At 45.6% G+C, this 55988-nt stretch overlaps 2 protein-coding genes across 2 annotated transcripts; both read left to right on the plus strand.

Annotated features, from left to right (window-relative positions):
• Window positions 1–2929: 2929 nt before the first annotated feature.
• Window positions 2930–11295, plus strand: Cd207 (CD207 molecule). Its single transcript, XM_013114127.3, has 6 exons — window positions 2930–2999; window positions 3089–3205; window positions 4890–5264; window positions 6226–6377; window positions 7881–7999; window positions 8770–11295. The coding sequence occupies exons 1-6, from the start codon at window positions 2930–2932 to the stop codon at window positions 8918–8920; spliced, it is 984 nt and encodes a 327-aa protein (XP_012969581.1). The 3' UTR covers window positions 8921–11295.
• A 13908-nt stretch (window positions 11296–25203) lies between these two features.
• Window positions 25204–33174, plus strand: Clec4f (C-type lectin domain family 4 member F). Its single transcript, XM_013114123.3, has 7 exons — window positions 25204–25308; window positions 26213–26314; window positions 26613–26702; window positions 28985–29926; window positions 31106–31257; window positions 32052–32170; window positions 32796–33174. Exons 1-7 carry the CDS (start codon window positions 25233–25235, stop codon window positions 32944–32946), a joined length of 1632 nt encoding a protein of 543 aa, XP_012969577.1. The 5' UTR covers window positions 25204–25232; the 3' UTR covers window positions 32947–33174.
• The last annotated feature ends 22814 nt before the right edge of the window (window positions 33175–55988 follow it).

The raw sequence follows: 55988 nt of genomic DNA on the forward strand, positions 1-55988 counted from the left end.
CTTGTGATTCCTTCTAAGATTACCTTTAAAGATAAGTAATAAAGTAATTGGTCCTTTCTCTGTAACTGCCAAATGCAGCCTGACAGCAGAAGATCCAAATCAGAAGATTATCTTGCTTGTCCACATGGTTACTCTATAACAAGTTGATTGGGAATGAATGTATGTGGGTTTTTGGGATAATTTGTTTTTCATTTGTACTATGTAAAATGTTTTATCATTCAAAGAGTATGGAAAACATGCTGTTTTTACTGTTTGCTTCATATTCACTGTAATCATTCACTTGAAAAACAGAATGTAGCTACACTGTAATTCCTATATTTCCTGAAAAATTTTGTTGGAGTAGATAAGTTGTAGAAAAAATATACAGTAGAAAGAACATGGAAAGAGCAGAGGAGGATAGAAAATAAAGAAGGAAACCACAATAGAGAGTCTTTTCCCCTACCCCCCTCAGATAGAAAAGTCTAGTATGTGCTGATGCTGTGGATTTCCCTTTGAGTCCTGTGCTGCTGGAGGCTGTGATAGGAGAAGCTCCTACCAAAGGCTAGAACAGACCAGATGCTGGGCAGTTGCAGACAGAGGGAAGGCAGGAGGATCTGAGACAGGACTGGCAGAACTCCATCTTTGCTTCCTAGCTTCCTTTCTACAATTGGAAGGTGAATGGTGGAATCCTATCTGAGTTTCCCACCCAGAGACTCAGCTCTCAGATTAGCTCAGTCAGCCAGCAAAGGTAGCAAGGACTATGGGTGCCAAAGGATGCTAGAAGGGGTTATGCTGAGCAGGGATGCAGGATGCTTCCAGTCAGGGAATCCTCTGCAATGACAGACAGCTATTTTTTTTTTGACTCTGCTGATTATCCTACCACCTTGGGTCTTGACTTAACCTGTTATTGAGCCTCAGTCCTCAGGGAGGGCAGGACAGCTTTCCACCCTGTGGCCAGAGATTTTTATTAGTTTCTAAGTAAGGTATTAGCCACACCTCTTTATGCCTTTCCCATGTGAATGAGAATTGTATTCAGTGGTGAGAAGTAGAAACTTTGAGAAAGCAAATTCCTGACTATAGACCGTGGGAAGTCATGGCCAGTCATCAAATCACCCACTCATTTATCATCCCATTCATTCATCCACTTATTTTTCTCTCCACCTGTTCTCCATTGCTCCACTATGCATATCCATTCATCCCCTGATTGTCTAACACCTATTCACCCACTGTTCTACAGTTCATCCATCTTTTCACCCATTGTCCATCCATCCATTGATCAGCTGTTCAATCATTACTCTATTTACACATTTCCATTCATTATCTCATCTGCTTCTCTTATAATTATGCATCCAGCTGCTTGTCTTTCATCCATCCATCCACCCATCTACATCCATCCATCCATCCATCCATCCATCCATCCAATTATCTGTGTCAACTCTTAATTTTCTTCCTGTTCTTTTCTTCTTTCTTCTTCACCCTTCTCTACTTCCTACCTTCTGAGAAACAGTTGTTTAGAGTCTACTATGTACCATGACCTTTAGAATTTGAAAGATTCTTTAAAGCTTGAGGCACTTCTCAAAAGAAAAGCTACTCTTTCACTGAACCCCAGACCAGCTCCTCTATATCCTAAGCTTCTCCTCCATAGGGAACTCTGTTCATGATTCCAGGGGAGGAGAGAGAGAGAGTAAAAAACACTCTGAGTTAACTGCTGCTGAGTTATCCTACTTTATCTGAGATACCCAAGCTATGGGACACATTGAGGAGAATCCAAGCCTCATGCTCAACAATGTGAAAGTCTGTGTTGCATTTTATAAAATTGCATAATTGTATGTGAGAACATTTCATTGCAGTGGTCTCCTAATTGGTCTCCCTATCTCCTGACTCCTGCACCCACATCTATGCTTCTAACCATGGTCAGGGGATCTTTTTTTTGTGTGTCTGTGTGTGTGTTTACATATATATGTACACATATGTGTGCATGCCTTTAGAAGCCAGAGGTCAATGTCCAGTGACTTCATCAATCACTTTCCACATTAGTTTTGAAAAAGGGTCTTTCATTGAACCTAGAGCTCTCTCTTTGTCAGATTTGTTAGCCAAGGATCTACATGGATTCTCTTGTCTCTGCTTAGCCTGGGGACATAGGTGCCTACTGATGTACCTGGCATTTACATGGGTGCTGGAGGCATGAACTCATGCTTATGTGGCAATCACTTGTCTCCCCAGTCCCTCATAGTGCTCTTTCTAGTCCCTTTCCTGCCTGAAATCCCCTTCCTGAACCTACTGGAAGGAGGTAAAACCCCTTAAGATGATCCAAAAGGACCCTCATCACCTGACTTTAGACCCACGCCCACCTCCTGCCACACATGTCACCATGTACATATGAACAAAGATCTCCACATTTCCCCCAGCATCCTGGTAGTCTTATTTCCCAAACATTGAGTGTGCCCATCCCTCATCCAGTACTCCCGCCACTCTGTTTCCTGTACATCCTTTGACAGTGGATTTTCATCCATTGCCATGTTCTTCATCTTGTATTGTAATTTACTTGCTCAAGCTATTTTTTCTATCGGGTTCCAAACTGTCTGAGTTAGAAACTTGAGTAATTCATCTCTGGGATCCTGGGTTGGGCTCTTAATGTGTTTGTAGGGTGGGTGGATAGATGTTGGCTGGATGAATAATGAGAGGCTCTTTACAAAAGAAATAGGAGGACTTTTGGATTAGATTATTAAAATGTCTGTGTCCCAGGGAAGAAGCCAAGTGTCCCCCCCTGAAGTCTAGGTCTTTGGAGAGGTGATGAATCTGTGGTCTCAGCTTGGTAAAATGTCTAAGCCAAGAACAGGGAACTTGGGCATGACACAGTGACTTGCTCTGTGACTCATTTCCTATTTCTTTCTGGATAAAAGGCCTTTGGAGAGACAGGCAGCCAGAAGCTCCTGTGCCAGAGGTGGAGATGAAGGAGAGGGAGGCCCCTGATGCCCACTTCACAGTGGACAAGCAGAACATCTCTCTCTGGCCTCAAGGCAAGTGCCAGCTACTGTTCCATGTCTGCGTAGTGCTTTTGCCCATCACTCTTCACTGGTCCTTAACAAGCCTCTGTGTCTCCTTCCAGAACCTGCTCCCAAGCCAGATCTGTTTCCAGTCCTGAGGAAACCTCTCGGCCTCCGTGTGGCCTTCATCTGCCTGTCATTGGTGCTGGTCACCTCTATTGTGCTTCAAGCTGTTTTCTGTAAGTCACCAGGTCCCAGGAGATCCAATCCCTTATTGCTGCTGTTCTTGGTATCTTCAGTCTATGATGCTTTAGGAAGATTCCTGATGTTTCTGGAAGTCAACCTCCTGTTTCTTCCAACTCTGGGTTCTTGGAGGATTTTCTGACTGGCATTAGGAAAGTCTATTCTCAAGGGTACTCTTCAGTCTTGAGAAAAGAATCACCAAGTTTGTCAAGTCTGCCTTTGCCTCCCTTAGCATCTTGTCACTCACAGCTCTGAGACCCTTGGATTCAAAACCTTGTGGATAGCTCCCAACAGTGAGGGGACCCTACTCCTGACACTACAAGGGACAGCATTCTCCACTGAACAGATAGAGAAACTGGCTAAGTCAGCAAATCTCCCAGACAGTCTCCTCACTCTCTTGAGTCTTCTTATTCTTCTTCTAGAAGCTTCTTGGGCTCTTCTGTGGTCACACCTTTTTCCCTTCTGCCAAGTCTCTAGAAAGTATAGGGAGGGAATGTTTCTCCTTTCATGACTGGATATACATGGTTGCAGATTCTCAGTCACATCCTTCCAGGCCCCCAATGCTGACCTTGACCTTATCCTCATCTCATTGTCTTGTCTCCTCTCCTACCCTCCACCTCCACCTCTCTCTCTCTCTCTCTCTCTCTCTCTCTCTCTCTCTCTCTCTCTCTCTCTCTCTCTCTCTCTCCTTGCTTGTTTGTGTGAGAAAGGGTCTTACTATGTATCCCTGGCTGGCTTGGAACTCAGTAGATCAGGCCTGCCTGAAACTCATTGAGATCTGCCTGCCTCTGCTAGGATTAAGGTGTGTGATACCATGCCTGCTGTTCTTAGCTTCTGGCACTGCCTTTTTCATAGGATTCTTTCTGGAAATCTCATGTTTTACTTTATTATGTATGCAAGTGTTTTGCTTGCATATATGTGCAGCAATGCCTTAGAATGGTTTGCTTGTGTGTTTGTATACCACAAGTCCTATCTCCCAAAGATATAAGAGGGCATCACATCTCCCTATAACTGAGATTATGGACAATTATGAGCTGCTTTATTGTATGGGGAATTAACCCAGGTTTTCCGCAAGAGTAAGTGTTCTTGCTGCTGAGCCATTTTCAGCCACACAGATCTCTTTTGATAGTTATTGGTTCTCCTATGGTCTTAGTAGAGTATGAAAGATAGGGACAGGGAAGGGCAGAAATAGCTTAACATGCCTTCTGTGTGTTCTGGAACGGATATGGCTCTGCCCATGGCCATAGAACAGCCTGTGGGAAGACAAGGGAGGGGTGTGCTGCCCTAGCTGGTGGCTGCATCTTTGACAGGAGAGGGCTGGTGACTATCTCATAGGCTCAGAGGGGACTCAGTGATAGAATGATGGGGGGTGACTAAGGGTGCCCCTTTACCCAGTTCATCCTGACCATTCTAAGGCTTTTCAGGGCTAGGTTCTCCCTTTGCCTGTTCATGAGACCTCTTGGTCTCCTCCAGGCCTGTGCTACCCAACGTTCCTGACACATGACGGCACATGATGCACCCATATGCATATAAGTGAATGAGTGGAGAGAAAGTGGCAGCTCCTTGGACTGTTTTGGTCCTTTGGGAAACTTGATCCTGCATCTTTCCCTTTCTTCAGACAAACCCCACCTCTGTGGCTAAGTAACCCCTCAACTGACTGCCTGACTTTCTCAAACCCAGATCCCAGGTTGATGGACAAAATATTGGATGTGAAGAGTGATGCTCAGATGTTGGGAGGTCGTGTGGACAATATCAGCACCCTGGGTTCTGTTCTTGAGAAGGACAGAGGCCGTGTGGAGGAGGCTGAAGTTCAGATGAGGATTCTGAACACCAGCCTCTCCCGGGTGCGTTCTCAGATCCTGTCTTTGCGGATCAGCATGGAGCAAGCCAGTGCTCAGATCAGTGTGTTAACACGAAACTGGGAAGAGGTTGATAGCCTTAGTTCCAAAATCCCCGAGCTGCAAAGAGATCTGGATAAATCCAGCACCTTGAATGCAAAGGTTCGAGGATTGCAGAACAGCTTGGAGAATGTCAACAAGTTACTCCAAAGACAGAGTAAGTGTACAAAAAGATGATCCTGCAGGCTGACCAGTGGCCACAAAACCATACCTGTCTCAGACAGGAGGCAGGCTGCCTTGTGGGTGGGCAGGAGACAGGCTTGTGGGTGGGCAGGCATTACCAATGGTCTAATAGAACTTGGGGGCCGTGAGGAGAGAAAACACCAGGCCTAGCTTGGGTCTCTACACTAAGGTGCAGCTTGTAGAAGCATTGGGGGGGGTCTGTCCTGGAGTTCCGTGTGGTTAGGAGAAGAGGCATATTTTGGGTTCTGAGAGATATGCACAGGTGATAGACTGATATAGCAAAACATCAAACTGGGCACTCAAAACACCCAGCAGAAATCAGCTGGGGAAGCCACAATGAGGCCCTCAGCTGGAGTTTCTGTTAGAGAGTCCCTGAGGAGCAGAGGATCCCCTGGGGTAGGAACAGATGATGACTGGAAGGTGACATCATCAAATCTGGAGCATCAAACATCCAGCAGAAACTCATTGATGAAGCTGAAGCAGACAGCTGGTGTTCCAAGCTGACCCTTCTCTCCTTAGAGGGCACTTTGAGACAAACATGCTTGGATTTGAAATTGGGAGGGGTGGGCATCCCCAGTTCAGAGTCAGCTTCTCACTGAGCTCACAAGTGGCATTTTACTAATATAATATGTTACACAAAGCCTGTGTCTTGTCTTTTCCCATGAAGTTCATTACTATGAGCCAAGGCCCAGGGTAATGTTCCCTTGTGTTCCTCTCACAGTCTCCCCTACCAGACACTGTTCCTTTTCTAGCCTCAGAGGCTCTGTCCACAAGTCTCAGACATTTAAGGTTCCAATAGAGTGTCCTCAGTCCCTGACACTAGGAAACTAAGGGCCCTTGGATCCTGGATCCATTCACTGCTGTCCCTAGAATCCATGTCCAGTCAGGATGCAGCAAACCAGGAGCATCCCAGTTACCTCAGCCCTGTTTTCCAGGTGACATTCTGGAGATGATGTCCCAAGGCTGGAAGTACTTCGGGGGGAACTTCTATCACTTTTCTCATACCCCAAAGACCTGGTACAGCGCGGAGCAGACCTGCATTTCTAGGGATGCTCATCTGACCTCAGTGACCTCAGAATCAGAGCAAGTGAGTGCAATCATCACAGGTTTTGTGAAGGGCATGTCAGAGAGGCTGGGCAGGAGTTTGCTGCATTAACAAAACTTCCTTAACAGTCCATGACTTAAGAATGAAGGCTCATTTATTCTCTCTGTCTGTCTCTGTCTCTCTGTCTGTCTGTCTGTCTCACTCGTGTGTGTGTGTGTGTGTGTGTGTGTGTGTGTGTGTGTGTGTATTTGGACATGTGAATATGTGTGTGCAGAAGCATGTACCCATGCATGTGTGAAGGTCACAGGAGGACATCAAATGTCCTGTTTTATCACTGTCTCATTCCTTGAGCCCTGACTGCTAGCTAGCAAGTAAGTCATAGAGATCCTCTGCCTCTGTCTTCCACAGGGCTGGGCTTACATGGGTGCCGGGGATGCGATCTCAGAGCCTCATGCTTGTGTAGCAAGTACTTCTACCCACTGGGACATCCCTCCAGTGCCCCCAGGTTTATTTCTCATGTATATTACACATCTTGCATGGGACTGCAAGGATTTGTTTGTTGTGGGTATCCAGGACCTAAGCCGTAGGATTCTTTATTTCAACACACATCCGCAGCTGCTGAAGCAGCAAAGAGCACTGCAAGCTTCACTGTCTGTTAAATCCCCTGCCCTCTAACTTATCATTTCTGTCACATGTCTGTAGCCCGAGCCAGTCACTCAAAACTGATAGCTTCAAGGAGGGCAGCCAGGGGTGGCTCTCTCCGCATGCCAGAAAATAGAAGCATTGTGAACAACATTAATGATCCCCCAGGACCCAGGAGGCCTCCTTCCTGGTGACAGTGTAGACTGGTCTGGTTGATCTGGGAGGTGGAGAAATGAAGCAGAAGACGCCCAGGTCTACACTAGCCGAGTGTCAGCAAGTGTGTCCTGAAGCCTTGGGGAGATGACTTACTTTCCCAGGCCTCACCTTAAGTGAATTGATGAAGCAGTGCCTGCCCTGAGGGTAAAGGAGGGAGGGAGGCATAGGTGGTTTTCTAGCATCTGGCATAGTTAAGGTCTCATGTAATTTAGGTATCACCATTCAGATCATTCCCTTGATGTCTCTTGTCTGCAGTTTAGCTGAATTTAAAGGATGTTTGCTTGCTTTTTACTTTTTTTTTCCTTTTGAGATGGGGTCTTGGTATGTAACTCAGGACGCCTTGATTTCTTAGTCTTCTGGCCTCAGGCTCCAAAGTGCAGGGATTGCAGGCATCTGCTGCTACACGTGGCGGGCTGTGTCTCCCTCGGTCTCTGACACCTCACTAGGAAGCACAAGTTCCAAGTCTGTTAGCTGCTAAGCAATGAGCAGCGAGGTCTTGGGAGTGCGCTCTGGGCTGCAGGCAGGGGCACTGAGAGAAGACACTGTACCCGTGAGACTGTGGATCCTGTGGGGACACCGTGAAGTTCAGGGGCTGCTGCTGTGCATAAGTGAAGTGTACCCAACAGGTAGGTACTCAAGGTGTGGTGGTGGCTGGGTGTCCCCTCACTTGCTCTGTGCTCCCCGCAGGAGTTTCTCTACAAGTCAGCAGATGGGTTTCCATTCTGGATTGGTCTCACCAAGGCAGGGACTGAAGGGGACTGGTACTGGGTGGATGGGACATCATTCAACAAGAAGCAAAGTGAGAGGTGAGTGTGTCTGCTGTGTCCTCCTTTACAGCCTGGCTTGCTCGGTGGTGAGTTGCCATGAACACAGGGCTGCATCTGTCCTTATCCTAGCACTGGGGTGAACATCCAGCTAACCATTGCTGCTCATTGGGTGGTTCCCGAGGCCAGTTAGGAACCTGCACGTCCTATGAGGCTTGGCAGAAAGATCTTCTGCCCAGGTATCGTGAGGGTCTGACTCAAGTCCAGGCCTATGCAATATGGGATTGTGAGAGCCTTGAGAGAAGGGGGTGGGGGCACAGCAAGGGCTTAGAGTTGAAGGTCTGCTCATCTTCTTATGTTTGGGAACAAAACCGTTGGTGTTGTCACCAAGGATGAAAACTGGAAATGAAGTAACCCATCAACATTATTTATTTATGTAATTTTAGTTTGTGCCTACATGATGTATACGTGGGAGCATGTGGCACGTGTGTGTAGAGGTCAGAGAGCAACTGGTCCAAGTTGGTTCTTTCCTACTATGTGGATCCTGGAGGTTAGAGTCAGGCCATCAGTTTTGCTGGCCAGTAACCCACTGAGTCATCTTTGTGGCCTCTAACATAACTTATTTTAAGACAGCATCTCATGTATCCCAGGCTGGCTTGGAACTTAAATGTAGCCTAGGTTGACCTTGAACTTCTGATCCTCCTGCCTCTACCTCCTGAGTGCTGGGATAAAGGCATTTGGGGTTGTGGATCTGATGCAGGGCTTCCGTTCTGCCAGGTACACAAAGTGTCCTTGTTTTTCTCACTTGGTAGGTTCTGGATTCCAGGTGAACCCAACAATATTGGGAACAATGAGCACTGTGGCAATGTCAGGGTGTCCTCCCTCCAGTCCTGGAATGATTTGTCCTGTGACAATAAGTTTCCTTTCATCTGTAAGCGGCCCTACATCCAGACAGTCCCATGACCCGCCTGGCCCTGAGCTCAGCATCTGTGTTGCAACAGTGGTCCAGCTTGAAGACATGCCTCTCTCCCTGACACTCAGATTGCTCTGCATCTTAACTTTTTCTTGCTGAAAAATTCTTTGAAACACACTGGAGTCCATCTGTCTTAGCTTGGAATGATCTGTTCCTGGAGGTCCTCGAAGGGGGTTGAGTAAACGGGCAAGGACAAGGAGAAAATGCAGAATTTGCCACTGCCCATGTGAAGCAGGTCCATACCTGGCATCTGCAGATCATTTTGTTTGGGTTTCCCTCATCCTTCTAAGAAGCCTTGGATGACCACATAAAAGCTACATTCAAACAAGATCAGTTTTGACAAGACAGACATGCTTAGCTCAATTTAAATACATGTATTAGAACACCACATGGTACTCTTAAAATGTGGAACTATTCCATGTTTTAATGTATCCATTGCAAATAATTTAAAGACTAACTTTTTTTTACATGTGTGTGTGGGGTTTCTCACAGAGTTCAGAAGAGAGTGTCCAATCCCCTGTAGCTGGAGTGACAGATGTTTACGAACAACCTGATACAGGTGCTGACATCCAAACTGCCCTTCTGAAAGAGTAGTAAGTGCTCTTAACTGATGAGCCATCTCTTCCGTCTTGTAAGTTTAACTTATAAAATGAAAGATGGAAATATAGAAAAACACATCAGAAGGCTGTCGGTGTGACCTGGCAGGTAAAGTGCTCATCTGGCACTAGTGACCCCAGTCTGACCTGCGGGACCACACAAACAGGCTTGCAGTGCATACCTGTGACCCCTGCAGAGAGGAGGTGGGGGAGGAGGATCGGAAGGCCATCCTCAGCTCACAGTGAGTATGAGGCCAGCCCGGTACACGAGACCCTGTTTGGGAGAGGGGGCAGTTTGCTTCGGGATAACTGAGTAATTCTTCCCATGTTGCTACGAAGCTTCTCTGCTCGAGACCACAATTCCCACGTCTGCTTAGGAGCACTGGCCGTTTTCCATGGGGATAGCTGTTCTTGGTCACGCTGTCCACACCATGGTCCATCGCCTCTTTACCCACTTTCTCTGAAGTCGGAATCCCAGTGTCTCCTAAGTGAGCTAACTCAGTGCGCGCGGGGCTGGCCGGTCCTCGTCTCCTTTTCAGCTCCCCTACTCATGCCACCAGGTCGCCACATGTCAGGTCCCCTTCCGCCACAGCAGTTTGGGTCTCCTACCTCTCCTCTACCAGGTGTTCCCTTCCTTGCTATGCCCAGTGCAGACAGTGTCCTCTTTACTTTAAACACCCCTAGGCTCCATGGAATGCATGTTTTCATTCCCGGGGCCACTGTGTACCTGAAAAACATGTAATCTTGAGGTACATTCAATAGAGGGTAAAAAAGAAAGAACGAGGGTGTCTGGCCCTGGAAATGCCAAGAGCAATGGGTATGGCTTTTCTTTGTTTTTTTTTTTTATGTGAATTAAGTATGGTAAAGTTTGAAAAAAGTCTTTTCTTGAAGCTTCTGGGTAGTCATCTTTCTGTTCTCTAGCTCTGTTCCCAGGGGAACCTTGTCAAGGTCCTCATTCTTCACAGAAGCTGAGTTTCCAGATTAAAAAAACTGGAATCCTGAGATGAAGGCCTGAAAACAGGGGCCACCAGCAGGGGGCAGCAGAGAGAATGCAGGAGGTGTGAGCTGGCCTCCAGTGAGAGACATTTCCTTAGAGTGAAGTCATCAGAGGGTACAGGCTTTTTTTTTTTCTCGACATAGTCTATGTGGTTCTGGTTGGCTTGGAACTCACAGAGATCAACCTGTCTTTGCTCCTGCCTCTTGAGTGCTGGAAGTAAATGTGTATGGTATTACACTGGCTATAGGTTTGTGTTTAGGGTCAGGACACCTTTGAACCTCTCAGGACCCTAAAGACCTCAGCCTGAGACCCCTTGTCTTACCAGTATTCCCCACCTGCTGAAAGGCTCCCCATCTGGCTAGCACCCCACCATGGGACCAGCTGCCTTCCATTCAGTTTTCAATGTGACGGCTAAAGAAACTCAATTTTGTGCTAGTCTTCCATCTTGGTACCTAACGGCCATTTTGTCCCTGACTCAAACTTCTGGAAGTTGTTCCCCGCAACTTTGAATCCTTGACTTCCACCCAAAAATGTACAGCCACAATGTGACCATCTGGTTGTTATGCTATGACTAACTGCTAAAATTTGGCTTCTGTAACCTGCTTAGGCAGATAGTCAAGAACTGTTTTAAGTTCACTTTGACCATGTAATCTTGTCCAAGCAGACAGGCTCTTGTGGTTTTTGCCTTTAAAAGCCCTTCCTTCAGATAACTTTGGGTGGCTCATCTCTGATTTGGGTTAGAGACTGCAAGCATGCTAGCAGTTTTAATAAACTTGGCTAATTATAATCTGAATTGACTCTGTTGGTCTTTCCCTAGTAGTCTCAAGCTCCATATCACTTGGAGGCCCCAGCAAGATCCTGGGCAAGATTCAGAACATTGCCTCAAGGACAGTTCTTACTTAGTTGGGCAGGTCTAGGGCAGATTTGGAGGCCCCAGGGAAGCCTGAGACTATGGCTGCCACAAATTAAAGAGTCACTCATTGGGGTTAGGTTCTAGGTGGGAGCAAGTACCACAAATCAGAGGCCCCAGGGGCGAACACCCTAGTTGGAGGCAAGAACTTTTGTGGACTTGGGGTCTGGGGAAGCCCCAGCCTGTGACCAGTGCAAATTTGCAAGATGGAAACAAAACAAAAGAATTGTTAGATTAAGCATGCTTAAAACAGGATGAATCATGAGTTGTTCTAGATGTTGGGACATGTAGGGAGACATAGGGGAGATTATAAGTGATCATAGACCCAGTCTCCAGGCTCAGAGTAGGAGACATGTTTCTGGTGGGCTTATAAGTTTTCTTGAAGATAGGGAAACTAGACTGATACAGTGAAGTGGCCCTTGGCCTGCATGCTGCAACACTTCTGGGAGTTCTACAAGGCAGACTACAGAGCTAAGGTATCACCTAGGCAGCTTCTCACTGTCTGTGAATTCAAATGACCATGGGACAGGACCTTTGACCAAACCAGCACACAAGACTCAGCTTGGGGACTTGATGTGGGATGGCCAGAACCTCAAAGTGCCAAGAGAGTCTAGCAAGTAGTCACAGGCAACTCTGGCCACCCTACAGTTTTCTTACATTGACTGCTGGATCTTCCTCCTCTTGAATCCCTTCCTTGTCAGAAATGCTGTGCCGGTAAACAAGGCTCCTCCACTTTATTCACCGAGTCAACGAATCAGAGGCTGAGTAAAAACCTAAGCAAAATGACTGGATTGTTTGTTCTGGTCCTGGATGGAGGAGGAGGAGAAGGAGGAGGAGGAGGAGGAGGAGAAGCAGGAGGTGGCAGCAATGGCAGCAGATGTTCCCTCACCTTACAGTCCACACATGCAGCCAGTTCAGGACCCCACTGTCTGACGGGGTTATGTGCCTGCAGTCCCAAGAGTCTATCTTGACATGTCCTTATTTTCACAGTCCAGGAGAGGGCTGGCTTAAGCTCCACCCCAGCCGAGCCAGACCTTCTTTCCTAGTTTATCTTCCTTCTTTGAACAATGATTTGTATTGAACAATGTATAACTGGAAGATCTAGAACCTTCCCTTCTCTGAGAAGCCTCATGGTCTCATCAGCCTGTTGGAAACTGTTTTCTTTACCCATCAACTCATCTGGGCTGGTTTAAGAACTTTCGAAGTACCCTTTTTGCTACAGAGCAGAGGTGTTGGACTATAACTGAAGCCAGGAAGTCGCAAAGGGCCCTGGTGTGACCGGGGTGCGTGTTGCAAGCAGAGCCAAGGAAATATTGCCCTCAACTCTACCAAGCTTGGATCCCAACACTGATCAAAGTAAGGAGACAGCAGACACCTACCACTGGGGCCTCATGAGAAGAATGAGAGCAGTAGCCAAAAACCAACTAGTTCTCAAAGGTATTTGAGCTGACTCAAGGAAATTAGGAATCTCCTTCTGGATTCCCAGATCATCTCCAAGAGGCTTACTGGAGGTCTACCCCCATTCATCTGGGTGCTCCAGAAAACCAGAGGGCTGGTTTATATTGTTTTGTTATCCAGTTGATCACAGATATTTGTAGGAAGTTACAAAAATTAGGTTTAAGAGACTGGATAAGTCACAATTGTTAAAAATAGTTCAGAAGATTTTAAACAATAGAGATCCAGGTGAGAAGAAAAGTAAGAGGATGGCTAGAGTAATACTGCCCATTGTCTTAGTTAGGTTTTCTTTTTTTAAAAAATAATTTAACTTTATTTTATGCACATTGGCGTTGTGAACTGCCATGTGGGTTCTGGGAATTGAACCTGGGTCCTCTGGAAGAACAGCCAGTGCTCTTAACCACTGTGAAATGGCCTTCTGAGTTGGGAAAACAATGAAAAGGAGGCATTCCAAAAGCTCAAGGAGGCTTTGATATCAGCCCCAGCACTCAGGGTTATCTGACATTGCTAAACTTTCCACTTGTCTGTGGGTAAATGAAATGGGATGACCAACTGTGTACTGACTCAAACTTTGGGAGCCTGGAAAAGGCCTGTGGCCTATTTACTAAATGCCTAGACCCTGCTGCAGCAGGATGGCCGCTTGCATCGGGACCATTGCCACCACAGCACTATTGCTAAAGGAAACTGATAACCTGACCATGGGACAGGAGCTGGTCGTCACCACTCCCCACTCCATTACAGTGCTCCTTCCGGGAGCTTCTGAGCACTGATTGCGGAACACATGCCTCACTGTTTCAGGCTCTCCTTTTAGATGCACCCAGGATCAGTTTCTCACTGTCAGCAGTGTTGAACCCAGCTTCCTTCCTTCCAGACCCTGAAGAACAGCCAGCCCACAGCTGTGCCCAGGTCATTGACCACCTGCAATATGGATGACCAGACCTCTGAGGCCAGCTTCTGGGGAAGGCAGATATGATCCTATTCACCGGTGGAAGCAACTATGTCCAAGATGGGGTTACGTATGCAGGGGCAGGGGTAGTGACTCTCATGGAGGTAATCTGGGCCCAGTGTCTTCCCCAAGAGACCTCAGATCAAAAGGCAGAGCTGACAGCCATGACCCAGGCACTAACGTGGGGAAACAGCCACACGGTCAACATCTACACTGATAACCAGTATGGCTTTGCCATGGCACATTCCATGGTGCTTCATGCCAGGAGTGGGGCATGTTGACCTCCACAGGAAAGGAGATAAAAACAAAGAGATCTCTACTCTTCTAACAGCGATTTGGCCTCAGGAGAAGCTTGCTGTTATCTCTTGTTCAGGATCCGGAAAAAGAGACTATGGTGCTTTGAGTAAGAGTGGTCCTATAAGCTCACATATTTGAATGCTTAAGGAATGGCATTAGGAGGCGTGGCCTTGTTGGAGTAGATGTGGCCTTACTGGGGCAGGTGTGGCCTTGTTGGAGGAAGTGTGTCACAGGGGGTGGGCTTTGACATTTCCAGTGTTCAAGCCAGGCTCAGTGTTTCTCTCTTCTTGCTGTCTGTGACTACAGATGTAGAATTCTCAGCTCCTTCTCCAGCACCATATCTGCCTGCAAGGCACCATGCTCCTAACCATAAGGACAACAGACTAAACCTCTGAAATGTAAGTAAGCCACAATTAAATGCTTCCTCTTATATGAATTGTCTTGGTCAAGATGCCTCTTCACAGCAATAGAACACTGACTAAGACATGGTCTCAGTTGAAGCCTGAGGAAATAGACTTGCAATAGACATGGCAAGAAGAGCAGCCCCAGAGCCAGTGGGACCCCTGATACCTTTAGGCTCTCCCTCAATCCTCACCCTCCTGCCTGAGCCAGACCTACCAGAGCATCGCTACATATCCCACCCAGCAAGGAAGAAAATTGGGCCAGCAGCAGGGGTCCACTAAGAGGACTGGTGGGTCCTTCCAGAGGGCTGCCCCATCACACCAGAAGCCCTGGGGCCGTCTCTTCTCTCACAGCTTCATCAGAGTGCACACCTGGGGTCAACCACGTGGAAAGAATTAGTGAGAGACAGGCACTTTCCATACCAGCTAGATGAGAGGGGTGAACAAGTTACTGACTACTGTGCAGTCTGTACCCAGGTGAACTCAAGAGGAGGAAAACCAGCATCTGTGGGTGTTCAAGGAAGAGGACACAGTCCTGGTGAACACTGGGAATTTGAACTGTTACTCTGACAAGGTTTGGCTATTGGTATTTGATAGTATCTATAGATACCTTTTCAGGATGGGTAGAAGCCTTTCCCACCAGGTCAGAATCAGCTAATTTCTCACTAAGAAGTTACTAATGGGGATCATTCCCTCTTCTTTCGGGCCCCATCTTCACAGCTAAAGTGTCTTAACAAGTGGCTAAAATTCTAGGAATACATTGGAAATTACATTGTATCCAGAGGCCCCAGACTGAGGACAGGTAGAAAGAGGTAACAGGATCATCAAAGAAACAATTAAATTCTGGGCAGAGACTGGCAAGGGATGGACAGAGCTGCTCCCTAGTTCTTTTCAGGATAAGGGGCTACCCTTAGTAGGATAAGATAACACTGTTTGAAGTTTTTGGCTGTCTGCCTCCATTTATTCTTACGAAGGGAAGACTTCAGACTGTTGAAATACCTAAATAAGTCCTCACAGGCATTGCAGTAGGCCACCCGAGACACCCAGAGTCATCTGTCATCCCCACTGTCTGCATGACCTTTGACCAAACCAGCACACAAGACCCAGTTGGGGACTTGGTGTGGATCTGCCACCCACCCATCAGATCACTGGGACCTTCCCGGAAGGGACTGTACCCTGTGATCACGACAACACTATCAAGGCAGTAGGAACCATAGCTTGGATCCACCATTCCCATCTAAAGGCAGACAGGATGGATGATCAGAAAAAAGGTAAAAAATGGAGGGTAATGTGAAGTCCTTAGCACCTCCTAAAGGGCTCAGCTCATCGGTACCTCAGACTCAGACTGACACAATGTTGGGAATCTTGACAGGTATCTCTTATTCTCGGCCAGTTGAAAATGTTAAAGTTTGGCATTGGGAGTCATCCCAGTAACCATGCACCCTTTATCCAGAGTCTACAGGAAGAAAAATAATAGGTATTCTCTGGTCTGTCTCCTCCCAGGCTATGTTTAAAGTTGATCTATGTGACTTCTTTGAGAATTAGACAGATATAGCTGACCCACAGGTTGGGACAGATCACTTCTAAGATGTAATATAAAGGAGATGGGGCAATTTCTAGAATGTGATGATAATGTTCTAAATGAAACCCTTTCCATGTCTGTCCAGCTGATGGGCCAGCTCACTGTCATCAGCAAAATGGAGATTATCATGACTCCGCCCCAGACTATGAGACTGAGTGTCTGTAACAGCATATTGGGCATCTGGACCCACACATCCTTCTTGAGTGGAAACACCCTCCCAGGGGTGTGGCTATAGGCAATGCAAACCCTTCTCCTAACAGTCATAACCTGGAATGAGTTGAGCACAGAGCCTAGGCTTTAAGGCCTGATCTGGGGTTTCTGGCTTGCTATAAAGAGACAGATTTGAGTGTGCTTTGTAATCTTCTATACAAAATATGCCACCCTGCTAAAGCTAACCTTTCAGGCCCAGGTAAAGGTTGGCTGCCTCAGCCAGAGACTAGTATGTGTCCCTTCCCTGTCCTAGTACTAGTACCCACAGTACTAAACCAATCCCTAGTCTCAACCAAGCTATGATAACAGGCTCAACTTCAGCCCTAATCTGGAAAGGACATAGACTAATTTCATCTCCCAATGCTTTTCCTGGACTTGGGACCTTAAAGTTACTAATTGGATAAACCATGCTTTTCCTGGTCTTGGGAAATATTGCTGGGAGGCATCATGGAGATCCAAATGAAACCTCACAGCACTCACAGACCCGAGCCTTCACATCCCTGAAGTTCTGAGTTCTCATAGTCTTGAAACCCTTACAACACCAGAGGGAAGAGCTTCTCTTTTCCAATAGTTCTAGCAAAAACTCAGGGCTGGGTCACATGCTGTCTTTGAAGCCATGAGGAAGTCAGGGTAAGGGGTGCTATGGGTCAATCCAGTTTTCACTCCTCGTGCTGGGTCTTGGTAGAGCCTTGGTCATGTGGGCTAGGCTCATGGTGAGGAAAGGATGTTGCCAAGGCAAACTTTAAGCATGCAAACTTGAAGCTGGGAGTCATGTCAGCATGCACAGGCACCTGTGGACACCTTTCTTGTGTCTTTCCCCCTTACCAACCATTGGCCAAACCACTAGTAGACCAACTCACCCATTCTGAGATGATACATGTTGACATTGTCAGTGTTCGAAGCTGCACCCCTGTAGTTGCCGAACTCACTCATCTCTAAGACCGGATGTGTGTCTCAGTGGCAGAATACTTGCTTACTATGCTCAGGTCCTGAATTCAATCCCTAGCATTGCTAAGAAACAGATAGACAGGCAGGTAAGCAAACAAATGAATAAACGGAATAAACACTTGAGGACCTTTAAGAGTAAGCCCCTGGGAATGTGCAGTGGTAGCAGAAAGATTGAATGTGTGAACAATGCTCCCCATACCAATGCACAAAAGTCCCCTTCACTTTTCTTTATCCAAGAGTAGAGAAACCTCTAAGCAAGGACAGAACAGCATCCTGGAGTCCTTGCCTGAAGATGAGGTTCCTGGGGGAAACGCAAGAGCTGGGCCCTGGAGTGAGGGAAGAGAGCAGGGAAGGGGAGCAAGCCAGGCACCTGATGGTCACAGCCTGTGGAATGATGTCCCTCTCCTGCCCAGACTCTGCCCTTCTGCTGAGCAAGGGATCCCCAAAATTCTGCTTTCCAGTTCCTCTCAGTCTCTCAGGAAGTCAGGGGAAATAGTTCCTGAGTTGGTCCAGCTTGACTCTTCTTGTGTTTGGAGAAATAGAAACTAAGACCAGCCCTTTGCTCTCTCTGTGATACCTGGGAAGGCATTGTCCATGGTTCCCTACCCCACAGAGAGAGGGGCTTGGCAGACCCTGCTGGGGTTCAGGTAGGCCTTCTGACTGACTTAGAAGGGGTGCCTTTCCCCATACTCCAGGCCAACACACAATAGACAAGAGACAGAATGTCAACAGTCAGTGACTTTGAGCTTTGGATCCCATGTGGATTTTCACTCCCACCACCACACACTGGTCAAGAGTTGGATGAAGCCTACCTATTTCCTCTCTACCCAGCAGATCCACCTCCTCTGTTTCCCACTGAGAGGACAGCAGCACAGTGCCATGACACAGATTCCTCCTTGCTGAACAGGGCCACTGCAGGTCCTTGTCAGAGTGACTTCTTTGATACTGGACTTGCAGAGTTCTCAGTCATTGCCCATGGGCCTCTAGGAGGGTGGTTCCAAGATTTGGGGGGAAAGATATGGGAATGAGATATAGGAAATAAGTATGAAAACAAGAAACACCCCATGGTATGCATGGGACAAGGTGTCTGCAAGTTTGTAATTGACAACTCCTGTGAGTGTCTGTGATACTGGCCAGTCACTTTCAACAGGATTGTAACCTCTATGAGGCAGGGACAAGGGTTAGAACCTTCTAGGCTCCCTTGACTTTGGAGGGGTGTCTTGGCTAGCAAGTGGCAATATTGGCTCTACTTCTGATTCCCCCTCAGTGAGGTGGGGATACCATCCTGCAGAATGCTATGCACTGTCTCCTGGAGGCTCCCATTCTCATCCTATGCCCAACGCAGCAGGGAGCCCCAAAGCCGTATTTGGTTTCATTTCTTTGTTTTGGGTTTTTGAGACAGGATCTCACTCTGTAGTCCAGGTTAGCCTAAAATTGACTGTGTAGTCCAGGTTGGTCTCAAGCTTGGTGATCGTCCTGCTTCAGTCTCTCAAACGTGTTATCATGTGTCTTAGTTACTTTTCTATTGCTGTAATAAGACACCATGGGCAAAGCAACTTATAAAAGAAAACACTTGTTTGGGGCTCATGGTTGCAGAGGGTTAGAGTCCATAATCTTCATGTTGGGGAGCACAGCCACAGACAGGCGGGCCTGCTGCTGGAGCAGTACTGGAGAGTTTGCATCTTGATCCAAAGCAAAAGGTTGGGAGAGAGAGAGAGAGAGAGAGAGAGAGAGAGAGAGAGAGAGAGAGAGAGAGAGAGAGAGAGAGAGAGAGAGAGAGAGAGAGAGAGCTATTTAGGGACAGCATGGGTTTTGGAACCTCAAAGCCCACTGCCAATAACACACCTATTCCAAAAAGGCCACACCTCCTTCCTTCCCAAACAGTTTTACCAACTGGAACCCTAACATTCAATATATGAGCCTCTGGGTTTTTTTTTTTATTCAAACCATTGTACCATTACAGATCCAAAGCAGTGTTTGTTCTCCTGGAAGAAGTTTACAGATTTTATTTGGAAGCAGAACTTTGGGTCCAGGCTTCTCTGTTTCTTTTAAATTAGTTCTGAGAACCTGGAGATATCACCAGCATGGATCTGATTGCTAATGGTGAAGGTTTTGTCAGTGGTTCTCACCCTGTGGATCAGGACCCCTTTGACAAACCTCTGTATCTGAAAATATTTAGGACTCATAGCAGTAGCAAAATTACACTTATGAAGTAGTAACACAAATAATTTCGTGATTGGGGGCACCACGGAATGAGGAACTATATTAAAGGGTCACAGCATTAGGAAGGTTGAGAACCACCAGCTTGGATGAAGGTGCACCCTGCTTCATATTCTCTGACAGTTCCTTTCCAACATCAGCTGTGCTCCCATCATCTGATTGCTCTCATGTTAACTTGAAGCTGTTCTTTTATTGTTTTATTAATGGAAATGGTCACGAGTCAGATGTTAGTGCATAGATAGATCCACAGAGAGTCAGAGACAACAATCAGTGACCTCCTCTCCATGCCTTCCTGCCCGAAAGGGCAGGTTCATTTCCTTGAGTCCCTCCTTATTCCCCTTGTGTGTCTATCTCCTTTGAGTCAGCCAGAAAACTCTATGGCTCACTCCAGCCAGTGAAATGTAAACCCCTTCCTCCACATAAGGGCCTGGGCCTGACTCCATTGGTGGTCTTGGAACAACAACACAAACAAACCCCCTACAACACTAACTCCTCAACATAGTAGAGACCTCACATTCTGAGAGCTCTATCCTACAAGGCTGTCCCCACTTCAGAAACCTGTGACTGTTTGGTTGTCAAGGGACCCACTCTTCTGCCTGTCTTATAGCCATTGTCATGACATTCTCTCCATTTTGGTGGTTCCCTAGGTAGACATTAGAGTCTGTTGGAAGGGATAGCCTGAGACAAGGGGAAGTCATGGGACAAGGTTTATTAGGTCCTGAGCACCAAACTTCTGTGTCTGAGAAGTCAGGGTGGGACCGATCCCTCCTGGAAGCCACAGGAGTCTGTTAAAGGGTCTCAAGAACTTCTTTAGGTACAGGAGAGGGACAAACACTCACTGATACAGAACCAATTATATGCATCCACTGGCCCAGCTGCCCGGGGATGAAGAGCATCAACAGCAAGTTGCCTCTCTGCCTCCTGGTCCACCCTGACCATCCAAGAGACTCGGAGAGCAAGAGAGAGTGTGACCCTCTGCCTCAGCTCTTAAGCTGGCATGTAGACAGACAAGATCATGCCCTAGGACTTGCTGCTGGAAAATCATTGGCTCAATGAATTGAAATTCCACAACACTTCCCTTTTGTTTCTAAATAAAAAAAATCCTAACATAGAACTACTTACAATAAGAACAACTATCAATTATTGTGTAGAAGAAACATAAAGAAACAAAAAAGAAACTACAACCAACAATAACAACACCAACCAAGGACACATAGTAAATGTCTAGACCATAGGTAATTGACAAATTACAGAGATTATTCCAATAGCTGTCCTGTCCTGGAAAGTCTAAGTCTTGTAGCTAATATGCCTTAGCTAAGAGAGGAGAGATTATAATTGTAATTACCTAATCTTCAACCCCATCAATGACCTGGGAAAGAAAGTAATATTACCCGAGTAAGCAGGAAGTGCGAGCAAATGACTTATGGAAGATGCAAGAAATGACAGGAACAGCTGGCTGCCTGGACAGTTATCCAATGTTTCTCTGTATTGTTGGGGCATCCAACTTTGGCTATAGGGCTAGAACATTTGACAGTCCATTTTCAGAAGCAGGACAATTTGAAAGACTGTCCTACTCTGTCTTGGAAAGGCTCAGCAGTTGCTTTTTCTTGTATCCTTCTTGTTCAAATTGGACAACTGCTTACTATCAGCAGTTGAGGCAAGAGCAGTTCTCAGCCCAGTAGGCCAGTTTTGCTAAGAAGAAAATAAGCTCCATATGGAGCGTCTTTGGTGCCCATCATTCTCTCGGGAGTAGATTGGTGCTGCCAGGAGCAGTCATGTCTCATGTTGACAAAATTCTAAGTTATTAATACATTTAAATGCCATATTCTGTAGACCTTTGAAGTGTTTGAAGATTACCTATCTATATGGAATACATCTTTATGCATCTAGAAAGCCTAACTAACATATCTATAAATATGACAAACATGAGTGACTATTACCATATAATTCTTAATAACATATTAAGCTTAAAGCCTAAAGCTTCACATTATAAAAATAAACAATCTATAAATGAATGTGCAGTAAGGACAATAACCTTGAAACTATGACAATATACAAAAATATCTTCATCAGAGGTAGAAATGTATAATGCAATATGAGTGCAATATGACAAAATATTCTTAACTTGCATCAATATACAAAATATCTTAAGCAGAAGTAGAAGCATATACACAATATAGCCTTACCAAAATACTTTAAACAGAAGTAAAACATATATACCATATGACAAATATAATTTTGTATATGTGTAACAATATATAAATTATCTTAAACAGGGATAGGAAAATACTTTTATATTTGTATCAATATACAAGAATCCATACCATTGTAAATTATCTAGAACCAATAGCTGCTATTTTAATTTACAAGAAGATACATCAATCTACCTTATTGTCTTTTCCTGTCTATCTCTCTTTTTTCTATTTTAAATGATATTACTGAGTGTAGTCTTTATTGCTCTGCCCCACTCTATAACAACTCACAACCAACCCTTACAGATGACAATTATCCATAACACTGAGAAAACCCCAAAACCATCCATCCCACCTATTGGGAGAGGGGGCATGGTAGTCTTAGAATTATTTCCTGCTATTTAGGGGGAAACAGTATCTCTATGGAATCCTGTAGAAAATTAAAGCAATGTTTAAATTTCATGAAGACTAGCTGTAATATTTGTAGCCAGTCTCCAAGTAATGGTAAAGACTTATCTGAAGTTCTGGCTAGAGTGGTATTAAAAGGTTTACTGTAGTGATACATTATTTATGATTTATTAAAGCTTGCCTGAAGTTCATAAAAGCAAAGTAGCAGGCCACTAGCTCTTACCACTGCTTAGGCTGAATGGGCTGATCCTGTTGCCTCTCCTCAGCATGGCTGGAGAATGAATGCTCTTATATTCAGTATGGCTGGAGAATGGATGCCTTATACTGACTTTGTTCTTTTCTTATGTACCTCCCTAATTCTGAGATTAAAGGTGTGAATTCTGTTACTCTTTTAGAATGATTCAATCTCATATAACACTGGGTGGCCTTGAACTCAGAGATCTGTCTACCTCTTAATCCTGAGTCCTAGAATTAAAGGTGTATACCACCACCTCCTTGCTTCTGGCTGCTGGGATTAAAGGTGTGTGCCTGGCTTCCATAGCTTCTGGCTGACTTTGTTTTCTGAATCCTCAGGTAAGCTTTAATAAATCTTAAATAATATATCATTACAGTGAAGCATCTCAGCTAGCCACCGTGGAATTGTCCTGAGCAGTCCAAAGCAGATCTTTGAGTGGTGGTTATTGACTCAATGGCATTGTAAGGACCAGGTAGAGTAATAGTTGTGGACCCCATCATATTTTTGGAGACTTCGGAGATCACTGTTAGGAAAATTTATTGTTCACTATGGAAAACTTAACATTATTAATAGCAAAACAGAAAGTTTAAATTTTAAGATCTCTCTCTCTCTCTCTCTCTCTCTATACATATATATATATATATTCAAAGAAAGGTTCTAAAGAGTCAAAACTAAGTATGAAGGGAAAGAGATTTGTGAAAACAATAGTCCTTAGGTTTTGGTTTGCTTCTGTCCCACACCAGGTTGCTCTTCTGATAAGAGACAGAGACTCTGGATTTTCCTTTAACAACATGCTTGGATTTAGAGAAGGAGAGAGCCACACTCCAACTCCAAAGCCAGCTTTTGTAATTGAGTTGGGGCTTCATTCTTTTTTAAAAATAAGGAGACATTATTTTTTAGGTAGTGAGATTTTTACCTTGTAGAGAATATTGGTACCACTAGGTCAGATTTCTCTTTGACTGGTAATTTTTAGATGCCTAAATTTCCAAGGCCTTTTGACTTCTTTAAGATGGGCATTTTTATTTTCCTATAAAGACAAACAAGCAAGCAACTCCCCCCCCAAAACCCCAAAAAACCACCACCACCACCACCAACAAAAAATACCAGAGCCCTGCACCGGCTCTTATAGGGTGAGTTTTCTTTTCGATATGTTGAATTGCCATATCAGTTGATGAACTATCACTTCTTCTTAGTAAGAGATCTCTCCTGTTCAAATAGAACTTATTCATTTTGATGGTATCCATAGTTTTTCTTCTTCTGTGGAAACAAAAGTGAAACCCTATCTCCAACATATCACACATTCTGGTTTCCATTCTGAGGTCAGCACATCCTTAAAGTACACAGGCTGCTTTAGTTCAGTAGTTTTTTTCCTACCATCCAGCGTCTCACCACAGCTGTTAGGTTAAGCTACAAGAGTCTGTTAAAGGGTCCCAAGAATTTGTTTAGGTATAAGATAGGAACAAACACTCACTGATACAGAACCAATTAGATACTGCCACTGATTCAGCTGCCTTCATCCAGTCGCTCTGCCCAGGGGTGAGGAGCACCAGCCTCAAGCTGCCTGCGCTGCTGCTACCACCCAGGAGAGCATGAGAGCAAGAGAGAGCATGGCTCTCTCCCTCAGCTCTTAAACTGTCATGCAGGCAGACAAGACCATGCCCTGGGGGCTTGATGCCCCCAAAGTCATTGGCTAAACCAGATTGAAATCGTACAATACTTTCTTGTTCAAGTTTTCTGTTTGTTTGAGACAGGCTCTCATGTGTCTCAGGCTGGCCTCAAACTCACTATGTGGCTGAGGATGATCTTGAACTGGTCCACAGCCTGAGCCCTATCTTGTATTAGGCGTTAGAATGCTTGTGACTCCCTTTGAAGTGCCTCTCACAGGGATGTCTGAGAGTAGGGGAGGGAGGATGCAGGCTTCCAATCACATATGGTCTTTCTGAGACCAGTGGCCATCTAGAGAGAGCCTGAACTATCTCACCAGCACGAACTCAGGTGCGCTCAAAGGAAGCTCATTATGTATAACCAGGGGTGTTCCTGCCAGTCAGGAGTCAGGGTTGCCGGACCAGGACCCAGCAAAGACCAAATATAACGCACCTCAGGTCTTTTTCTGTTCTGAATGGCTGTCACCCTTTGCTCTCCCTGCAAATCCTTCCCACCTCATGCACTGAGTTTGCTTTTGAGACAAAGTCTAACTATGTGGCCCTGGCTACTCTAGAACTCACTTATGTAGACCAGGCTGGCCTCGAACTCATAGAGATCCTCCTGCCTCTGCCTCTCAAGTGCTACCTCGAGCCTAATGGAAATCCAAGGTCAATATTGTGTGTCTTCCCATTCTCTTTCCACCTTTATTGAAAAAGTATTTCTCGCTGAACCCAGCACTCACTGATTCAACTAGGCAGGCTGACTAGAAAGTTCTAAGGATCTTCCTGCTTCTACCTCCCCAACGCTGTGACTACAGGCACATGCTGCCACGCCCAGTTTTTAATGTGGGTGCTGGGGATCCAAACCCCTGTCTTCATGCTTGTGTGGCAAGCACTTTACTGACTGAACCACCTCCTTGGTCTTCTATAAGGTTGGTGCTCCCCTTCCTAGGTGCCTGTCTCAGACTCCATTGACAAGGATTGGGGAGTATGTGACTCTGAGGTAGAGGGTGGTGTGTAGGGTGCTGAGGGGGGCAGGGGCAGAGAGGAAGAAGGCTGTTGGGCTCTTGGCCTCTGGTACTCTAAGAGGAGGGGCCAGTGGTGTGGTGACACTGGGTTTCTGCAGAGTCAGAAGGGAGGAGGCAGGGCTGGGGAGTTGTCATGACCTCCTCAGGAGAACATAAATCAGTTGTCTCAGCTCGCACTGCTGCTGACTCACAGGGCAGACCTTTGGGAACCAGTGGCAGGAGCAGCACAAGAGGATGAAGGAGGCAGCGTTCACCAGAGATGTGGCTATGTTCTGCAAAGACAACCAGTGTGTCTCCCTACAGTCCCGAGGTGAGGACACTTAGGGTTCCTGCCTGTACCCTGCCCTCTGAGCCCACCCTTGACAGTCAGAGACTCAACTCATCCTCACCTTGGTCCCTTAGCAAACAGGTCAGGGCAGAATAAATGGGTCAACAGACACCCAGGACTCGAGAGCCCCAACCTCTACATGGAACCTTCAAGAGCCCCTCCACTGGGTATAGTAACCCTATGGGAGAAGGGTGCATTTTGAGTTCAGATGGGCCCAGGTTTAAACCCCAGTTTTGTAGAATGCCTACCCCCTGTGTCCTCTGGGGCTGGTGGTTTCTGAGGTCATTTTTGGGTGCACCCTTGCCCCTTAACCACAGTCCCTAGAAGGCAAGGACACCCGTGATGACAGTTCAAGCGCTGTGAAGGCTCTGGGCTAGATTGCTTCACTTGGCCAGGTTTGTTAGCAAGACTGGGACCTGGAGGTCTGCTATGTGTCTCCTTCACATCTCCCTCCCTCCTTTGCTGTCTTCTTCCTTTCTGATCACACGTCTGTAGCCAGGCCTTCTAGGCAGGTTTGTGTCTAGGATACCACTACAACCTTTGTGGGGTGTGAGCCCCTGGTCTTTGTCTGTTGCCTTGTCCACTACAACTTTTGTGGGGTGTGAGCCCTCGTCTTTGTTGCTTTGTCTACTACAACCTTTGTGGGGTGTGAGCCCCCGATCCTTGTGTGTTGCCTTGTCTACTACAACCTTTGTGGGGTGTGAGCCCCCCGATCCTTGTCTGTTGCCTTGTCCACTGAGAATGTTTCCTTTTCCTGCAACTCCCCTGGGAGAAGGATGGTGGGTGTTCTCATCTCTAAAGGACAAGCCAGAGGGGCTGTGTCAGACAGTGACAGTCCAAGCCCTCCCAGCGCTCACCTCCACAGGCCTTTGCTTCTTCCCTGTAGGCCTGAACTCTATACCATCTGCTCCCAGGATGCTGAGACATGCCCAGGCCATCTTGACACTCATGGCTGTGTTCTTTTCCCTCCTGGCTCTTTTTCTGGTGGGTAAGTTCTCAGGTGACTTGAGCCACCTCCAACTCTCCTTTCTGTGAAGAGGTCCCAAGGGACCCAAAGGGTTGTCCTCTAGACATATATGCTCTCTGAAGCAACAATTTACCACAAATCCAGGCCCAGATCTGGAGCCCATTGTGCTGTGAAATGGCTCAAGAGAATGGAGGCTATCCAGGGAAACTGTGCGGGGGTGGCCTTTGGTGCCCCTTCCTCTTTCTGGACCCTAGCTATTGTGGGTCTGCCTGTCATGTCAGAGCCACGGATTGAGCTGACCAAGGAATGGTTATCTCAGCTTTACAGCCTTGGAGACACGAGCAGAATGAAGATCATTCCTCCCAACTCTTGCCTCTGAGAAACCACTCTGCTGAACAGGAGCCCTACAGTGAGTATTCAGTGAGGACAGGGCTGGGGAGCCGGGCACTGGGGAGCAGGAGCTCTACAGTGAGTATTCACAGCGAGGACAGGCCTGGGGAGCAGGAGCTCTACAGTGAGTTTTCACAGCGAGGACAGGGCTGGGGCTGGGGAGCCGGGCACTGGGAAGCAGGAGCTCTACAGTGAGTATTCACAGTGAGGACAGGGCTGGGGAGCCGGGCACTGGGGAGCAGGAGCTCTACAGTGAGTTTTCACAGTGAGGACAGGCCTGGGGAGCAGGAGCTCTACAGTGAGTATTCACAGTGAGGACAGGCCTGGGGAGCAGGAGCTCTACAGTGAGTTTTCACAGCGAGGACAGGGCTGGGGCTGGGGAGCCGGGCACTGGGGAGCAGGAGCTCTACAGTGAGTATTCACAGTGAGGACAGGGCTGGGGAGTCGGGCTCTGGGGAGCAGAGCTCTACAGTGAGTATTCACAGTGAGGACAGGGCTGGGGAGCAGGAGCTCTACAGTGAGTATTCACAGTGAGGACAGGCCTGGGGAGCAGGAGCTCTACAGTGAGTATTCACAGTGAGGACAGGGCTGGGGAGCAGGAGCTCTACAGTGAGTTTTCACAGCGAGGACAGGGCTGGGGCTGGGGAGCCGGGCACTGGGGAGCAGGAGCTCTACAGTGAGTATTCACAGTGAGGACAGAGCTGGGGAGTCGGGCTCTGGGGAGCAGAGCTCTACAGTGAGTATTCACAGTGAGGACAGGGCTGGGGAGTCGGGCTCTGGGGAGCAGAGCTCTACAGTGAGTATTCACAGTGAGGACAGGGCTGGGGAGCAGAGCTCTACAGTGAGTATTCAGTGAGGACAGGCCTGGGGAGCCAGGCATTGGGCTCAGCTTCTATTGCCACATCCCTGTTCCACCTCCCGCCCTCCTGAAAGAAAATCATTTGAACTTATTTTTGATACAGGGTCTCATGTAGTCCAGGTTGACTTCAAATTAAAAAGAAAAGCTAAGGATGAGCCTAGACTTCTGATCCTCCTGCCCCACCTCTCTGGTCCTGGGATTACAGGTGTGTGACACTATGCCCAGATTATGTGGTCCTGGGGACTGAACCCATAGTCTTTTTGCTTTGTTTTTTGTTTTTTGAGGCAGAGTTTATCTGTATTACTTTGGAGTCTGTCCTGGTACTCGCTCTGTAGACCAGGCTGGCCTCGAACCCACAGAGATCTGCCTGCCTCCGCCTCCTGAGTGCTGGAATTAAAGGCATGTGCCACCAACGCTCAACTTGAACCCATAATCTTGTGCAAACTAAGCAAGTATTCTACCAATGAGCTATATCCCCAAGCCCCAAATTATTGTGTTTTAAGCACAGCTTTATTGAGCTATAGGAGGTGTGAATGTTGGACACACACTTAAAACCTACAATCTGATAAGCCCTGGTGATGGAGTGTCCCTGAAACCATCTCTGCGGGTCAAGGGGAGGAGCCAACCATCACCAGCCGCCACCCTGGGTTTGCTTGCAGTCCTGATGATCCCTTCCATTCCCTCCCTCCATTCAAGCTCAGGTCATGACTAAAGAGCAATTTATTTATAGAGGTTCATACAGAAAGGGATTAAAAAAAATCATGTTCTGTTTCAGTTACATGATCTGAGAAAAATGTTCTGAGCATTGCTGGGAACTGAACCTAGGCCAGAGCTTCATTTTTTCCTACTCTTCATGTGTATGCAGCAGCCAGCAGGCTCTTCATCCACTTTGTTTTTAGGTCTGCATCCTTGGGCAGTCCATCCCCAGAGTCTAGGAAGCAACAGGTCCTAGGGCTGCTCTAGGACCACTCAGAGCTGCGTGTGGAGGTTTCTCTAATGTGTCACACCACTGCAACAAGCTCATTACAAAAGCAGCTTAAGGAAGTGTTTGCTGTGGCTCAGTTTGAAGGCACAGTTTACCATGGCCAGAAGGTGGAAGGCATGAAGCAGGAGTTTGAGGTGGTTGATCACATTTGCATCAACAGTCAGGAAGCAGAGACCCTGACACCGGTGCTCAGATCTTGCTCTTTTCATTCAGTCTAGGACCCCCAGCCCATGGGACGGCACAGCCCACATTCAGGGTGGGTCATCCCATCTCAGTCAAAACTCTCTGAACATTATCTTATAGTCACACCCAGAGTTTTGTCTTCTGGGTGATTATAGATACTTCCAAGTTGACAGTGTTAACTATCATAACCCAAAATAGTAAGGAACGTTCTGATTTACCATCTGAACTTCCTTACATAATGGGTTTCTATAGGCACCCCGTTTCCTCTTTTCAGATCATCCCCACCCTAGCAGCACGGCAGAAAAGCAAGAGGCTACATGGAGGTTTAGGGGCTATGTGGAGAATTCTAGCACTTTGCACAAGGATGTAGAGATGCTGAAGTACAGACTGGACAATGTTAGTTCTCAGGTCCGGTTGCTCGGAGACCATCTGGAGGATGCCAGTGCTGACATCCAGCAGGCAAAAGATGTGCTAAGGGACTCTGGTTCCTTGGCTGTGGAGACCCAGGCACTGAGAAACTCCTTGGAGTTGGCCAGTGCTGATATCCATAGTCTGAGAGGAGATTTGGAAAAGGCAAATGCCATGACTACCCACACCCAAGGCCTCTTAAAAAGCAGTGCAGAAAACACCAGTGCTGAACTCCACATGCTGGGCAAAGGCCTGGAGGAAGCCCAGACTGAGATCCAGGCATTGAGAGGAAGTCTTCAGAGTTCAAATGACCTCAGCTCCCAGACCCAGAGCTTTCTCCAGCGCAGTGTGGACAGCACTACTGCTGAGATCAAGGCCATGAGAGACCATCTGGACAGGGCTGGTGATGAAATGAGCTCATTAAAGAGAGATCTGAAAACAGTCACTGCTCAGACTCAAAAGGCCAACGGCCACCTGGAACAGACAGATGCCCAGATCCAGGTGTTAAAAGCTGAGCTGAAAAGCACCAGTTCCTTAACTTCCCATATGGAGGCGGTCAGTGGTCAACTGAAAGATGCCAGCAGAGAGTTACAGACCCTGAGAGGAGACTTGGGGGATATCGCAGCTCTGAAATCCAAGATCCAGATGCTACAGAGCAATCTGCAGAAGGCTGAGGCAGAGGTGCAGAATTTGAAAACAGATTTGGAGGCTACCAGAACTCTCACTGCCAAGATTCAGGAGGAACAGAGTCGCCTGGGGGCCCTGCAGCAAGCTTTGACTTCACAGGGGCAGGTGCAGAGGACACAAAGTAAGTGAGGGACGTGTGTGCGTACGTGTGTGTGTGTGAATCTAGGGAGGGGCAGCCTCTGGGGAAGATGATGGCCTCTGACCCTTTAGCCTCTGAAGATTAGGACTGTAGGAAAAGCTAATAGGTGATTCTGGTAGCAGTTAGGCTCACAGCCATGCCTTGAACTTTCCTCCTCCTCCTCTCCCTCCTCTTCTGTGTGTGTAATATATGTACAAATTATGTATGAGTGCACATGAGTATAGAGGCCATATTGTCTACCTCAATCTCTCCCACTCAACCTGTTTTATCATCTAGCTATTATCTATCTGTCTCTGTCTGTCTGTCTATCTATCTGTCTATCTATCTGTCTGTCTATCTGTCTGTCTGTCTGTCTGTCTATCTGTCTATCTATCTATCTATCTATCTATCTGTCTGTCTGTCTGTCTATCTATCTATCTATCCATCCATCTTTGAGACAGTCTCTTATTCCTAAGGATGTCTTTAAACTTGCTATCTAACCATGGATGTCCTTGAACTTCTTTTTCTCCATGAGTTCTGGCCCAGAAGTGCCCCACTATGTCTGGTTTATGCAGTATTGTGGCCAGAATGCAGCCCTTTCTGTATAATAGGCTAGCACTCTACCCACCGAGCTACATCCGCAGCCCTTCCCACCTTACCCTTGGAGACAATGTTTCTCACCAATTCCATTAAGCTGACTGGCTAAAGAGTTTATGAGACCTGCTTGACTTTACCTCCCAACACTGAGATTATAGGCTCACCATGCAGCACACTGGACTTTTATGTGGGTGCTGGGAGTTGAACTAAGTCCTCATGCTGGAGCATCAGGCACATAATTGATTGAGCCATATCCCAAGCCCTTGAACTTTTTCTTTATATGTAGGGTCTCTGTTAGACCAGCTTCCAGATGCCATATCGAGGAAGCACTGTATACCCCAAAGCAGGCATCTGTAAAGAGTGCTGATGGGTGCCAAATCTGAGGCTTCCCAGGAGTGACAGAGATACCTAGGTGTTTTGTAAGGCAGTTTCTAGGCTGGGGAAATGGGACTAGGATGTAGTGTCCCAGCCCTGAGCACTGAGCATTGTGAATGGCCAAGGCTTGTGATCATCCGAGGTCAGACCTGGTACAGAAGGGGCTAGCTTTGGGACATCACTGACACTTCCTCCTGACCTGTGTTCTAGATGAACTTCTCCGGCTGATCCTGCAGGGCTGGAAGGTCTTCCATGGAAACTTGTATTACTTTTCTCATGAGGAGAAGTCATGGCATGAGGCTGAGGAGTTCTGTGTGTCCCAGGGAGCACACCTGGCGTCGGTGACGTCTCAGGAAGAACAGGTCAGAGCTGCGGGCCTGGGCAGGCCGAGGGGTGATGTATGGTTAGGGACATACAAACAGCCTTTTGTCCTCCTAATGGGTGGTGGAGTTCCTCATGTCCCCATGAGGCAGGAACAAATATTTCCTGAGTTCCCAAGAGAACTCTGTACTGAGGTCAAGCGTCGCCAGCTACTGCCACCTGCTCAGGGAAGGAGGAAGACCTGGGGAGGACCAGGACCCAGCAGATGTCAGCAGGAAGGGAATGAAAAGACACCACTCTTCAGTCTAGGGATGCACCTGTCGTGCTCTCTCAGCTCCTGCCAGCCTTCCTGTTTGGGCATCAGTCTGGATTGAAATATCCAGTGGCCGTGGAAGGCTGGTGAAAAGGAGACGCTGGCCTCTGGGAGCTTGGCTCACCCCTAAACATCTGAGGACTCTCAAAGGAAACATAGGGCCTTCTGGAAGGAACTCACTAGGCTAACAGAGGACTATGCAAGGTTCGGTTTGGTTCAACTTGCAGGACTGTCCATTCTTTGCCGGTCTCCCAGGACTTGTTACAGCTCAGCTAAGAATAAACTAGGATTAAAAACAACTGTCCCAGCAAAGCCACACCCCTTCTCAAGGTTGGAGGCTATTTAAGACAGTGAATAAGGGGGAAGTTGAGCTTCTCCAGAGGGACCTACCTGCTGCTCTAGATATTGGATAAGCCATGGAAGGTTCTGGAAGCTCCTGCACTAGAAGAGCTTCCTGCTTAGGGGTCAGGGAAGGTGACGGTCCAGAGAGTCAGTTCCTCACATCCCTACCTTCTTTACAAGGCATTCCTGGTAAAGTCTACAAGTACCGTGTACCATTGGATTGGGCTCACTGACCGGGGCCTGGAGGGCAACTGGAGATGGGTAGATGGGACACCATTCAATCCTGCCCTGAGCAATGGGTGAGTCTAACTTCTGCCTAGTACTGTCTGGGCACTGTCTTGGGTAGGCTTTGCTGACCTGTGTGTCTGGTCCTGCCCAATGAGTGTTAGGTGTGTGTGTGTGTGTGTGTGTGTGTGTGTGTGTGTGTGTGAGAGAGAGAGAGAGAGAGAGAGAGAGAGGCATATGTGATGTGCACATTCAGTGTATATGTGTGTTTATCTATGTGATATATGTGGTGTGATGTAATGAGTGTGGCATGTATGATGTGTGATGTGCAATGTTTGTGATGTGCGATATGGCACGTGGTATGTGTACCTAAAAGGCCAAGAGAACAATAGAACAGCATTGGCAAAGGACAGACCCTGGGGCTGGCAGGCCAGTTGCCTTCCTGTTTTTCTGATTTCATCTGCCCATTTGTTTGCTGCCTACTTGGCCCTTGCCCTTCGACGGAGAGCCTCCGAGTGTGAGTTCTGTGTAGGATGCCCCTGCAGATGCTGGATCATCAGTAACAGAGGGAGGGTGGCCTCAGCAGGGCCCCTCTGAGGGCTCCTCTGGTCCCAGTCCTGTCCCCATGCTGATGTCTCTCTTTATGCGTGGGAGAGGGATCTTGCTTTCTCTAGCAGAGCAAAGTCATGTTGCTTTCAGGTTTTGGGGGAAAAATCAGCCTGACAACTGGAGATATTCGAGTGGAGAGGTTGAAGACTGTGTCCACATGAAGCAACAATGGAATGACATGATCTGTGGGGCTGTCTACCCCTGGGTATGCAAGAAATCCACAGGTCAGGCTGCGGCTTGAATGGACCAGAGCTGACTTTTTCCTTCTTGAGACTCCCAGAGCCTTGGACTCACTTCAGGGCTTCACATGCACTGCCCCATTGCTTAACCATTTAAATAACATGCTGGCTTCCTGTGGCCCCTCCAGCAAGATGGCTCCTTAAAGATAAGCCCTCCCTGCACGCTTGTGTCCCCTGGCACCGCAATAGGCTTGCCCAGCCAGGTCCTCAATAAACAGTCATTGAATGGACAGAACTTGGCACTTGTTTGGCCCTGAGGCTGCCTTCACACATCTGGACTGGCCCTCCTTCCCCCAGGCTCCTTCTGTCTCTGCAGGCAAACTTTCCAAGGCTGTGCAGACAGCAGTGGGGGGTCCACAATAACAGCGGGGGGCCTTCTTAAGTCACCCCAGATGTTCCATGGCTTTCGCCTGGGTGCAGACAGGGTCCTGTTTCTCTCCCTTGTCTGCTCCACTCTCTCATTCATCTCATTAATTTTTACAGGGATTCTATGTTCTGCTCACCTTAGGATGGGAACCTGGGTAGCTTTCTGTTGGTGCCTGTGGGACACTCTACCCATGCACAAGGAATCCCATGCAGGTTTTTGGCTCTCGTATGTCTGTCATCTATCTGTCTGTCTCTTCTCTGGCTTCTCGTACTCTGCCCACAAGTTGCAATGAGCTCTCTTTCCCCAATGTGGGTAGACTGCCATACCTTGGTTAATACTCTCCTCCCTGCTCTGTGAAGAATCTTCAGAAAGAAAGCATTGGAGGCTGCAAGCTCCCCATCTGCTTCCCAGCTCCCTAACTTGGCCCAAAGTTTTAGTCTGCTTGTTGTTCAGTACTTGGAAACAGTGGTTTCCTGTATGTTAGTATGATGAGTTTTTTAGTTGTTTACAGCAAAAGGGCTCCTCCAGCTATGTCCAGAAGTAGAAATCTTGGGGCTGGAGAAATGGCTCTGTGGTTAAGAGTGAGTACTGCCCTTGTAGGGAACATTAGTTCAGTTTCCAGCACTCTTGTCAGGAAGCAACTGCTTGTAACTTCAGCTCCAGAGGGTCTGATGCCCTCTTGTGGCCTCTGTGGGCACCTGCACGCATGCACACATAACCCCTATGCAGATGCATGCATAAACACATAATTAAAAATAAAGTAAATATTAAAAGAGAAGTGAAATATGCTAGATTTGTTATATTTTGACTGAATGGAATTTAATCTTGTTCATACTCATTTTAGCATCTTTTTTATTTCTTCTTCCTCCTTTCTTCGTGTGTGTGTGTGTGTGTGTGTGTGTGTGTGTGTAGTCTTAGGAGCCAAGTGGCTCCATGTTTAATTTTATTATTGTTGAAAATTCATGCAACATATTCTGATCATGGTTCCCTTTCCGCATTTCCTCCCAGATCATCCCCATCTTTCCACCTACTCAACTCCATGCCTTCTCTCTCTCTTCTATGCAAGCCATTTATTTGAAATGCCAACTACATGTAGGGTAAAGACAGTGTTACATGCTTATTAGTAACAGTAGAAAAAGAGAACCAGTGAGAACCTCTGTACAACTGTGATGGCCCTCAAAAGATAAATGCATTGTTTCTAATGCTTCACACAGACAAGTTCAAGTTTGGAGGCACCTAAATAAAAGTATACTATATATATGTAAACAAGTTTCATAAAGTTCTGGTTATGCAGGTTGTAGAAAACACTTGCATAGGTCATGAAATCAGTTTAAGAAAGATTTCTGAGTCTTTAGCATTGCAGGCACCTGACTTTACTAATAACAGAAATTCGATGATGGAGGCCAGATGTGGCACATACGTGGTGAGGGGAGCTCAGGAACCTCGGGTTTTCAACTTCCCCACCTAAGAGCAGAATTCCCTAGGGCTCCCCCAGAGCATTTCGGATCTCAGAGCTCATACAGACACACAAATAGGGGAAGTTATTTCCAAGACAAAAAATCGAAAGCAGTTATTCTATAGAAATGGCAGCAACATTATAATATCCTGAATATGGAAGATTGGTAAAGTCATGGATACATTTTTTTAGGGAAAACAAAATCAAAAGACTTTTCCAGACTATTACCACATGACAACTAGTACAACCGATGGGACAAAATAACTTACACTTCACAGAGCACTGTTCACACAACAGTGTTGAGAGAAGACAGTAAAACACATCTAGGAAATGCACAATGGCTCTTAGCAAGGTCATCTGAATGAGGCTTTAAAGTAACTACATGGTAGACATAGTGACCAGGAATAACACCTATCACTGTGGCATTAATAGTCTATTGACTACAAAGAGCTTAACCCAGCCCTAAGAAAGACACAAATGCCTTATCGTTGTAAAACAATGCCCCTATGCAAATCTCCTGAAGTGTATTTTTCCCTTAAAAGGCAAGTTCAGTATTATGAAGACACATCTCCTTTATTGTAGACACTGGGAATGTTGATCCTTCAATTTCAGAGAATGCTCCTGAGGTCAACCTCAGCCCAGCTGGCATCACATGGCATTCACTGGCTTCCATTATGTTCTGCAGCATCAGTTTCATTCAAATGTGCCCATTGCTAGAACTTCAACAAGTAATGAAAGAAAATGTAATGACAAATGTTAAAAAACCAGACAGAAAACTCCTAAAACCAAAGAGGACAGCCAATGAGGAAGTAAAAATCAAGAATTAAGTTTAGTTACTGCAGAAGCACAGAAAGATAAATATAATCAGCACAGTAAGCCCTAAAAGCCCAACAGGTCACTAAAACACCAATCAAGTTTGGACCTGGGGGCTGCATGCAGAAGTAAAGCCAGGGGGGTAAAAAGGGAAGTGGTGTATCGGAATTTAAGGACCTATGTTTTGGATGATTTTAGTTTTTCTCCTTAGGAGCCACAGGTGACTTTAAATGTAAGCTATTTTTCAAAATTACAAAACTAAAACAAAAATACTAGAGAGGGATCAACAGCATCTTGAGAACCTAAGCACTGGTTCTCCAGCCTCAGCACCCAGAAGGGCTGGAATGATGATTGTCCAAATGGCCTGATTGTCCCTGGCTTCAAAAGGAGATCTGGGGTTTTTATAAGTTGGTTCTTACTAAATTTCTATACTAATAAAATGCTAGTTCCTCTGGCTTTTTTTCTTTTTGTTTTTGCATTAGATCCTGCCCTGGAACTCACTCTGTGGACCAGGCTGGCATTGAACTCACAGAGATCCACCTGCCTCTTGCCTCACATAACACTTTCCTTGTGAACAGGTTACCAATATTAATAGGTTAATACCATAATTCTAGTATGATTATTAACAATGGACACACAACTGGTTAAATTGTTTAAATTACAATTCTCACAACTTCAGTCCTATCAAGGGACAAGAAAATGTTTTTGTGGTAGGTGAGGTATGAATAACTCCATAATTCTGAACCTTTTCTTTTCCCTCTTCCAAAATCCAATTCACTTCTGCTAACGACTTTCAAAAATATGTTGAGCTGTTCCAGTCCCCAAGTACCGAACACCAGTAGCAAAACCTTTATTCCCACTCCTCCTCATCAGTTTTTTTTGGGAGTGGGCTCTTCAATACCTCCAATTTGGTTTTCAGACCAGTCTAGTGCATGTTTCTGAATCCCAGTGATATTTTACCAAGAGGGGCTTCAGCCACACACTGCCTCCACCATAGCTTCTATTGCTTCAACAAGTGTCCTTCCCACAGAGGGAAGACCTCTGAGGCACCTGTTCTCCAGGCCTTCTCTTCCAACAGCAGATGAGCACTATCCTGGCAAAGGCGACCTCCTCATCCCAAGATCTAGTGTGGAAAAACAGCCACACACTCAGTCACAGACTCATTTTTGGAAAACAGATAGGCGCTCCTCAGTGGGATCCAGAATAATTAAAACTCAGAGAGGTCTGGGAAATTGGTGCAGCAAGTCTAAAGTCTATCAAGAAGCTGAGAATCATTAACTGCCACTATGATCTCCTTCCCTTCCCAGACTGCAGGATGTAATATTGGAGGATCGGGGCATAGGTTCAGGAAATCTGACTCCAACTCTTCTGGGGAGCACCAGCAGCCACAACATCATCAGGGCCAGCACCCACTTCAAGCACTCAGGCAGGCATCAAGCTTCATTTTCTTCCTGTGAGAAAACACAAACACGCCCTCAACTCCATATCAAAACAGGGCCCGTTCTAAATCCAGTGCAAGGATCCTTCCATTTCACCTAAGCAAAGGTTGCTCAAGTGCCATCACACCAAAATCTATCCACGTCAGATTGCTCACAGGCATCCACATTCAATAAATTAAAAATAAGGAGGGCGTGACTTAATGCATCATGTGGTGACTGAGGATAGAACTCTCCATTTTTTTAAAAGTTGCACCTTGAGACTGCCATGGGCTCGTGCAACAATGCCTTGTCCTTGAGGATTATAAGGAATGCCTGTTTTTTGCTCCATTTTCCATTGGGAAGATAATTGCTGAAATGCTTTACTAATATATCTGGATCCACTATCCATTTTTATAGTTTTAGCAATCCCCAACTATGAAAAACATTTTAAGCTTAAGCTATCACGTGCTTGGTGGCTTCCCCAATTTGTGCAGTGGCCATCAAGAGCCCTGAGTAGGTATTGATTGTCACATGCACATATTTTAATTTGCCAAATTCTGCAACATGAGTAACATCCATTTGCCATAAATGATTATGAAGGAGACCTCAAAGATTTACCCCCAAGGGAGGCACAGGCAAATACTGCAGGCAAACATCACATAGTTTAACAATTAGTGAACAACTTCCCTGGTGAGGCCAAGTTTTCTTAAACTTCTGCTATTCTGATGATGAAGGGCATGTGACTACTGAACCTGTTCTACCTGGAAAAAGACTACCATTTGTGTTAATTTATCAGCTGATGCATTACCATCAGCTATAGGGCCAGGAAGATAGGAATGAGCCCTAATAAGACCTACAAAGCATAGCAACTTTCTTTGATGAATGACATCTTGAATTTGATGAAACAGCATCCTAACATGACCATTACTAGATCCAATACAGGGAACAGTCTCTATAGCTTGATGGGCTCTAGAAATATATAGATATAGACAATCAGTATACAAAGTAAACAAACTATACAAAAAGCTGAAAAACCATAGCTACAGCTCGTAATTCTACTTTCTGACCGGAGTCTGGAGCATTTTGTATTACATAATCTTTACCATTAATAACATAAGCAACTTTTTCATTGGAGGAACCATCAGTAAAAACCAGCACAGCATCTCTTATGGGATTTTTCATCACAACTTTAGGAAATACAAAGGAATGCACTTGGGCAAATTGCAACAATTGATCAGCTAGTAAATGATTATCAATTTGGCCCAAAAATTGAGCAAAAGCAATCGCCCAAGAATCATTATTTTGAAACAACCAATCAACTTGATGTTTAGCATGAAGAACATTGCTCAAACTTGGTTCTCTACCAAAATATCACCTATATTTTATCCGGCTGTACTAAGCAAGCTATTGCTTAAAGGAGTCCACATGGAGCGGCCCCTCCAGTGGCATGAAGGATTTTGTTTCACCTTTAACCGTTTCAGGAGGATATAACTTCTGCCACTCAGGGTACCAATCCAAACTGTCCCATATAAGCGCTCACAGACTAAGTGCATCTACTGGGACCCCTCCAGGACCACACTCATCATAATGCTGTTGGATTTTCACTCCAATTCCCCCATGTGTCTGTGTCCAATGTCTTGTGCTCAGGAAGCTAAGGGCACACCTGCTCTACAAACTCCAAAATTTCTGTACTCGTTGCTGCCCTGCTTTAGCTTCTCTGGCCTTTAAAATATCTTTAAGCAGATGTGTAACCATCTGACTACTATTACTCAGTTTTACTCCTGAACTACTCACCGCACTTCTGCTTTACTGTTATCTGAGTGCTCCGTTCACCCGCTGAGTCCTTCACTTAGTCCCGTTTTCAGGTTCCGCACAAGGGCGGCTCCATTTGTCAGGACCAGCCGACTTGTTGAATGCGGCTGTAAAGAGGAGCGAGGATTGAGAAACAAAGTCAAAAGACAGAAGATAGAGAGTAGGGAGGGCTCTCAGTGAATACTGCGGCAGCCCCAAATTTATTTCTCATAGCCCTTTTATACCCAAAGCAAAAGGGGAAGGCAAAAAAAACTTCCTTACCATGATACATGGAACAAATAAGCGTAATTACCTCTTTAATCCTGAAAACATCTAGTGACCACACCCTAAGTCAAACATCCTGTTATTTGGCCTTGAGGATAAGTTTGAACTCTCTGACCTTAAGTCAAGATGGAACAGTCACGTGGGCTCCCTGCTTTTCTGGGGTGATACCTACTTGTTCATGATGGATAATTTTTTTTGATATGTTCTTGGATTTGGTTTCTAAGTATTTTATTGAGTATTTTTGTATGTTCTATGTTCACAAGGGAAATTGTTCTGCAATTTTCTTTGTTGGGTTTTTGAATGGTTTAGATATCAGGGTAATGATGGCTTCATAAAAAGATTTAGGCAATGTCCCTTCTGTTTTTATTTTTGGAGTAATTTGAGGAGTATTGATGCTAATTCTTCTTTGAAGGTGTGGTAGTGCGACCCCTGGGAAGGGACCCCCGACCCTCGGGGGTGAGGTGATGAGGGTCGCTACTAATTTAGTGGGCCTTCACGAGCAGATCCGATCTGGAAAGTGAACTTCAAGAGGTTAATGGAATCAGGCTCAAGACAACGTTCGCTGATCAAGAGCCTTTATTTTTTGGGGCGCGCTGGAACTTATAGAGGAAGGACCTCAGGGGGTGGTACAAGCATGTCAATCAAGTCTCAATTCAAATATACACCAAATACGGTAAAGACAAAGCTGTAATTTTCCATCAGTCATTAGTTACATTCCACAAATGCTTGTCAGCGTAAGTCAGGTGCAGGAATTAGGGAGGGGTAGGGAGTGTACAACAGAACGCTATAATCTTTTGTTTAACAAAGACAATTACTCTGTAAGGGTACTTCCCCCTGGCTAGGCGGGTGGGCTGCACTGTGTAAATTTAACTTTTATGGTTAGCCTTTTCCTTTGTCTCAGGGCATGTGTGCTCGCAGTCACATAGGCAGAAGGCCAAGAAACGGTTGACAGACTCCATTTTGTTCAAGGTTCTAGCAGTCCCCAACATGGTAGAATTCTGCCCTGAATCCATCTGTCCCTGGGCTTTTTTGTCATTGTTGTTGGGAGACCTTTAATTACTGCTTATGGGTGTGTTTAAAATAATTTAACTTTGGTTAGGTCATATGTATTATGTATAAAGAAATGTACTCGTTTCTTTTTTGTTTCTTAGTTTTGTACTGATAGCACTGCATTTCTTTCAGCACTTTTCCAGTTAAGTCATAACCCATTTGTTTCTACCCTTTCAAAAAGCCAACTTCAAGGACCATATTCATGAGACCGTTTCTGATTTCATTCCGATGGACTCTTCCTATACTGGAATCACAGTGTTTTAGTTATTGTAATTAGCTATTTGTGTGTTTATGTGAGGTGTGGTCTATGCAAACATGCTTGCACGCTATGTGTATGTCAGGGGAACTCTTCTGTCACTCTTTGTTCCTCAAGACCAGGTCTGTCACTAAAGCTGGGACTTGCAAATCACTCCTAAGTGGATTTCAAAGGCTATCAAAATTCTAATAAAGTTTTTATTATTTTGAGACATGAAAGAAAAATAAAGTTACAGGGACCTTGGTAGGGACAGGAGCCTCTCACCCAGGAGTCTGGTTGAAGTCTTTTGCCAGGGTAGTTGAGAATGAAGGAATGGAACATAATTATCATTTGCTTAAGACCTCCCTGCCCTGTACTCTTGCATTCTCTAGAAATCCCATCAAAATTCTCTTGATAGTGAAAGGACATGTTTAATCCCCCTAGTGGAAGCTTAGTGACTCCTAGCTCTGTTTATCAGCCTGGAATCCATCCAAGCCACCCTGTAATCTCACTTACCAAAAAGGCAAAGGGAAAAGTAACATTTTAGTCATCCCTTGAGGTGTAACGTGAGCCACCACTTATTTATAACTCTTTGTTGAGGAGTCCATATTCACACATGGGTATGTTTCATCCCATGCCCCTCCCCCCCACCGTGTCTCTTCTTTTAATTCCTGTGCTTACAAATCTATGCTGAAAAATGTCATTTAATAGATGGCAATTCCCTTTTTGAGACACTCATGCCAATGTATTTCTTAGTTTTAATAAACCCAATTCTGTTCTCCACTGGCTCACCCTGACATGGCTTTCTGTATCGAAGCCACAAATCCTGGTTTTATCAGAGATGAATCCCTAAAAAATGAAGGGACCTCCTCAGGTTGCTGCAGATGACTGTGGCTTCGGTCCCTCCTGCTGTTAATGGTATTTTAACACAATAGGCAGGACTAGTCATCTTTGAGAGAGGAGGTATCATTGAAGTTTTGAACAGTCATGGTTTTTTCTTTTGAAGCAGGTATCACGTATAATCCAAGGCTGGCCTCAAACATTTCCTTCCTTGGCCTCCTGAGGACTGGAATTGTAGACATGTGCCACTACACTTGGCTATGGTGTTCTTTTAATATTCTGCTGGATGTAATTTCTAATAGTTCATCTGTCTATATTTCACATCTGCAGCCATAGTAAGATGGCTTGCTTATCTGTCTCTGTGCACATATGGTTTACAATGATATTTGAATTAAAATAATTATTCACAATTTTATACATATGTGTATATATAATATACTTTGATTATATCTCCCCCTCCCATTATCCTTTCTTATCTCTTTTCCATTCAATAGCTTCCTCTCTTCCCCCAATTCTGTAATTTTAAATTAAGGTTGCTTGCATGCACATAGATGTGGAGTTCTTTCCTGGATCAGGGGCAGCCACAGTCCTGAAGAACAATGGCTTCCCATTCTCCAGCAGCCATTAGCTGTCAAGAGCTCCTCAGAAATGTGTAGGACATTGTAAACCCTCTCCCTTCTGTCGCGTCTGCTGCGCGGCCTGTGTCCGAGAACGTGCGGAGGGTGTCGGGGATTGACAACACAGAGACTCGTTCAACGATGTAAAGAAAACTTTAAGCAGGCCCCAAAAAGGTTCAAGAAAACTTCCTAAGAAAAGCTCCCACCAGAGAAGCTTCTGCTCTCTCTTCTCCCCTGGCTGGTTCTGCCCTGACTCCAGAAAACTGATCTGGGTGTGGCAGAAGAGGTGGTTAGTCTTTGGACAAGGTCGAGGTCAGGGTAGTTTCTGCGGGCAGGCCTTTTCCAGGAACTTAATGCCCCCAGGCATTGTATTGTTTTTAGTATACATTGTCTTACAGCTGCCTACTCCCAGGCAGAAGGGGAAGTGGGTCTCTGCTCAAGGTCTGGTGTTCCCACAATTCACCCCTTTTTATTTTTTAAATGAGGCACTCCTGGCTTAGGTCAAGTAGGGTCACCCTCCCTTTCCCGTCCTTGGGGGACCTTGAACCCCTGTCTTAGGCGGGAGGGGTCTTCCCCACAGGTGGCCCGTCATCAGAGCACCCCAACTTTAAATCATCTGTAACCAACCTTCATGGCTATCGGGATTGCCATGGGCTAGGCTAAGCAATACTTGGTTACGGATCTCTTGCCTCTGGAACAAGGCACGTTTGAGCTCGGCATAAAGCCAGAATGCCTACCGCCATTGCCACCATTCCCAGGACCCCCATTGACATAGCGCCTCTCCATCACCGTACCCATCACCAGATCTGGGCCATAACATTCTACCAGCCTTCATCTGTTACAAGGGTAACATGTACGTGATTTACATTCTGTTACAAGGGTAACCTGCATGTGACTTAGATTTACAATTTGATAAAGTTTACAATTGTTCCAAGATCTGCTCAGGAAAGCATTTAGAAAGTGCACTTGCACAGATACATTAGGTACAATCATTGATGTTACACATGTAGCATTATAAAAAATATGAACAATAGGCTTGTTGCACTATCCACAGAGCACCAATTTGTTCCTGTGGTGATGCAGTTTGTTGATTCAACGTCAGCTGATTATGCGACTTGAGTCAAAGTCTCCTTTTTGTCGCATTAGGACAAGTTGTATCTCTCTAGAAAAATACACTGGCCTAGTCGTGATTCCAGAAACAGGAACCATCAAGTCTGATATTTCAAGTGACCATGTCCTGTTCAATTACTTAAAAGAGGCTTTTGCCCCTCATCACAGTCCATACCAATGTCCAAGTGTTTTAAATGGGTCCTTTTTTCTCTGTTGGCTTCACGATGAAAACTCATGGGTCCGGAAGGTTGATGCAGCAGGTCTGTTGAGAAACTGGAAATCTGGAACCGACTGTTTTCTTTCTTTCTTGGGCTCTAGATTCGATGACATCAAGGTTCAGGAACACTGATTTAGGAGATCTCACTCAAACTGGCTTAGGTAGGCTCTCATGGTCTCAGGTCCAGTTTTTCTCTGCTCCATGCTGAAGCTTTTATTCTTTTCCTACAAGAAAACACAAACACGCCCTCGACCCCAAATTAGGGTCTTCTCCACTGTTTAGTGCATGGATGTCTCCATTTGACCTGAGCAATGGTTGTTCAAGTTCCATCATGCCAGAATCTGTCTGAAGCTCACTGGCATTCACATTATAAAATTTTTAAATGAGGAGTGTATTATTTGATGAGTCATGTGGGGACTGGGGACATTATTCCCCCTTTTTTATTTTCTAAAAAAATTTTTTTGAACTGTTGAAGCTGGACCATAATAGTAGAAGGATTTGTCTACCCTCCTTGGTTGACTATCTAGGTAAATTGGGATTATTACTTAGATTATTTGTAGATGCCCATTAAAAAGGACATATCCATTAAATATTTCCCAAAAACTTCTGAAAATCACTCAAAGATTGTAAACTATAATGTGTCCAAATAACTTGTGAAAATTATTTGAAGTCTGTGAGCAGTCTTTCCCAATCTAACCTGTAGAGCTCTCACTAGCTGACAAGGCCTCATTTGCATCTTAAATTTTTCTGTAAAAACATTAACAGACTGGCTGGATGTTCCTTTTGTCTATATTTAAAGCAATCTAGGTAGCTTCTTAACTATTTTTGAAGGGATTTAAGTATCCTTTTAATCATATAAGCAGTTCACACTCATGCATTCACAATCACATTTCATACATACCGGTGTGGCCACACCATACATTCAGAACATACATGCATCTTTCAGTCATCCTTTTTCCCTAGGTCATGATTAGTCTGTTGCAATGAAGCTTCCTTAATTGAAATCTATGTAAAAGAACAACTCCAGCCAATCCTTGAACTAAGAGGTTAAAAAGTCCTGTATGTTCTCTATCATTCCTCCATTTGAGCTACAGTCATGGGGTACAGCTGTACCTACTCCTTGTAACTCTGTAGATGTGAGGTGGAGAGGCCAAGCTTTTGGCCATAAGTTTTTAGAGATGACTCACAAAATAGAACTTAAAGGTAAACAAAATTTTCCATTCTATATACCTTTGTCTTTTTCTTTTTCTTTACTTAATACCAGTACCTTTTTACTGTTACAAATTTTTTGTTTCACCCATTTTTTTTTAAATCAGGGTTTCTCTGTATTGTTTGAGGCTGTCAGTCCAGCCTGGCCTCGAACTCACAGAGATACGCCTGCCTCTGCCTCCCTAAGTGCTGGGATTAAAGGCGTGTGCCACCACTGCCCAGCTTGTTACCAATTTTTTTTTCTGTATTATTTGGAAGCTGTCTTGGAACTTGCTCTGTAAACCAGGCTGGCCTTGAACTCAAGAGATCTGCCTGCCTGTGTCTCCCGAGTACTGGGATTAAAGGCGTGTGCCGCCAACGCCCGGCTATTCACCCATTTTCAATCCAACTTTCAACCCAGGATATTCCCTCATGCAAAAAGCCTTAAGATTTACACAATCCACCCTCCAATTGAGGGCAATCTCTGGGTTCCCCTTTTTCCCCCCCCCGACCTTAGTGTCAGGCTAAGGCCTAGAGATTTAATCCAATACCCCCCTCCAACTGAGGGCAATCTCTCAGGGTCCCCTTACTTTCCTGACCTTTGTCAGGCGAAGGCCTGGAGATTTAATCCGGTACCCCTAGCTTGGTACCCCTTTTTAACACATCCACATAGCCTCACTGGCTAGCCTTTTAGATCTCTCAGTTCCCCTTTACTTTCCTGACCTCAGTGGATCAGGCGAAAGACTGGAGATTTTTTATTTTATTTCTTATTTTACCCGTTTTTCTTTTCTTTTTTTTTTCTTTTTTCTTTTTTTTTTTTTTTGAGACTGGGTTTCTCTCTATCCTTTTGGAGGCTGTCCTGGAACTTGCTCTATAGACCAGGATGGCCTCATTCCTTCCTATCTCTGCCTCCGAGTGTTGGAATTAAAGGCGTATGCCACCAACACCCGGCTCTCTGAATATCATAGCAAACATCCTCCCAATCTGGGACATTTAAGCCTTCCCCACTAATGAACCATGGGCTCCCTCGTTCAATCCATTTTAAAAAGCCTGCCATGGTTGTAGTCCCCTGTTCTTCAAGCAACTTTTTTACGTGATACTGTAATTTAAACTTCCAGGGACTATCTCCCATTGTTTCTTTTCCTATTTTCCTCCATCTGTCCCTAGCTGGCAAAAGGGACGACCCCATCCACTTACCTCACTTTCACGATCTCGGTAGGACCTCCAATTGTCGCGTCTGCTGCGCGGCCTGTGTCCGAGAACGTGCGGAGGGTGTCGGGGATTGACAACACAGAGACTCGTTCAACGATGTAAAGAAAACTTTAAGCAGGCCCCAAAAAGGTTCAAGAAAACTTCCTAAGAAAAGCTCCCACCAGAGAAGCTTCTGCTCTCTCTTCTCCCCTGGCTGGTTCTGCCCTGACTCCAGAAAACTGATCTGGGCGTGGCAGAAGAGGTGGTTAGTCTTTGGACAAGGTCGAGGTCAGGGTAGTTTCTGCGGGCAGGCCTTTTCCAGGAACTTAATGCCCCCAGGCATTGTATTGTTTTTAGTATACATTGTCTTACAGCTGCCTACTCCCAGGCAGAAGGGGAAGTGGGTCTCTGCTCAAGGTCTGGTGTTCCCACACCCTTCTATGCTAGAATGCTGAATAGCTTGATCCTGTGCAGATCTCGTGCAGATAGCCATGGCTGCTGTCAGTTCATGAGTACAGTGGTCTTGCCAATTATGGAAGACAGTATTTCACAGCACCCTCCCCATTCTCTGACTCTTAGATTCTCTCCAGTCCCTCTTCCCCATGTTCCCCGAGCCTTGGCATGGTTGGGAGTGGTGGTGGTGATACAGATGCTTGGTTGAGGCCTGAGGACTCAGTAGTCACTTCCCAGTAGCTGTTATATTTTTCTTGTATGCACTTCCATTCTTTGTTTTCGGGCTTTCCTAGTTTCATAGCAGCAGAAACCAGTATTAAATAATGTTCTGCTTTGGGGAAATTTTCTGAGCATATGAACAATTTTTAAAACTCCTTTTTAAAATTTAAATGAGAAGCAAGCTTGTTTTGCATGTCAATCCCAGTTCCCTCTCCCTCCCCTGTCCCTCACTGACCCCATCCCATCCCCTTTCTGCTCCCCAGGAAGGGTGAGACCTTCCATAGGGGATCTTCAAAGTCTGTCACATCATTTGGGGCACCTGTGTGTCTAGGCTGAGAGAGGATCCCTCTATGTGGAATGGGCTCCCAAAGTTCACTCATAGAGTAGGGATAAATACTGATCCACTGATCCCATAGATTGCCGAGGTCTTCTAACTGACACGCATGGTCAGGGGGTCTGGATCAGTCCTATGCAGGTTTCTCAGCTATCAGTCTAGTAGGGTTCATGAGTTTCCCCTTGTTCAGATCAGCTGTTTCTGTGGGTTTCTCCAGTCTGGTCTTGACCCCTTTGCTCATTACTCCTCTCTCTCTGGAACTGGATTCCAGGAGTTCAGCTCAGTGTTTAGCTGTGGGTGTCTGCTTCTGCTTCCATCAGCTACTGGATTAAGGCTCTAGGATGGCATATAAAGTAGTCATCCATCTCATTATCCGGGAAGGACGTTTAAGGTAGCCTCTCCACTACGGCTTAGATTGTTAGTTGGGGTCATCCTTGTATATCTCTGAACATTTCCCTAGTGCCATAATTCTCTTTAAACCTATAATGGCTTCCTATATTATGGTATCTCTTTTCTTGCTCTCCTCTATTTTTCTCCCGACTCAAAAGCTTCCTGCTCCCTCATGTCCTCCTCCCCCTCCCCCATGCTCCAAATTTGCTCAGGAGATCTTGTCTCTTTCCCTTTCTCCAGGGGACCATGTATGTTTCTCTTAGGGTCCTCCTTGTTTCCTAGCTTCTTTGTGTGGATTGGTAATCCTTTGCTCTATGTCTAATATCCATATATGAAGTAGTACACCATGTTTGTCTTTTTGTGACTGGGTTACCTCACTCAGGATGGTTTCATCTAGTTCTATCCATTTGCCTGTAAATTTCATTTTTCTTTTTTTGCTGAGTAGTACTCCATTGTGTAAATATACCACATTTTCTTTGTCCATTCTTCAGTTGAGGGGCATCTTGGCTGCTTCCAGATTCTGGCTATTACAAATAATGCTGCTATGAACATAGTGGAACAGACATCCTTGCTGTGTGAATGTGAATCTTTTGGGTATATGCCAAAAATGGAATTGTTGGATCTTGTGGTAGACTGATTCCCATTTTTCTGAGGAACTGCCATACTGCTTTCCAAAGTGGCTGTATGAGTTGGCACTCCTACCAGCAGTGGAGGAGTGTTCTCCTTTCTCCACATCCTCTCCAGCATAAACTGTCATTGATGTTTTTGATTTTAGCTATTCTGACAGGAGCAAGATGGTATCTCAGAGTTGTTTTGATTTGCATTTCCCTGATAGCTAAGGGTGTTGAGTACTTTCTTAAGTGTCTTTCAGCCATTTTAGAGTCTTCTGTTGAGAATTCTCTATTTAGTTCTGTATTCCACTTTTTAATTGGATCCTTTGATGTTTTGGAGACTTGCTTCTTGAGTTCCTTGTAAATTTTGGAGATTAGCTCTCTGTCAGATGTGGGTTAGTGAATATCTTTTCCCATTCTGTGGGCTGCCTTTTTGTCTTGCTGACTGTGTCCTTTGCCTTACAGAAGCTTCTCAGTTTCAGGAAGGTCCCATTTATTAATTGTTGATCTCAGTGTCTGTGCTTCTGGTGTTATGTTCAGGAAATGGTCTCCTGTACCAGTTCTTTTGAGAGTGCCTCCTACTTTCTCTTCTAAGAGGTTCAGTGTGACTGGATTTATGTTGAGATCTTTGATCCGTTTGGACTTAAGTTTTGAGCATGGTGATACACATGGATCCATCTGCAATCTTCTACACACCAGCATCCAGTTATGCCAGCCCCATTTGTTGAAGATGCTTTCTTTTTTCCATTGTTTAATTTTAGCTTCTTTGTCAAAAATCAGGTTTTAAAATTTTTTTAAAATTTGTGTATATAGTATTCTGCCTGCATGTATGTCTACTCATCAGAATTCATTCTAGTTGGTTTTGAGCCACCATGTGGTTTATGGGAATTGAACTTAGAACCTCTGGAAGAACAGCCAGTGCTCTTAACCCCTGAACCATCTCTCCAGCCCCCCATGAACAATTTTTATAGATGTTCCATGAGCACATAGTTTAGATTAAGTTTAGCTTTTATTATGCAAATGTCCTACATCCTTATTTATGCTTTCTATACTCTAGTTAGGAATTTTAAAAAGATTCATTTTATATATATATATATTCAGTGTGTGTGTATGTATTTGTGTTGTGTGTGGTTATGTGCCCATTTGAGGAATATTCACTGTGTGTTTTCTGTGGGCTAAGTACTTCCCTAAGTTTTAGGAACTCAACAGTGAGCCAATATCACAGGACCAGTCTTTTGGTAGGGAGTAGAGGAGAGGGAGTTAGGACATATGCTCATAGGGAAGACCCTGTGAGGTACAGCTTTGGGTGCTGGTATTCTGGAGTACAAGAAGCCACACATCACTCTAGTCAACCACTGCCAAAAGACAGAAGGGTGATCTGGGCATGATGGTGCACTCCTTTAATCCCAGGACTCAGGAGGCAGAGGCAGCAGATCTCTGTGGTTTCTAAGCCAGCCTGGTCTACAGAGTGAGTTCCAGGACAGCTAGGATATGTAGATAGACTCTGTCCGATTTAAAAAACAACAACAACAACAACAATGGGGTGGATGGAGGACAGGATTGTTGCTAAACTCCAGGGTCAGTGTCAGTGCTCAGGTCCAGGCTGCCTGCTTCTCCTCCAGAGGGTGACGGAGGCAGAGGGGTGATGTTCTCCACAGACTAACTGGAGCCATCTGAGGAGACAGAGATCCTCAGCTGATTTGAAGGAAGTGGCCAATCTGCCACTCTGGAGTGCTTGTCCACCCTGTCTGTCCTCTAGAATTCTATATATCGGCTGTCTGTGACATGTATTGCTGAGGGGTACTAGCAGGCTGTAGCAATGTCCAGCACATACGTTGTACTGTTGGTATTCCAGGGCCCCCAGCCTGGAGCTTACAATCGACAGAAGTTGGGGTTCTACGAATTGCCAAGACAGCTTGACTGTAAAACAGAGAAGTTGTAGACCTCACAGTTGGTTTTCTGGGTGGGGATGAAGAGAAGCTTCTTAGTCAAGAGAGTGAGCACTCTGAAGGAAAATGTCACAGCATTAAACAAAATTTATTTGTGTGTGCTGTGTTTGTAAACGTCAAAGAACAACTTTGTGAGGTAGGTTCTCTTGCTCTCTTTACATGAGTTCCAGGAATTGAACTTAGGTCAAGATTGCTCAGCAAGAGCCAGCTCTCCAGCTCTGTGACATATGATGAGGAAGGCCAGCAAATAAAAGAAAGGATGAAGTAACACAGTCCTCCAGGAAGTCATCCATACACTTTGTGCTGCAAATCTGTCTACTTAATGTCCAATCCTGCCTGAGTGCCTGAGTGGGCCACACACCCAGCAGAGGTGTCTTTCCTCTTCACAGCCTTCAGATATAACAGCCAGCACTGATTCTCTGGTGGGCCATAGGCAACTCCTGATGCAGTTCAAAAGTCACACACCCTAGATGCCCCAACCCAAGCTGTAAGACTCTGACAGTCAAAGAGGAGGGAAGAGCCTGGGCTGCACTTGGGAGATGGTGAGACCCAGGGACTTTAGAAGACAGAGGCCCCCGTGGCTCTGCTGCTGCAGAGCTAGGCTGTGATCTGCAGTGTCACAGCACAGTTCTGCCTCTCCCGTTACACCTCTGTCCCCAGTATGCGTTTGTGTGGGCATGAGCTCATGTGTGCATGGGGTGCAGATGTGGAGGTCATGAGACAACCATGGTCTCTGTCCTCAGGCATCGTCCACCTCTTATTTGAGACAGAATCTCATAGGTCTAGCTGCCACGTGGTTCGGACTAGCTTACTGGTATCCTTCTGTTTCTGCCCTCATCCTCCCATCCTTGGGGCTGATGACACGCAACCTGGCTTCTCCGTGGATTTCAGAATCCAAACTGATGTCTCCAGGCTCCTGAGGTTGAGCGCTTTGCTGACTTAGCCTTCTCCTCAGCTTCCTATCACCTTCTGGGCTTCCCCAGAGTCCTGCCTTTCTCACAGTCTTCCCTCCGAGATCTCCTACAGATCCCAGGACTGGAGATGAAGGCCCTCTCCAGGTTGTTCATATGCGCCCTACATCACACCTCTAAACCGGTCACCTGAACTGAGTCAAGTCACTCAGTATTTCCTCTCCATGCTCTGAGAGCCTTCTGCGCATGTGCTCTGCCACCTCCTGCCTGGGCCCTCTGCATCTGTCTGGACAACAGCAGAACGCCTGCATTGTCTGGTTGGGAAACCATCTTTGCTATCAGAACTTCAGTTTGCCCCCTGGGGCTGTGCCAGGCAAGAGGGATGGGTGCAGCGCCACCTTAGCCTGTGTAGCTGGGAGAGCCAGCGTCCTGTGACTGTTTCCTCTATGGAATGGGGGCCGCTAGAGAAGACCCTCTTGTGGCTAATGTGGGAATTGCAGCCATTGCATAGCACCCAGCCTGGAGTACATCACGTGACTCCCCACGTGGGTGGTGGAGGCAGAAGGATCAGGGAGTAAACTGGCGCCAGCGCCTGTGTGTCTGTTCCCCTTCTGTTTCTGCTGGAGATGCACTTTTGGCCACTGTGAAGCCTGTGGTGACAGCCCCCCCCCCCCCAGCTTACATGTGGTGTAGGTGCAGGAAGGGGGCCGGGGAGAGGAGAAGGTTGACTGTACTGCATTCCTTCTAACCCCGAGTGAACTGCTTTCCTAATTTTATCTCATTGTTTCTTTCTGTCTCTGGAGGTTTGGGTTGACCGTAGGTGATTACAGTAGAGCCTGAGGCAGGAGGATGACTTGTGCAGAGAAATTCAAACCTACTCTATGCAGTGCATGATAAAATCTCAAAATAATTAAAAAATAGTTGGAAAAAATAATGGAAGTGGTAAGTCAGGAAGAGAAACAAGTTGCAGCAAGTAACCAGTGTGAGAGCCGAACAAGGGTACCTCATGCCAGGGAGCATGGGGGCTCTTTGCTACCGTGTTGGGAACTTTGTCTGAAGTCTGATAGTTTTGTCTGGGGATGGAACCCAGGACTTCATCAACACTAGGCAAGGGGTCTACTTCTGATCACTTCTGACAGTTTTATTTTAAATGTTTACATAGTGCATAAATGTATATTTGCATCCACGTGTATACATTTGCATGCATCCTGGAACTCAGGCCCATGAAATCAGAACCTTGGGAACAGGCACCTCAGTGTGTGTGTGTGTGTGTGTGTGTGTGTGTGTGTACGTGCAAGAAAACAAACCTCCCTAGTTACTCCAGGCTGTGGGTCAACCTAGACCTGGTGCTGTGACCCAGTGTTCACAGTGAGTACCTGGGGGGCTCTTAGGAGATGCCCACAAGAAACATACAGGCCTGCAGCACTGCTAACTGCAAGTTGCGGCTCCCTTCTGCCTTTTGCAGCTGAAGTGAGGCAGGTGTAAGGCCCTTTGGCTGCACAGTCTGACCCTCCATACATCTTGATTCTTCTTGGGACACGGTCAAGGCCTCCTACAAGTGTAAGGAAGGTACAAGGCCTTAGACTATGGGCCTGGTTGTGTTCTAGATCTCTCTCTTCCCCATAGCATATCCTGACACACAGTGAGTCCCTTTCTGGCCATTTGATCATAAGGAGAAGGTGCAGAGGGGTCTGTGAACATTCAGTTTAGTCCTGTAATGCACTGAGCTCATGAGAGCAGTAGCCTCGGCGTGTCCAGGAGACAGCATCTCACAGCAGCCCCCCTCCCCACCCTCACAGCAGCCCTCCCTCCCCACCCTCCCGCTCTTACTTTCTCTTTATCCCCGCTTCACCAATGCGCCAAGCGATATCGTTGTTGACACAGATGTCTGTTGTGCTGAGCACTCAACTGTCTCTTATTCTCGGCATTTTGACAAGTTAGAATTATTTATTATGAGGGGATTTTTGAGACAGATCCTGCCTGCACACTTCGGCTGGTTTGCAATTCAGAATCCTCCTGTCTTTTCCCCCCAAGAGTTGGAATTGCAACCTTGATAACTGGTCTAACTGTGTTTTTTAAAAAGCTGCAAAGAGGGGGCTGGAGGAATGGTTCAGTAGCTGAGGGCACTGGCTGCTCTTCCAGAGGACCTGGGTTCAATTCCCAGCACCCGCATGGCACTCACAACTGTCTGTAACCCCAGTTCCAGGATCCAACACCCTCACACAGACAAATATGCATGTAAAAAGGAAGCTGGCAAGAAACAGACAAATACCGAAAAGAAAATGTGCCACAAAAATTATGTTATTTCATATTGCTGGGCTTATGTCTGATTGTTGTGACAAATGTTTATATTCAAATCACATATACACATGTAAATCATAGATATGATTGAAATCTAGATAGTACCAACATTGGCTGAAAATGGAAAATTCAGGAGCAGGGGGCAAACATTAAAGAGAGAGCCAATTGCAAAATGGCAACATTCAGTGTTCAGTTGTGCCAATGACTAAAAAGAGAGGTGAAGCGTGCCGAGGCGCAGGGAGAAGCCCTGCTACTTTAGGTCAGCCTGTGGTTGACAGTGAGAGCGTGTCTCAAAAAGACTCCATACAATAAAATGCACACAGAGCGATAGAGGCAGGATCGCCCCAGTTATATACAATGCATAGCAAAGGGACTCAGGCAGCATACTGGAACACAGTCACCTTCAACAGTGAGGCTAGACTTCCATTGTCCTTTCTTTAAAAAGTTCTTTGTTGGACTTGTTCTGAACTTCCTACCGTGAGCAACAAAACATGAGGACTAACAATATGGGGAAACAGTGTTTGTGTTGTCTAACGCCAGGGGAAAGAATCCACAGGAACCCTTAGTTCTTGCTTGGTGTGATTCACTCACTCAGCACAGAAAGTCTGAGAATCGGAGGTCATTAGGGTCAGGGCTGAGGCTGGGGAGAGGGGTGGGGATGGAGATGGGGATGGGAGAACAAAGTTTCACAACTACAGGATGTACTTGAGGAAGAGGAACTATATTTAGATACAGAGAGTAAGCGTTACAGTTCCATTCCTGTCTCCAATGTCTCTTGTTTGTGTCTGCATGATTCTGTGACTACATGCATGTAAATGTGCTGCTGTGTATACACATGTAAATGTGCTGGTGTGTTCATGCATGGAAAGGCCAATGGTCAACCTTGAGTGTCCTTCCTCAGGAGCATCCAACTTGCTTTTTGAGATAAGTGTCACTCTCTGACTGACTCGATCTCCCTGGACTGGGAAAGAACTTTATTGACTCAGCTAGCCCCACAGTCCTGCTTATTTGTTCACCCAAAGGGTTTCATAATGTAGCCCAGGGTGGTTTTGAATTCACGATCTTCCTGACTCAGTCTCAGCAAGTAAAAAACATGTATTTAGGAAAATGTTAGTTTCCCTGTCAAAACCACCATTAAAGAAGGCCAGACTTCATTCATATCAGCACAGGGTGGAAACCAATGAATTCTCAAAGAGAAAAAAAATTTAAATCCCAAAACAGAGTTCTGGGGATGAAGAGAAGTCTTGGTGCTTTAGAGAACTCAACATGCAAGCATGAGGGCCAGAGTTCACATATCAGCACCCGAGCAAGATGGAGACAGAAGGGCTGTGTATCCTGCTGACTTCCGGCCTAGCAGAAAGACCCATGTACTCCAAGATCCAGGAGAGACCCTGCCTCAAAGGAGGTTTCTCAAAGGAACAGAGGAAAAGAGATAGAGAAATGAATACAATGAGCTCCACTAGGCCACACACGTGCACATGCGGACCTGCACACACATACATTCTATACTTAGATGCAGACATGTACACCAAAATTCTTGGAAAATAAGTGTTTTATTTAACTCTGCTTTATGATCATGTTTCGTACATGTCAAGCCATTCTCAGATTTTCTTAAAAAGATCCAAAGGATAAAAACATTCTTCAGGAGCAAGCTCCACTTCAAATTTCTGTTAGAGAAAAAAGTGCGAGAGAATAAACATGCTTAAAATCTTCTCCAGATTCATGAGATGGACATACAATGAGACCCATAAAAAACAAGTTTCAACTCTTCTGGAAGCGCCATTACAATCTCTCTTCATGCTGGGAAGAAAGGCAACTCTCGTTCAGATGTGTGTGAATGTCTTGTGTAGCTTGGGGGGTTTGTGTGTGTGTGTGTGTGTGTTACATGCACATGTGTGGGTGCACACAGTTGTCCACGTGTGTAGAGGGCAGACCAAGATGTCAGGTGTCTTCCTCTAGTGCTGATCATCTACGGCCTTGAGATAGGATCTCCCCCAGAAAGGGAAGCTTGGAAACACATATTCATCTATGCATTTTTGTGCTCATTTGTGCCCCACTCTTGAAAGAGTTCAGAATGTGAGCATTAGTATAGGAAAAAGTTCCTATTTATCTATTCTTGAGAATATAACTCTGTTTCACAAATGTTCACAATGGTTTCTTCCCTACAACTTTAATTTTCAGTGAGTTTCCAGTAGCAACCATATCACTGACACAGGAAATACTGTATTATTTATATTTGTAGTATAGTGAAATGAACACAGTCTCATAAATTTGGTTTATTCTTTATATTATAGTTAGGGTATTACACTTATGACCTTCCCTTAAAATTATATAAATGTAGATTATACCGATCTCAGAATCTCTAGTTAGAAAGGGACATTACAAAATGTGTTCTGTAAGAAGAGAAAACAGAGAGCCTCCTGGTTGAGAACTGGCATTCTACAAGGGGAATTTAGATTTCTGAAAGAATCCTGAGTTAACTTTCACTTACCTTTCAAAGGATGTTTGAAATCAGCAAAATGAGTCCCAGGCATCTGCTGCTATGTACTGGAGATAGTCTTAGTCTTTCTACCCATGACATGGGTTTGTGATTAGTCATTTTTCTTGTTGCCCCTCATCTTCTTCATTGAATGAAGGTGCCTTTAAGATGGGGGACCACGCCCACATAGCATGTCATTTCTCAATGTACACACCTCATCTTATAAAAACTTATAACTTCCTGCTTCTTGTTTCCTTGTCTTGAAAATAAATATAAGGCAACAAAACAGTGAATGGCTTTCCACCAATAAGCAATACCCCAAATCAGGGATGGACAGAACTTCTTCCCTTATTCCTGATAAAACTTCACCTGGCATCAAATACTAAGGTGACATAAAGGAGGAATTTGTCAGAGGAAGAAAGGGACTGAAAGGAGGGGGTGGGCAACAAGAGCAGGGACTGGGGACAAAGGGAAGGCAAGTAGTGGTTTCTCACACGTGGAATCTAAATGTAAATATGCACACACACATAAGCATGCATGCATGCACATGTATGAGAATGAGTATATAAGGTGGACAGTTTGGGGGAAGGACATCAGCTGGAGGTACGAAGGAAACAGGAGAGCAGAGGGGGAGTTAACTGAGCAAAGTGCAATTATTATGTGCATGAAACTATAATGAAACCTTGCGTTTCATATGCCACCTGAATTGTCAGTGAAAATACTGAGGCGTAATACACACTGGCTGAAAAGCTCAAAGTCTATCCTTCCACGGTAGTATTTTTAGTCTCCACACAGCTGCTACCAGTTCAATCGGCACAA

Source organism: Mesocricetus auratus, unplaced genomic scaffold (genome assembly GCF_017639785.1).
Source record: "Mesocricetus auratus isolate SY011 unplaced genomic scaffold, BCM_Maur_2.0 Super-Scaffold_100676, whole genome shotgun sequence".
NCBI classification, from domain to species: Eukaryota; Metazoa; Chordata; class Mammalia; order Rodentia; family Cricetidae; genus Mesocricetus; species Mesocricetus auratus.

Coding starts and splice junctions, on each gene's coding strand:
- Cd207 (XM_013114127.3), top strand. CDS start 2,930: ATGAAGGAGAGGGAGGCCCCTGATGCCCACTTCACAGTGGACAAGCAG. Junction 5,265..6,225: donor CAAGTTACTCCAAAGACAGA/GTAAGTGTACAA, acceptor CCTGTTTTCCAG/GTGACATTCTGGAGATGATG. Junction 8,000..8,769: donor AACAAGAAGCAAAGTGAGAG/GTGAGTGTGTCT, acceptor CTCACTTGGTAG/GTTCTGGATTCCAGGTGAAC.
- Clec4f (XM_013114123.3), top strand. CDS start 25,233: ATGAAGGAGGCAGCGTTCACCAGAGATGTGGCTATGTTCTGCAAAGAC. Junction 26,315..26,612: donor CCTGGCTCTTTTTCTGGTGG/GTAAGTTCTCAG, acceptor TGGTTATCTCAG/CTTTACAGCCTTGGAGACAC. Junction 32,171..32,795: donor AATCCTGCCCTGAGCAATGG/GTGAGTCTAACT, acceptor TGTTGCTTTCAG/GTTTTGGGGGAAAAATCAGC.